This window comes from Malus sylvestris, chromosome 10 (genome assembly GCF_916048215.2).
Source record: "Malus sylvestris chromosome 10, drMalSylv7.2, whole genome shotgun sequence".
NCBI classification, from domain to species: domain Eukaryota; kingdom Viridiplantae; phylum Streptophyta; class Magnoliopsida; order Rosales; family Rosaceae; genus Malus; species Malus sylvestris.
In genome coordinates this window covers 33,566,058-33,617,124 of record NC_062269.1, presented here as the reverse complement: position 1 = coordinate 33,617,124, position 51,067 = coordinate 33,566,058, and the positions used below count along the sequence as shown (strand labels likewise).

At 36.9% G+C, this 51,067-nt stretch overlaps 5 protein-coding genes and 1 pseudogene across 7 annotated transcripts in view; 3 read left to right on the top strand and 3 right to left on the bottom strand.

Annotated features, from left to right (window-relative positions):
• LOC126587825 (pentatricopeptide repeat-containing protein At2g26790, mitochondrial) overlaps positions 1–321 on the top strand; it is a 4,377-nt gene extending 4,056 nt beyond the window's left edge. Inside the window, exon 4 of the mRNA XM_050252899.1 lies at positions 1–321. This exon is cut by the window's left edge and continues 48 nt beyond it. The gene's annotated coding sequence lies outside the window, so the exon portion shown is untranslated.
• A 1,178-nt stretch (positions 322–1,499) lies between these two features.
• Positions 1,500–5,746, bottom strand: LOC126584124 (isocitrate dehydrogenase [NADP]-like; annotated as a pseudogene).
• A 2,262-nt stretch (positions 5,747–8,008) lies between these two features.
• On the bottom strand, positions 8,009–11,594 carry LOC126584121 (serine/threonine-protein kinase RHS3-like). Its single transcript, XM_050248586.1, has 4 exons — positions 11,153–11,594; positions 10,443–10,521; positions 9,545–10,335; positions 8,009–9,089 (listed from the first exon to the last, which is right to left on the bottom strand). Exons 2-4 carry the CDS (start codon positions 10,479–10,481, stop codon positions 8,213–8,215), a joined length of 1,707 nt encoding a protein of 568 aa, XP_050104543.1. The 5' UTR covers positions 10,482–10,521; positions 11,153–11,594; the 3' UTR covers positions 8,009–8,212.
• Positions 11,595–18,501: 6,907 nt separating this feature from the next.
• On the top strand, positions 18,502–21,527 carry LOC126584123 (aspartic proteinase NANA, chloroplast-like). The gene is made up of 2 exons (XM_050248590.1): positions 18,502–19,377; positions 20,535–21,527. The coding sequence occupies exons 1-2, from the start codon at positions 18,686–18,688 to the stop codon at positions 21,367–21,369; spliced, it is 1,527 nt and encodes a 508-aa protein (XP_050104547.1). The 5' UTR covers positions 18,502–18,685; the 3' UTR covers positions 21,370–21,527.
• Positions 21,528–29,957: 8,430 nt separating this feature from the next.
• LOC126584122 (YTH domain-containing protein ECT4-like) lies at positions 29,958–34,053 on the top strand. Of its 2 annotated transcripts, none has more exons than XM_050248589.1 (9): positions 29,958–30,479; positions 30,584–30,660; positions 31,001–31,160; positions 31,244–31,305; positions 31,459–31,872; positions 31,953–32,486; positions 32,614–32,826; positions 32,917–33,069; positions 33,520–34,053. In XM_050248589.1, exons 1-9 carry the CDS (start codon positions 30,443–30,445, stop codon positions 33,550–33,552), a joined length of 1,683 nt encoding a protein of 560 aa, XP_050104546.1. In that variant the 5' UTR covers positions 29,958–30,442; the 3' UTR covers positions 33,553–34,053. The 2 variants fall into 2 exon arrangements, with proteins under 2 accessions (XP_050104546.1, XP_050104545.1); XM_050248588.1 differs by having other exon boundaries at positions 33,517–34,053.
• A 245-nt stretch (positions 34,054–34,298) lies between these two features.
• Positions 34,299–50,582, bottom strand: LOC126584120 (nuclear-pore anchor-like). Of its 2 annotated transcripts, none has more exons than XM_050248584.1 (47): positions 50,100–50,582; positions 49,728–49,874; positions 49,523–49,621; positions 49,158–49,286; positions 48,885–48,977; positions 48,723–48,788; positions 48,395–48,484; positions 48,228–48,305; positions 47,759–47,868; positions 47,532–47,652; positions 47,330–47,422; positions 46,938–46,986; positions 46,172–46,275; positions 46,029–46,097; positions 45,035–45,175; positions 44,811–44,915; positions 44,579–44,692; positions 44,348–44,426; positions 44,073–44,116; positions 43,893–43,966; positions 43,495–43,597; positions 43,186–43,320; positions 42,970–43,110; positions 42,811–42,864; positions 42,400–42,579; positions 42,188–42,235; positions 42,003–42,053; positions 41,653–41,736; positions 41,500–41,574; positions 41,228–41,412; positions 41,049–41,151; positions 40,392–40,508; positions 40,208–40,300; positions 39,763–39,918; positions 39,618–39,671; positions 39,196–39,306; positions 38,825–38,902; positions 38,563–38,712; positions 38,110–38,181; positions 37,521–37,676; positions 37,362–37,415; positions 37,064–37,193; positions 36,898–36,965; positions 36,687–36,815; positions 36,416–36,520; positions 36,072–36,249; positions 34,299–35,940 (listed from the first exon to the last, which is right to left on the bottom strand). In XM_050248584.1, the coding sequence occupies exons 1-47, from the start codon at positions 50,403–50,405 to the stop codon at positions 34,598–34,600; spliced, it is 6,264 nt and encodes a 2,087-aa protein (XP_050104541.1). In that variant the 5' UTR covers positions 50,406–50,582; the 3' UTR covers positions 34,299–34,597. The 2 variants fall into 2 exon arrangements, with proteins under 2 accessions (XP_050104541.1, XP_050104542.1); XM_050248585.1 differs by having other exon boundaries at positions 44,073–44,113.
• Between the last annotated feature and the right edge of the window lie 485 nt (positions 50,583–51,067).

Genomic DNA, 51,067 nt, shown 5'->3' with positions numbered 1-51,067 from the left:
CAAAACAGTGGAGCAATTTGCTACTGTGACTATGGAAAAAACTTGACCTGAAAGAAGATGATGGCAATGCCAAGCTGCCGTCACCTTCAAATTTTGTGGTTTAGTACTATAGTAAAGATTGTCGTGTATGTATACATGTGTTAATTTATCAGTCTGACTGTTCATGAGATTTAAACTCATGATCTCCTCGGACAATATCGAAGACTGCTATTAATCCAAGTGGGTCATTGGCGATTGATGTATGTATTTTTTTTGGTACGAAGGATTGATGTATGTGTTTTTCTTATACGAAAATGGATGTATGTTTGATGTTTAAGCAAATTCGAAACCGATAAAGAAAAATTACCTAAGAAATATAAATATTGTTCGTTGTGTTCCATGATGCAAGGTTAGTGCCAAATAATAAAACAGAGTGGTTAATGATGCAACTTTTAAACTGAAGGGTATTTTCCCCACGGAAACATCATTGTAACTAAAAAAATGTTGGAGTCCCACATCGGATTAAGTCTCAAATATCTAGCGTTGGCTTGTAATTAAGCAGGATACTAAAGTGATTGACGTGTGGTTGAGCCTTGGCAAAGTGGGTATATGATGTTTGAAATCTGCTCACCACCTATTAGTGTGAGATCATATTAAGCACGTCCTAAGCTACTCAGGTTAGTGACACTCCATTCATTATGAGTAGATAGCAAACAAGCACAACTACAAATCGATTGGTTGAGCCCATGGCCCATGTTCTGCAGATGAAAAATACCTTACCTAGCTCGTTGTTCAGCCAAACTCTCTTATCCGGCGCTCAATTAGTGTCTTTTTCAACTTTAGTCATAATAGAGTAAAGATTAACGTATGCATATACATATATGTGTTTTTAATTCATCAACTATTTTTTTGTTTTTATTTATATACAAGTGAGAGTAAGGAGATGGTGAAATCAAACCTTGGACTTCAAGTGCAACGGAAATTCTCTTAAACTTGAGTCACAAATCACTTCCTATGAAATTCAAACCATCAGCTCGTCCCAACAAAATTGATGTATGTTTCATTTTATCTTTTCTTATATTATGTGAATCAAATCTAGATGAGATTCAAACTCAGAATCTCCTCCTAACAAAATCGGAGGATCGGTACCATTAATCAAAATGGTCATTGGTGATCGATGTACTTTCAAGGTTTAATTAAATATAAGAGGCTTGCAACTCAGTTGTTTAAGGATATTTCTACTTGTAATCGAGACACCTAATAAGATTTTTAATCTGACGTTAAATGTTTTTATCTTAATTTTAACATCATTCCTAAAAAACACCACTATTTGGTGTCTGAGGTCCCATGAAGCATGCCCTAACCCATCGACTTGGGCTGCGAATGCAAACCGTTTCTTGTTTTGGCCTCGAGTAAAGAACAGAAGATGACAATGAGACCTAGTGATCCTAGATGAAACATGAAACTTTTATCGCACGGAAACAATATCCAAGCAATTTAAACTTTTAAAGAAATACGACTTTTGAGTCCCACATCGGGTAAACCCTGGTTGCCACAACTGTTTATAAGGAATTGCATTAAACTTCATTATCGCCGAGCCTAGTAGCGCAGGTTTGTAACTAAGCAGGGCATTAAAGCGATTGATGGGTGATGGAATCTTGGTCAAGCGAGGTCATGGTGTTTGAAATCTGTTCACCACTTGTGAAGTCACTTTAAGCACGCCCTAAGCCCCTCGGGTTAGTAGGGGCACCCCACCCTTACGAGCGGGTTAGCAAACAAACAAACACACAATGCAAACACAGTTTGAATCGACTGAGATCCCCCGATGGGGTTTCGCAGAAGAAAACTACCTAACCTCGGCGTGCTGCTTTGCCGGACTCCTCATCCTACAATCACCTTTTTTTGCTTGTTGAATCTTCTTCAATCAACTGTTACACATTGCAACCGCAAACCTCTCAATTTCCCAAAACAACGATAAGGTTTGTTACGACAAACAAGAGTCCCCCATCGGAGACAAACTTATTTGCTAAGTGTTTGTAAGGTAGTACTCTGAGACTAATTATTTCCGGGCCTGGTAATGTGCACTTGTAACCAAACCGAGATTACAACTTTGCTCTGCTAGACAATCTAACTCTCAACTCATCAGCCATGGCGTCAATAAATTCTTCGTTATTCAGATACTGAGACCTAGTCACCCTACACGAAGCATGAAACTTTTTATCATACAGAAACAGAAAACGCATCTGAAAGTTACCAACAAAATACGACTCTTGACAACACTTAGGCCCATGGATGAGGAGTGCAGGATCTGTGGTCATCTTCCCAGATTCGACAGTTCCTACGCAAGATGCTTCAAGTTTCTCTGTAAAATCTAAGAGTCTGGCATTGCCATCTAACTTTGCCCTGATACGATAACACAGGTTTACTCAAACTATTATCTAATGTTTCAAACAATTTCTAAACAGAAGCAAATTCCAAATACTGACTTTCAACCACCAGACTACATACTGAGCTAGTACCTGTGTGCAAGACCTCGTGACCATGCAAAGATCGAAGCTATTCTGTTTGTGCTTGTTTCGCCTCCTTTCTGGTGGACCCGGTAATGGTGGGTTACTGTACCATGGGCTGCTTCAGCTTCGATGGTCTTTCCATCTCGGCACACCTGGAACCAAATCCAAGTTTTCATACATCCAAACTCATAACTGTACCCCAACAAGCATAGCGAAATATTAGACAAAATTGATTACCAGTATAAATCTCAGCAGCCCCAGAGATCCAAAACCTGTATCAAAGTTTATTGAAAGGTAACCAAACATTAGCAAACACATTCGCTAGGACAGTCAAGGAAATAGCATTTGCTTCCAACAAACGCAGCACCACATGTTAAAAAGAGAAATAGTTGAATACTAACTCACAGACTAACAAAAGTAAATACAGACCTTGGGCTAAGAAGTCACTTTGCACATCCCCATCATAATTTTTGCATGCCCAAACATAACCTCCTTCACTTTTGAGAGCATAAGCAACCATGTCATCAATAAGACGATGCTCATACCTTCAAATCAGAGTACTAATTAGTTGAAAATCACCGGACCTACACAAACTAATCAGCTTGGATGACAAGTTATCTGACCAAATCCCTGCACCTTCATATCTTGATCTCCAATGAGCTTCATAAGCTTCCTGGAAGATGTCCTTGAACCTTCATTAAATTCAAGAGTAAGAAAATGGCAATAAAAATCCTGTAGTGAAACGTTACATCATAGTCACACCGACTCATAATGTACCATGGGTAATTATGAAAAGAAAAGACTGCACGGTGAAAGATGAAAGACAACAGGATAACATCATACCTTCCATCATATTTCTTCAGAATAGTATTTTTAGTGCTAAGATAAAGTGGCCACTTTTTCTAGTAGGCAGTGTTCATGGAAGCCTCAGCAAAAGCACAGATAGACTGCTCTCACAATTTAAGCAGAATAAAAATGGTTGTTAAATCATTTACAGAGGTAACCAGTTTACCAGAACATTTTATTTCTGCTTAAACGGAAAATTTGAACCTCATCCGTCTTATACATGGACAATGCTATGCCTCCAGCACCAGTAAATTTGTAAACCTCACACTCTGTCTTCTCATAGGACCCATCAGGTACTGCAAAGCAATTGGTATGATAATAACGTACCTATATGGTGTGTGTGTGTGTGTGTAAGAAAAGCGCACCAGATTAACTTCTATACAAGCACTTTAAACAGTCAGAAGTCAAACTCAGAAATCTTGAAGCTCTCTACTGAATTACCAAAAACCAATTTAAGTTTTCCAGGTCCTTCTATGATTGCATCAGTTGCTTGGTACTGAACACCAAAAGCATGTCTCCCAATACATATTGGCATTGTCCAACCTGAAATGAACACTAACTTATAGTTCTTTTGACAATGATAAAAAAGGTCGTACCCAGTGCACAAGGCTCCCGCTTTACGCAGGGTCTGGGAGAGGTGAATGTCGGCTAGCCTTACCCCCATTTATAGTTCTTTTGACAATGATACAATGGCAAATTTAGATGACAAACTTGTAGCAAACCTGGAACAAGACGGGGAACATTTCTGCAGAATAGGTTCTCTAAAAACAGTACCTACAGAACACCAAAATGCATTGGCTACTTACAATCTGTCAAACACAGAATATACAATGGTAAATACTAAATATTGAGGGAGTATTCAATTGACCATTTAAAATGTTCCGTATGGTCCCATTTGGACTCCTCCGCATCTGTTTCAAGTTGAACTCCTTCACACGAGTTTCATCTATAAATATCCAAATAAATGATCCAGATCATCACAATAGTACGTTAGCCAAATCGCGTCCATGAAAAAGGGCCAAGTAGTCCATTTATTAAGGAGAAATGCACATTGTCTCTAAATTTAAGAATCTATATAATACCTGGAGTTATAGTTGCACACTTTATTGCTACATTGTACCTACGATAACAAGCAAAAACAGGAAGCAAATTTATACAACGAAAATAAAGGAGCATCAACAGGTGATAAAGTAATTTTCATGAAAAAATTAGTTTCAATAAAGATGATAATTGTTTCAATAGAATATGACAAATTGTGCCTAGCACAAACAATTTGACTTGTCATTCCATTCAAAAGTATATGACAAACTCATGTCGAGCCCATTTAAACATGCCAAAACTCGTGCCAGTAAAAAAGGAAAAAGAAAGCAGCAACAACTAAAATGAAGGGAAGAAAAACAGTAATGTTCATGAAGGGTAGTTGAGTATAGCAAAGCAACTGTGAAGGGCGAATGATAGGGCACACTTAAGAGTAGCTTCGGCACTTTCAATTGTGACTCTATCATTGGTGGCATCGCAATTAAGAATCCCAAGGTCGAAGTACTTGATATCCAACTCCAGGAAGGGAAGGATAAGCTGTGGAACACGAAAACAAGTTGCAGATTCCTCAACAACTCTATGAAATCACAGGGAACACATGATAACAAAATTACCTTGTTCTTTATCCATGTCCAGAACACCCGAGTCATTTCATCTCCTGCATCACGGAAAATAATGCATCATAGCTTAAACATAGATAACAAAAAGTTGAATAAATCTGTATCAGTACAGCTCCAAGCCTCCGGCAAAGATACATACAATTCAATTCAGATGTTGCATTGCATCTATGTCCTTACCTTCTAATAAGATAATTTGCACGCAATTCGGCTCAAACGAACAAAAAAGAAGTTTAATAATTTAAATCTATGAGCTCAGAAACATCAATGTAGTGGACTCGTGGGTAAGGCAAGAAAGCCCACAAATTGACCAAAATCCTTTAATTCTAACATCATCTACTTTTATGGAGCATGATAGTTGGGGTGTCCTTAAAACATGGATTGAAGGGCATGCTCTGATCAATGGGATCATCCAAAAACACCACTTTGATAATTTGTATAATGTCTATCCATCCATATTTTCCAGATTGATTCAAGCATTCAAAAAAGCAGAGAAACATGCCATTTTTGAGCAGCTTAATTTAAACAAGAGTTCTCAACAAAACAATGGCGGAAAATAGAAATCAGAGAATCAGATGGGAGTGGAGACAAATCGTACCGTCCATTTCGACAATTGGGTTGGTCACCTTTATCTTATCGAACGCCTCCATTTCTCCCCTGACACCAAAACAGATCAAAGTTTCGTGCTTTTTGCTTCGAAAGCTTTCGGCTTTGGCGAGAGAAAATAGAATCAGTGAAGAAAAGTGTATATTTGTTGTCTACTTATTGAAATTGAAAGGTCGGAGGCTGAAATGGGAACTGAGAAATGAGTGTGCGTGATGACAAAAACGTTGTATTTCTCGTTCAGATTGAAAGTAGTGAGGTCTCAGAAGGGCGTGTCAACAATTGCTCACTCACCGTCGTTCATTTGGATTTACGAGGGGAAGAGATCCTCTCTGCATCTCTCCCACCAAAACCACAAGTTCATCCATTCCGGATTCTCGAAATTTGATCAAATGGTTAAAATTATTATAACTTTTATAGAGCCATTTTATAGCCGTTGGATCAAATTTTAAAATCTTGGATGAGTGGACTTGGTGATTTTGGTGGGAAAGATCTGGAAATGATCTCTTCGCATTAACAAGGAGCACCCTGACATTTTTACTATTCTATTTATTTATTTTTTAATAAAAAAACTTTTTATTTACACGTGCGTTTCTTTTGAAATATTTTATTTTCTGTCCAACTAATTTTACATATTTCATCGAACTTACAATACTCAATCATGTTTTCCAATCTCTTGCTAACGCAACGTGGGAGTTCGAAGTTGAGACGTTTTTAACACAAACCCTTTTTTTTTTTATCAAACTAATTACTTCCATTAATTAAAAAGACAAGTACGAAGAAAAGGCAGCTCACAACCCAAATACAAGCCCAACAACAAACAAGAAAATACAGTGGATAGGCCCAAAGTGGCCAGCTAAACAACAACAAAAAAATCCTAAGACTAAAATGGAAACCAGCAGCCATCATATGTCCCTCCATTGCAAGGCCACCACCACCAGGAGGACAAACCAACGGAACAACTGGATCAACAGAAAATAGGGGTGAGCGAGCCATCCGCGCAGTGAGCGCTCCCATAATCTTACCAAATAGTGTTAAAAGCACTTTAACAGCCACTCAATACCTGAGGAGAAGCACACATGCCGAGTAGCAGAGGCCGGTGGTTGAGGATGCGCGACGTACAATAGCATCGAAGCAGGAAAGGGCCATGGAGGTCCAGATCTGAGACCAGCTCATGGGAATTGAGACAAAGTTCAAAGAACAAAGCTCAAAGGAAGCCAAAACAATGATCAAAAGAGAAAAAGTGCTGAAATTAAAAAAAAAACTTTTTGAGTGGAAAGATGGGGGAAGGATGAAGGAAAGAAGGGGGAAGAGGGAAGATGCAAAGAGTAGAGATGGATGGGAAAGAAGGAAGAAGGGCTAGAAAAAGGTGGGAAGGATGGGGGAAAATGGGGAACGAGGGAAGCTACAGAGGGTGGAGAAGGAAGAGGAAGAGGGAAGGAAGGCTAAAAAGAGGTGGGAGTCAGGCTGCTGCCAACCTCAAGCCGGAGCAAGGAGCAGCAACTAGGAGGGTTTCTTTTTTCCTGAAGGCAAAGGGAAAGAAAGGTTTTAGAGAGAGGTTTTTCTATCACTAGATTAATAGCTAGTTAGTATACCTTTTAGTGCCTTGAGTTGTGTTATGTATAGTCATGCACAAAGTTTCTAGGGTGCTCTAGAGCACCATACTCCAGGTGTTTTAACTGTTCGATCTTGATTTTTATACTTTTAAATAAAGATCTAACAATTAAAACATCTGGAGCACCATGTACTTTGGAGCAATCAAGAAAGTCCCTAGTCATGCATGGTGGGTCTTCTTAATATTTCTCGTTGAACCGGGGTGGCCTCATGGTTGTCGTTAGAATTTTTCTTCATACATCATCAATGTGAATAGTTGTCTCATGTTGGAAAGCGTATAAGTTATGAATCGACTTATGAGGAGTTGTGTTACTCTCTTATTGTCGATTAATTTTAAAGTGGAACTTTAATTTCATGGTATTAGAGTGTCGCGTGTTTTTAGTATTTTATATTTCGAATATTCACTTTGGGTTTCAGAATAAACCCATTTTGCAGTCCCAAAGGCCTGCTCAAGTAGGCATCTTTACCAAGTGCAAGGAGATGCCTAAACAAGTCAAGGGTAGAGAATATTATACAAGACAGTACTGCTATCTCCCCATACAAATTCTAAACAAGTTTACTATGACAGCATACAATATCCAGGAGTTGTATCATTAACACAATCTACTTTTCAATTCAGCCTGAGGAGTTCCATAATCAACACGAAATTCCTAAGCAACAGAACAAGTATTAGTCCTACTTTGAACAATTTGACAGTATGTTACACCAGACCAGATACAAATCATATACAATGTAGTACACATCGACAAATCCTTAAGCAGAAATCGAAACATATACACGTGAAAGAATGACACACAAAACTTTAAATGCAATTTCCATCCCTATATATGTGTTTTTATTTCCCCTTGCCTAGAAAGAAATCAATAGTATTCTGTCAACAAATGTTTTCTCTGTGAAACCCTCAACATGTAATGATAAGTATTTATCTCATTGGGTTGCAACGTTTTGCTCTTTGTACAATGTAGTTTTCCTCCCGAGAAAGTAAAATATCTTCCTAAAGGAGTGCTAGAAGTACTCAAAATCTACATAAGATGAATCATTACTGCCGTTCTTCTTATCACTTCCCACGTCTGTCATCTTTTTGTCTGCAGAGTTCGCCTCCTTGCTGGCATATTGTGAAAAGTCTACCGGTTCAGGAACATGGGGAGGCGTGGCACATCTCACCAGAGCCCAGTTCACTCCCTCGAAAAATGGGTGTTGCTTTATTTCTGTGGCACCCCTTTTGTACGCAATTCGTTTATGTGGTTCTTTCACCAAGAGTCCTCGTATGAGATTACGTGCCACAACACTTACTGGTGGTGTTTCTGGGAATTTCAGAGGCTGGCCTACAACGTTGAAGAGTGTGGCACGATTTCCTTGACCTTTGAAGGGGGTTGTCCCATGTAAGAGCTCGTATATGAAGATACCAAATGTCCACCAGTCCACTGCACTACCATGGCCCTCTCCGCGAATAATCTCTGGGGCTAGATATTCGTGTGTTCCAACAAATGACATGGAACGCACATTTGTAGGCTCTGCCATCAGTTCAGGGAGGGATCCATTAGCTGAAAGGCCAAAATCTGATTTGGATTTCCGGTTTTTCTTGGTAGGTAAAATGCGTGGAAAGAAATTGGAAGGCTGCATACAACCATGCACAGCAAGGTCATCGTCTAAAATGCCCCCGCCACCACCACCACCACCGGTAGCACCACCATTGCTTACATGGGCAGATGAAGACTTGACTAGTGTAGGATTGACAGAACAACGGAGTGAGAGATCGAAGTCTGAGAGCATGATATGACCCTCGTCTCTTACTAGAACATTTTCTGGTTTTAAATCCCTGTACACAATTCCTAGCATGTGCAGATACTCAAGTGCTAACAAAACCTGTGATGCATAAAACCTGCCAAAGGATAAAAAGTAAGAAACATCTTGCCCAATCTAAACGGCTAAACTTTCATCATGCTTTGATAAAAGAATTCTATCAGTCAGCATATAACATATGCAGTTCTGCACCTGGCAAGAACCATTCTTTTCCGTGCCATTGTCCATAAACACGGAAATGAAAGAGACCTTTAATCTACGTTATGTATCCAACTTTCAATGAAATAACTCTTGCATCTAAAAGCAAATTAAACATGACATCTACATCCCTTAAAATGTAAGAAAGGTACTCTAACTGTGCAACTTAAGCAGTGAATTGAAGCATCAAACTAGTATTTCCAAGACAACCCTCATTAATCATGCTTGTAAGGAAATTTAATAGTACAGATCAAAGATCAAATACATATTAAAAGTTCATCACAATCAATAATTAACTAAATATTATGCATTCTGAAGAACTGGAAAGGTACTAACCGTGAAGCTTCCTCTGTAAAATGCTTGTTTGGTTGCTTCTGCCGAAGAGAGTGTAGATTACCTCCACTACAGTACTCCATGACCAAGCAATAGAACTTATCAGTTTCAAAGTAAGAATAGAGAGTGGGCAAGAATGGGTGGTCAAGAAGTCCAAGTATCTCTCTTTCTGTCTGTGCTCGCAACAGCTTGTTTCTACTAGCAAGAGATGCCTTGTCCATGACCTTCATGGCAAAAAACGTGTTTGTTCCTCTGAGTTCAACAAGATAGACACTGCCAATATCTCCATATCCTAGGCGCTTGAGAAGCCGAAAATGGCTAAGATTAAGTGGGGAACCTTTAGAGACCATGTTAATGGCATCCCACCGCACATCACCACCAGTATGAGGCCTGAGGGGTGTACTGGAGGAGCTCTCTAAGCTGTCAGAGCGGGAGCTACTGCCGCTCATTTGGGTAAGGTTGGTGACAGAATTGCTACTTTTCATACCTCCTGTAGCCCTTCCTGTTGAAGTGGTTAGAAGTTCAGAATTTGCAGGTGCCATTGGGCTTGGAAATGGACGATTGTTGGTGGTTGTCTCAGCCGTAGTCTTAGTACTGAGTTCTGTTCCTTTGGAAACTTGATCCACTTTCTGAGGTCCACCTGATGGATTATTAGTTGAACTGGCATTAAACTTTCCTATTCTATCCACATTTTTGGGGCAGTTAACCTTATCATTCGATGAATTGGCACCACTCTTGACCTGAAATTCCATCTTGGTTCCACACTGTGCTTCTTCTGATGAGCTATAGCTCATCTGCATTAGAGCAAGAAAGACTTTAAGACATAAATATTGCTATATTAACACCTTTACAGAACAAAAATGCATGACAAGAATCAATATAATCAATATGGAGCGCTTACCTCGGAAGAGTCAGAAAAATTGGATGGATTTGAAGACATGAATTGGGGTAACAACGACAACACCCCTTAAAGGTAATTCCTGATCATATCGTCACAACAAAAAAAAAAAAAAAAAAACCATTACTTGTTGCACAAGATAATGTCGATTTAACCTACAGTCACAAACATCCGCAGTCTTCAGCACGTAAAAGTATACTACACTCATCAAAACATCATCTACCAAACAAAACCTAACCCTAACCATCCAATTACAAAACCCTTTAAACTGACATCCTCAGGAGGAGCAAGGAGCACAATTTATGATCATGTTGGTAACAATCACCATTAAAAGAATAAAAATCCTCTGCTACAAGCAACAATATATTCTACTTATTTATGGTCAAAGAACATACATTCTTTGTATGCATATCTAAATCAAAGCATAATAAAATCAAAAATCAAAACCAGTATGTGGTGGGCTCGTAAGAGACAGAGACGCATAAACCAAAGTCAATATACAGAAATTAAAACTGCATTAAATAAATCAAATTAGAACTAGTCATATCCACACAGATAAACTAAGCAACAAAATCAAAGAACAAAAAAACTAAGCAAATATAAATCAATGCAAACGCAAAAACAAAAAAGAAACCCGTCTGCAACAAAAGAAACCCAGCAAAAATAAAAGAAACCCATCTAAAACAAAAGAGTGCAGCGAATGCAGAACCCACCAGAAACTCAATGCGGCAATGAAAACCGATAAAGCTGCAATCTTTATCCCTTTGAAGCAGGGATTGTTTGTTCCCCAAGCAACTGTCAAAGGAAGACAAAATCTTTATTGAAAAATGGAGAGAAAACGAAAGAAGGAGTCATGGGTTGGAAAGGGAATGGGAAATGGTGGGAATTGGTGGGAATTGAGAAGGGGAATGAGCTGGTTCTTGGGTGGACCACCACGCAGGCCCGGAATCAGGAGGAGGAGAAGGTGTGAAGAGAAAATGGGAGAGAAAATTGTGGAACAAAACGAAACTAGAATTAGGAAAATCCAATTTTTGATTTTCCATTTTATAAATGCGAGAGAAATTAAAGATTTTGGGAATTTTGGGATTGTGTTTTTGTTTAACTTGAGGAAAGAGAGGGAGTCAGGGAAGGAGGGAAACGGTCATAGCTATGGGGATGGATGGTTGGCCGTTTTATCCTCTGTGAAATAGTGGTCGGAGGGGCTTCTGTTCCTCTGTGGACACCACTAGTCTCTAGCCTTTGCAACCGGATGAGCTGGCCTCTCATGGTCCAATGATTGGTGGACATGTGTGATATAAGTTTTGAGAAGAAAATTGAGATGGATCTAAGCCTACTGACCACACAATCCGGATCCTTGAAATTTGATCCAACGGTTTAAGTTATTATAATTTTTAATGGAATCCCCTATTTTTAATCGTTATATTAAATTTCAAATATCTAAATTGTGTAGTCAATAAACTCAGATAAAAAGAGATCCGGTCCAATTGAGATGAGCTTTTTGTTATGAGAGATTCTTCTGTTCGGAACCCAGACAAAGCATTTGTTAGAGCTGTGTGAGACCAAAATTTGGGAAATTGTAAGCCTGACAAATCATGAGGTTGGGTAGAGGGAGTTTTTAATTAGTGGGTTGTAGAGGACACGTGATCAGGTTTCCCTATTTTAGAAATTCTCCTTCACTAGATATGGTAAGCTAAAATACTATTTGCTTTATTGCTCATTTACTAATATGTAATCGTTAAAATCGGAACAAAATACCATTTGTTTTATTGCTCGTTCACTAATATGTAATCGAGATATGGTAAGCTAAAATACTATTTGCTTTATTGCTCATTTACTAATATGTAATTGTTAAAATCGGAACAAAATACCATTTGTTTTATTGCTCGTTCACTAATATGTAATCGAGAAAATCAGAAGAAGGGCAGAGAAAAAACGAGAATGAAAACAGTTAATCTCATAATCAATTTAATTATTTATTTTTTATGATTTGGATTACATATTTTAGTGTTGGAGCCACATGTTTTTTTGTTTATTTCTACGTTAGTAAGCGTAGGAGATTTCAAAAATTAGAATTATTTTTTCTGTGTTTACAAAACACAAGAGAATTCTTGATTTGGCATTGCCCTTTTGTTTTTCTTCTCGCATCTGTTGGAATTTTGGAAAGGAATTGAAAATTTATGTGCTTCAGTATTTAGAAAAAACTCCACTCAAATAAAGATTGAATTTTTTTATGACACAGATTCACTAATGTTGTGGCCAATGGTGTTTCATCATGTAATGCATATGCCCATTTCCATTGCACTTTTGATCTAGTTTGGTCTCTAAGATTGGATTGGAATGGATAACCGACCATATTCAAGGTGTAAAGGGCGAACTTTGGCACAACATAAATGTTTCCCCCTTGTGGGTAAAAGGTCACAGATTCAAGTCGTGAAAACTGCCTCTTTGCAAAGGAAGATAAGGTTGCGTACAATAAACTTTCTCACCCCACCCCCCAATGACCCTCGCAGTCTTTTTGGCTTGGAATCACTTCTTTTAGAGCTTCTAATTTTTGCTGTTTCTTCTGTCTGTAATGCTGTGAAATCAATTGTATGATATTTATTCAACAAATTTTCATGTCTCCTACTTGTTACTTTATTTGATCTTTCGTTTATATTATTCCTTTAGAAAGGGACGCATGCAGAAGAGAAAGTAATAAAGCTTCAAAGCGAGCTCGTGGGCAACGCTTCTATGGTAATTCAAGCCGATTGTTGGATACAATAATTACCATTATTCATGTCGAAGTTCATACTAGTCCGTAGAATTGGCTCGAAAAATGCATGCTGTTTATTGTCCTCCTACAAGTAATCTTCTTTAGAAGAAATAAGTTGATATAAGTACGGTTGGCAGTAAGATTGTGCTTGCAGGATATGGCTGCTTTAGGGTTTATAGGTATAACATATAAGCTATATTCGCACAGTTGAGAGCTTCTTGGAGAAGTATGGTGATTTTGCTGCTAGAATCATGGCTGATGAGGATGCCACAAGAATCTTGAGATAATACAACGAAAGATGAACTTTTTACAACTTCTTTGTCTTTCTAACCTTTCAAAAATGTGTTCGATAATGAGGATACCATATTTTGATATTAGGACACTTTGGATGCGGTCCCTAGCTATCAATATTCTTTGATTGAAACCTTGTTAGTTTTTAGTTTTTGATTGAGGTCCCTGACATTAATGTAATAATGTAAGTTACTATATTTTTTAAATTAAAAATTAAAAATTAAAATTTGTAATTGTTTATATTAATGAGATTTTAAATAAAACCCATAATTTATGGGATTAAAAATAATAAAATATAAATTATACTCTCTATTATATTGTGTGTGTGTACATATATGTATGGGTACATTAACCAAAATTAACAAAAAAAGTTATTGTACCAAAACATGGATACATTCTCAAATCAACGAAAAAGAATGTACCCATATAAGTTTAAACATGGATTAAAAAATTTGAAAGGATTTTATATTAAAAAAAAGGGTACATTTTACATATAACAAATTGATATATTTGAGAATGGGTACATTTAAGATTAAAAAAATTGAAAAATTATATGAATGGGTACATTTAAGATTAAAAAATTGAGAATCTTTTTATATATAAAAAAAACTAATAGGTACAAACTTAATTTAATTTAATTTTTTATTATTTTGGAAATGTTTGAATTGAAAATTAATTAGAAGTTTAATAGAGGTGTGAGTATTAAACCCTAAATTAATTACTAATTTTTATATTGAAAAATTATATAATAAACATGTAAATTCATTATCACATTAATGGTAGGGACTTGAATCAAAATTTGAGAACTAATAAGGTCTTAGTCAATAAACAGTAAGAACTAGGGACCGGATACTAATTTTTCCTTTGATATTTTATGGGTTCGTGATTTATCCTTGTACTGTAACACGAATAACCCCTTGCACAAACTTTGGATATATTTATTTATGTCAGTGTGACAGATACTATTGGAGGCTGTGAGTTTTTGGCAAGTTACTAACTTGAGGATTACAATCAAAGCTCAGTCTGCCGGTCTCTCCCACTTGCATATCAACTTGAACTAGTGCCGCAGGACTCCTGCAGCAGCTGACACGAAATCCCTCTGGTAAGACTGCAATCTTTGAAGAGACGGTCTCTTCCGTAGAGTGGTGACGGAAAACAAAACTCGATGTTTTCTCTGAAACTCTATGTAGTTAATCTGCGGTAGTTAATAAATCCTTATTACCAACCAAGTAATGAAAGCATGCTTGGGATTGGCTCTAGTATGCCAAACAAGGTGCCACCATTCCTCAGGGCTGGCACAAATCTGGAGTTTTGGGCTTCAAATTGGGCCAAAACACATGCTTACCCTCTTCTTCACGTGAGGCCTGGTGCCAACACGAACCGTTCTGCTAACTGGTGGAGAATGTCAACCCAAAATCGAAGTGCTTGTTAACGGTTTGTTAACGGGTGGTTTGAGAACTCTTTTAAATCCATGGTTTTGACTACACGCTTATGAAAAAGAAAGCAAATAACACTACATGGTACAAACCACGCATATCAATTATCATCCAAAGTTACTGAAACTGTTCTTACTCTTACAAGTTTAACTAGTGAGTGACCTGCAATTTGACATGAGCCGAAAAATTATCTAAACAGATTCAATTGTATCAATCCGAACGGATCCACCCAAGCTCAAAACAGTAATTTTTCGTGTGAATTTATGTTGTGTACAATCTTGTCAAGTTTTTATGTACAACAATAGTTCATTCGAAACATACAATCGTGTCAAACTATGATTTACAACAATCAATTAGCAAATGCTCCTAAAAAGTCCATAATCCAAGTGGAGGTTTATAATAATGTTCCAAAGATAACATTTGAGGCAAGGTCAAGTAATGGGGACAGAAAGGGTCAAAATCTCCATCTAATAAGGCAGATTTGGTGGCCACTAACTCTCAAGTTCTCTCAACATCAACCATGCCAATTAGTCTAGTAGTTGTTTCCAAATCTTGCCTTTGAAATATGAACCTCTTTTGCTCCTCCTAGTTGCAAATTATTATATATCAGAACGGTGATTAGAACAATTATTAACCTCCATTCTGCTTCCTTATTCCATTCACGAGAGATGTTTCAGTGTGCCAGAAACACGGCTTGTTACAACAAGTGTCATAATATAATTAGTTAGAAACTTGAAGAAAAAATTTTTTCCAACCAATTGTATTTTATGACACTTGATGTACGGTCTTTTGATGTTGATTAGCCTGTACAATTTAAATAAAACGAAAAATAAACCCCTTGATAAACAGCTCATTATTTTTCTTCATTAGTTGGATTCGCATACGTATATTTGTACTATATATACAGCCCTTGACTTCCAACAGTGTATAATTTCCTCTTGCGCATTATTGGAATTTTTTTTTGTCCTTTTATTTTTAAAATTAATATATTAGAATATTTTAATTTATGAAGAGAGATATTCAAACTCAAACAGAGGAAGATTGTTTGCCCTCTTGTTTGGATGCCCTTCTCATCATTTTCTATTTCTGCGGTCACGGTTAAGCCACGTCAACATTTTATATTCTTATTATTTTTTGTTTTATTATCTCTATAAAAAAATTAATATAAAATGTTGACGTGTCTTAATCGTGACCGTACAAAATAGAAGAGGATGGGAAGGGCACCCAAACAGGAGGGCAGACAATCTGCCTCCAACTCAAACTGCTAAGCAGCAGAGCACCTCTATGTTCCATTGACCAACCTACATGAGAGGGAATCGTTTACTCTATTGAAAACTAGGAAGATTGACTTTTGATTGTGCACCAAGTTATATAGCTTAAATCAAAACACTAATCTTGTTGGAAATATTGGCTAGAGAGTGAAAATTAGAGTAAGCTAATTAGACGCGTAGTTCTTGACTGCGATTATGCTTTAATTGGAAAAGTCTTAAGTCAAACCATTTGATCATGTATCTTGTTCAACCTCACAATAAGATGTTACATGGTTATTTACTTTTGATCTAATTAATTATTAATTTAGTGGTATTTATCTCGTCAGTTCAAATGGTCTGACAAGCATATCGACGCAACTCTATAATTGAAGTATATCGATAATATCAACAAGTCAGTGGAGCGGACAACTTGACCTAAAGTTCTCTCAATGGCATGTTATTATGCTTTCAGAGTGGAAATGATACGTTTCTTAATTTCACGACAATTCATATTCTACCTTCAGTTTAGAGAAGATTTCGGGTTGACATATATTTCTTTAACATACGTTAAATCTAGTGAGTCATTTAATCCAATCCAATTCTAATCATCATCAAATGAGGCATTTATTGGTGCGCAATCTAGTAAGTCATCCAATTCAATTCTAAAAGTCAAAATTATACCATCGCCATCAATTATATTGCTACTTCCAACGTCCATGGCCTCAGTTGGTTACTCAGCTACATATATACTCTGAACCAGTTGGTTACAAGCCCTTTGCTTGTAACCCGGTCGAAGAAATGCATGGATTCAATCACCTCCAAACATGGACAGAGCCAATCAAGGCTCATTGGGGCAGATGCCTCCACTCAAGTAATTTGTTTGTTAAATTGTAGACTTCAGTTATATAAAATACATGCATTATCTTTGTAGTAAATATATGTATCTAATGTTCAACATACCTTCATACTACTTCACTCCATAATATGGGTAAAAGTGCTCATGTTCTGTCAATCAAACCAAAAAACCCTCTCCCGCCTATCATGTAGGAATATTTTTCTCATCACTTTACCACTTTCCACTACTAGATTGAAATGTTTGTACCACTGAAATTGTGATACACCATCATTTGAAATCATCCATATTATTATATTAGGTATTAAGTCATCCTATAATAAGGTCTTCTTAGTTATTTTTCGGGATGCCCCTACTAAAAGAAATTTCTAACTTCGTCCCTACCTCCAAAGTCCATGCGTTCGTCTGAAAATGAGTTGTAAAACAACTTGATACAAGTTATATGGCGAGACTGAATCAGTTTATGAACGGTGAATTTCAATGAATTTTATAATAGAGAATATTGACATTTGCCAAACTTTCACTTTCAGCCAACTGGCCACGTTGAGCAAGTGAAAATATCACCCGTCTCGCTCCATGCAGAGGACTTGAGAGGAGCATGCATGTTAGTAAAGGAGGCGGTTCTTACAAAACATCTTCAAACTCAAACCGTGTCCATCCTTTAATATTTCAGATAGGCATGCATCTAAAATTATATCTTTAATAGTTTTTAATGACTAAATTATTGCATCAGGTCTTATACAAACGGCATCATTATGTTATTAAACAAAATCTGATAAAAGTCTCATATATTTTAAAAGAATATTTGTTCATTTCAACCCCTAAAATTATTGATCACGGATGCCACACACATGATATTGTGGAAAAATGGAACAAATGGTACGTATAAAGGGAGACGGTACACGAATACACATCAACCATATTCCCATATCCTTCATTAGAAAATTGTGTGGTGGGAAATGAAAATGAAAATAATATTAAAAACAAAGAGAGGAAATGAAAATGAAAGTAATTTTAAAAACAAAGAGACAGATGAAATTAGAAGTTGGGTTTTTTTTTTATTTTGTTTTTTTTTTATATTTATTTATGAACAAACGATGGTATGTACCACTAAAGGTTGAGGAGTGGGTTAAGTCTTACAATGGGCTTGCTACAATAATGAGGTTCAACTTCGCATTTGGTAATAATCGAACCTAAAATCTCTCACTTACAAAGTAAAGATGAATACTAGTAGACCGTAGTACTAAATGACAAATCAGAAGTTTTTATTTGGTCAGATGATAGATTTATTAGATTAAATGTTAGATTAAGAAGTCGGGTTCGAACGTACGCCGTGATGCAAGAACAATACTTCTTTTCACCACTGTGGTAGAGAGCCCTTGCATTGGCAAATCGAAGGCAAAATACTATATATATCCCCAACTCAAAAAATAAAGGCGCCTCCCTTTATGGTTTTCCAACCTCTCACACTTTAATCTCTCTGGTTGTTAATTAACACCCGACAAATTAGGCCTCAACTGCAAAACCAGAAACCCCAGCCTCACACTTGCTCCCTTCCCAAAAATATAAAACCTATTTTTAGCTTTCTTCCCGTTTCTCCTCTCCTGTTTATATACACTCCCATATTTACAATTTTTTCATATGAATTTTGTTTCATTTTCCTGATGGCGAAGGTGAAGCAAAATTCAACCCTTTTCATCATTTTCCTCCTCTCGGTAATCCAAAGCTTCGTGTTCGTTCATGCATTCAACGGCGCAAGTCAGGGAAACGCCTTGAAGCTCAAGCTAATCCACAGGTACTCTCCACATTATAATGGCCTGCATGAGGATGAGAAGCCTAAAACCCAGCAGGAGCTCTTCAGGTTGCTCCACAGCCATGACGTTGTCCGCCATCAAATGATGTCACACAGAAGGCAACAACATGAAGAAGAAGAAGAAGAAGAAGAAGAAGAAAGCCTTCGTGATGATCAAGGGGTACTTTTAAACAGCAGCGGGAGCACAACGAGGCGGATGGTGTCAGAAAAAAGAGGCTCCATGGCAATGCCGATAAGTTCGGGTTGGGATTACGGTTCCGGGCAATACCTGGTGAAAATTAAAATCGGAACGCCGCCACAAAGGTTCATGTTGATCGCGGATACCGGCAGTGACTTGACGTGGATAAACTGCCGATATCGTTGTGGAAAACGGTGCGGCACGCACAAAGGAAGGTTGCAACACAAGAGGGTTTTCCATGCAGATATTTCTTCTTCCTTTAAATCTGTACCGTGTTCTTCTAATTTGTGCAGGGTTGGTCTGTCGGGTATGTTTTCTCTCAACCAATGCCCCACCCCATCGAGCCCTTGCAAATATGATTACTCGTACGTACGCTTGCTTCTCTATTTTCGCATTTTTCTCCTTATTGCTTCTTTGTTTTTGTTTATAAAATGTCAAATTGAAGAATCCAGTTTCCAGTTTAGGATCAGTCCAAAAATTTGGTTCAAAAATGGGATAAGAGAATATCTTAATAGATGTATGATTCGACACTAATTATTGTGTGTGGTACTAGAACATGATTTAACAAATATTCTCAAGCTATACTAATGGACTAATTATACTTCGTGACTGTGTGTTAGGATCATACACTATATTTTTGTGAAGATTATTTAAAATTGAAATGGAAATGGAAGAGAAAATCCAAACCAGAAGTAGCTGGAACATGTGTCTTTTCTGAGGCATATACGTCCATTTCGTTTTTAAAGCCGACCTAAAATTGGTAGCTAGGCAACTTGTCTTTATTGAAGTTGGTTTTAGTTGTGAAACAATATACTAAATATTAAAGTCGGCATAGAAAGAAATTACATGGTCCTGTGTTTGTCCAGGGGTTTTATAGGGTCTTTTGTTTAGCATCATCATCTTCGTCCCCATTGTTGTTCATGGACCGTTTTGCTATGGTTAAAGGTTAATCAGGATTTTTCCAAAACTCAGAAATCAACACAGAATTAGTTAAAAATTTAACAAGTCTCTATGCACAATCAGATACAATTGTGGGGTACCCCAAATTCATCAACTGCAGAAGATGTAGGCGCTGCGTTTTACCTACATCCAGCACAAATTTTAAATGGCACTTATTGTAAGTAGTTGAGAGTCACATGACGCACATTTTTGTACCGAACACATAAGTTTGTTCCCTTTTGGATGTGTTTGCGGCTGCAATAGGCAGCAAATGCCAATCTTAATACAACTCACATGCGATAGCTTGATCAACATTGTTGGTATGTTCTGGCAGTCATAATTTTTTAAAAGATGTCCGAAGATTTGGCTGTTGGATATCTTAAATCCGAAATCCTAAATCTCATCACCCCATTTCTTTATATACCTCTTCAGGTGCAGAATGAGATTAAAAGTGCAGGAAAGTGCTAACCTGATATACATCATCAGTTCATAACCTAATAACAACTCAATCTAAACATATTTTATGAATGACCAGCAACTTAATTTGTTTTTTTTTTTTGTTGGCACAATGCTATTTTGTTAGGTACCTAGAAGGGGCACATGCATTTGGGTTGTTTGCCAATGAGACTGTATGGGCAAGCACGGCAAGTGGCAGGAGAACCAAACTGGAAAATGTGATAGTTGGTTGCACAGACCACATCAAGGGCGGTGGAGGGACTGGAAGCATCAGAGATGGTGATGGTATATTGGGATTGGGCTTTGGCAGGAACTCATTCACTACAAAAGCTGCCCTAAACTTTGGTGGCAAGTTTTCTTATTGCCTGGTTGATCAGCAAAGCCCCAGAAACGTCTCAAGTTATCTCACATTTGGTGGCCACAAACCAGCTACATTGCGTAAAAAAATGAGGTACACAAAGCTGGTTGTAGGTAACTCCGATGAGAAGGGGTCGTTCTACGGCGTAAATGTGAAGGGAATCTCAGTTGGGGGGAAAATGTTAGGTATACCACCTCGTGTGTGGGACGAAAATCTTAAAGGTGGAACCGTTGTTGATTCAGGCACAACCCTCACATTTCTGAAAATGCCGGCATATAACGCTGTCATGGATGTAATGACAAGGGCTTTGTCGAAATTGAAAAAATTGCCAACAGAAGGAGACCCTTTTGAGTTTTGCTTCAGTCCCAAGGGATTCAACGAGTCTTTAGTGCCGAAATTCGCAATTCACTTTGCAGATGGAGCTAAATTTGAGCCACCAGTGAAGGCCTATGCTCTTAATGTAGCTGTAGGGAGGATGTGTCTAGGGTTTGTGCCAACTAATGTTGGTCCCTCAGTTATTGGTAGCATAATGCAGCAACACCATTTGTGGGAATATGACATGGGGAGGAAAAAACTGGGTTTTACTCCCTCCCCCTGCACCTAGGATTTTGTTCAAATACTGGAATTTGATTGACCATATTCTTGTAATAATTCTTTCTATTTCTTCCCATATACAATTGTGTATGAAACTCATTACAATTCTTCTGATGACGTCTTGTACTTGATCATAAATCATAATTGGGGTTTGATCCAATTGCTTCACATTCCATTCTTTTCTTTCTCATCGTAATCGTACATCTCTAATCAATTCTACAATATTACTTTTGTACACCCAGGTTAGTGACCAATTAACTATTGGTGCATTGCATTATCTCGCTTTGTAATACTAAAAGAAATTTTAAATTCGAATTCTTGTTTCTGTTACTAATAACAATGGGCCAAGTGAAAAATAATGTTGACACTAATGGACGTTGATAATATAATTTCTTGGACATAATCAATATGTGTTGGATAATATAACTTGTAGAGTAGTTCAAGTTAGAGAAAAAATTTCATGATCTGACAACTGCATAGGATCAATAATGCATGCAGTTGCGCTCATCCGCATTGCACATTATTGCTATACACGAAAAGGCTGAGGTAGAGTAAGCAGCCAAAGGTAACTAAGGCAAAGTAGTGCGAGCTTTAACTTGCCCTTGAGAAGAAAAATTCTTGTATTTGCTAGTACGATCTATGTTATGGTCCCATCTAATTTTAGATCTCTTCCATCACGCGAAATAATCGATTAATTTAACAAAAAAGTATGAATGATTGTATACATGGGAAAGTGAACATAGAGTTATAAAGTGTGAATGATTGCATTGTCTACCTGAATAATTGAACAAATAATATTCAGATATTTTGAGTCGAACAAAATATTATAAGAGTAGATTCCAAAATATTGGTCCACCACGGGAACAGATGCTTCATGTAAATAGCTTGCATGATTAGTTAATTAGTTGTGGAGTGCGCTTCTTCTTCTTGTTCCCACAAAACGTGTGAGATACCACTCCTGACGTGCACGCTTCTAATGTGAGGATTAATGTCATTAGTCACCAATCAAACTTTGTCGTTATAAAAGATTGATTGGTTGGTTGAGATTTACTTGTCAAGGTGTTCTTTGATCTATAACAGTTTAAAGACAAATCTATTGCGTTAAGCAACTAATCAAGAAAGCATAATTGTCTAGATCATGCATGCAATTAATTCAAGTTTTGAGTTTGGATCATCTATTGCGCTAACCTAAGAAATCCTTTTGTTGTTAAAATAAGTGTGTTTATTTAGGGGCATTTTGATATAGGCGCCTCGTTTTTTAATCAAATTTGATATAGGGGCATTATGAATGTTTAATCTAACAACTATAGAAAATATGTAGGGCCTTCTAATTTTCCCGTTTATTTATGAATATACACTGTCTTTTTTTTTTTAATAAAGTATCATATTTGTTGATGATGATTCTTATTATAAAATGTGGATGGTAATAACATGTGATATGCGATCTACCACACTTAAAATATCTAAAACAGAATAGTTGTTGAATTCTTTTACATTCTACACATTAAAATGTAACATCTATTATCTCAAAATTTAATTTTTGACCAATAATGTGAATTGAAGTTGTAATGGTAAAACACTTTATTTCTTTAAATCTAATGAACATAAAATTCTTTTTGGGAAACAATACTATGCTAAACGTTAAATTGTTCTATCGTATTAATTCTTTTGTAAATTTAGTATGTTATTGTTAGACAATATATTTAAGTCATCGGATGTGATTCAGATTAAGCACTATTCACATTTATCAGATTGTTTCACATGAAATTAAGAGATAAGTATGCTAATGTAAAGTTTAGATCGAAAAGTAGTGATCGATGAGAGGGTTTGGAAGGGCATCATGTAAATTTACTTAAATGAAGGCGCATCTCCCGTTACCCTAACAACTCTCATCTCTCACTAGTTTTATCATTTTGTGGATAATTTGGCCATCACTCTAATAAGAACAAGTACCAAGCCATCAATCTAACTATATAAGATGTAAACGTCTATCTAACCCATGTGCATTGAGTGAGGTCAATCTCCAAGAGGCAGATTCTCTGCCCTCTCACTTCCCGTGCCCTCCTGTTTTGTATGGTCACAGTTAAGCCACGTCAACATTTTATATTATTTTTTTATAGAGATATTAAGACAAAAATGAATAGTAATATAAAATGTTGATGTGGCTTAACCGTGACCACACAAATAGAAGGGCACGGGGAAGTGGGAGGACAGAGAATCTGCCTCCCAATCTCCAAATTGCTTTATATTTTTTTCACATTAATTTATAAAATCCGCAGGAACTTTGTTGTCGTCTTCTTTATCTCATGCATAGACTACTTGGCTTTCTGAGCAGAGTCGTGAGTTGGACGTGGGAGCAGGTAATTAAGATGATCATACAATTAACTTGAACTCCTCCAGAAGGATAGCGACTAGCACATTGGCATCCGTACATACGTACCCCCATAAGAAGTATGTGAAAAGAAACTTTGTATTGTGCTCAGAACATGAGTGATATACTTTACACCACGTATCATTATTATATAAGTTGAGGAAGTTTTATTTTTTAAGTTAATTTTTTAACACAAGTATCTCATAACTTGTATAATAATAAATTGTGTATCACCTCATATTTCAAACACACGGAAAAATTTGTCCAATGAGCGAGTTTGGAATTTTATTGGATTCCTATCACATTGGTAGGTGTATTTATTTGAAGCTCCTCTATTGGAATGGGTCTAGGGGGAATGCGTTCTTTCCCGAATTTTAATCTGAAATTTTAAATTAGTTTAAAATTGAATATTGCTTATAAAAAGAATAACGGACTGAGAATGTATTCTTGCAAACCGCAAATTTAGGGTTTTCCTAACACTTTCCGCAATCTCTTCTTAAATTTGACTGATGCATACAACAAGCATTTAATGAGATAAACTTACTACACCTAATCAATTGACAAGTATCATTTCACTTAATCTTGGTTAATTTTTTTCAAAATTGAAAAACTAACATTTAATGTGAAAGTTAACTAGAGTTAAGTGAAATGACACGTGTCAATTGATTAGGTGTATGGTGAGCATACACCATAGTTTATGGTGGTGAGCAAAAATGCTCCCTATAAGTTATATTGATTAGTAAGTTTATCTCATTAAATGCTTGTTGTGTGCATCGGTCAAATTTAAGAAGAGATTGCAGAAAGTGTTAGGAATTGCTCTAAATGGTGTAGACATCACTTAATCAATATAACATGTAGACATCACTTGTTATTTCAGATACTACACAAATACAGTTCAATAATACGATATATGTAACATTTTATGCCTAACAATATGAGAGAACATCAAATAAAGGGTTGGAATTGCTCTAAATGTTGTCTCTGAGTTTCATGGTTTGTGCCTGCAAATTGCAAACTTTGTTTGGTGTTGTTACACAAACTGTTACACAAACAAAAGGATGATGAAAGATCAAATAATGTCACTATGAATGCATCATGTGAAGTTATAAAACCAGGAACTAAAATTCAGCGTGAGAAAAGAGATGGGCTGAGCCGTCGAGCATTGGGCCTAAACTTAATACTCTAAAAGTAGATTCTCTGGCTTGTAAAACTCTTGGGCTCTTAATTTCAAATTTTCAGCTTAAAAACTAAATAGAGAAAAATCTTAATATATGATAATACCTAACCATTTGATTAGGACAATATACGTAAAATAAGAGTTCGTTTAGAAATACTTTTAAAATGACTAAAAACACTTTTGATGAAAGTGATTTTGGAACAAGGCACATCTCCAAACGGGTTATGTCTTTACAGTTAGGAACACCGCAATATCTTGGAGGTCCACTAAACAAACCCTAGTTACAACGTCTCCGAGCTTATTGCCATAAAGTACTTACAATTTTTCATCCATCGTTGAGTCATACGATGACCTGTGAAGAAAATGTTGCATGTATCGACCAAATCAAGCAATGATACATTAACAAAGTCAACACCAAGCATATTGTGTACTTCTCGCATCAACATGAACATAAGAAGATTAAAGTCAAATAGATATAGTCCTAAGACAACATTGCCAACCTCTTCGCAAAGTCGTTGTCAAAGTCAATCTTCCAAAAGCTTGTTCGATGAATTGGTATGTGCAGATCTTCTCATTTGCAACACTTGTACTTCTCAGGGGGAACTTAGGGAGAATATCTTGAAGTATATAATCACTGAGGTTCTACTAATCTGACAAGGTTTTGACAAAGCACCCACATCGGGATGGTCATACCCTTTTGTATGTTGTCTACTACCTACATCTTGAAGATGTAGTATCGACATGTTGCATTAACTCACATTTGTTTTCCTTAAGACTATGAATTAACCCCTTTGGGTTTTACCATAACCAGATTTGGTGAGACTTAATCCTACATGCAAATCCCTATATGAGACTCACGCGCTCTCCATCAGTGCCTACGAGACAACTTTATCAACTACTTCAACTTTATGGCTAAAGATTTGATAGGACTACTACTTGAGTATTTAAGCACTCAAGGGGGAGTGTTATAACTAATATTTAATGTAGTGTGGTTGTATAAATCTTAAGTAAGTTAAGTTAGGAATCATTCGGAATCTATAAGATCTTTCCCATTAGATTTTGTTTTACTTAGAGAGTAAGTTATTCTCTCTCCTATTACTATAAATAAATACACTATGCGTGATGAATATCACACATAATTTCTCAAACCCTTCTCTTCTCTATGCCGTCTCTCCCGTCTTCTTTCTCTCTAAATTTTAGGCTACAACATATCTCTACTTTTCTATTATTTATAATCAAATCAAAACCACCACCATATTCAACGTATAGGAGCTCTTGCCCGTTTGGGGTGCTTAATTTAATTAATATCACAATGTTTATTTATAGAATTGTCTTCTTTTTTTGAAGTTAAATTCATTAATTTAGATCAACTGACTCAATTATGCATTTTTTTCTAAACGATATCAAAAATGATAATAGTGAAACAAAACTCGTGACGCATAAATGAATGTTCTTAATAATTATTTGGATTACAAGCTCCGGCTAGATGGATCTACTTCTTAGCCAAACAGTTTGTGTTTTCCTTGTGCCTTCATTTTTCCAAAGTCTTATCCAAATTCTGTGAAACCATATTTTTAATGGTGTAAAATGTATACAATCCAGATTCAATATTTCAAGTGTTCGTGAAGCAAACACGTGCAAGCCAATCGTGGCACTCCAGGCTCTCCTAAAATATTGGGTTCGTATAATAAATTGGGGTTGGCCGATGTCAATAGTTTTAAATGGTTGGAATTGGATGGATGGATGGATGGATAGGAAGGAACCCTTACCCACAAAGAAAACTTTTACATGCCCTCTTCTGGTTGGTCCTTTTAGTTCTATACTCTTGCTGTTCAGAATTTTCCAACACCCTACCCAAAATATTGATACTTCTTTTTCTATTGTTTAAACTATTTTATTTTTATGCTGACGATCAAACTAAATTATTGAACTATTCAAGCTCATTTTGATTTTAAAAAATTTCCTGCGTCCACAATTGTTGAAAAAATATAAAAGCCAAGCCAAATCATTGAGTATGGTGGCACATTTATAGGTGAATCATATCAAAGTCCAAGTTCCACCATAGTATCTTTAAAAGTTGTAAGGACTATAAAAAAAAAAAAAAATCCAAATCCTTGCAGTGATGCTGCACTTACACCTGCTTGATGCATTTTAAAATCTTGATCGATCGATGACTTTATTTTTATTATATTTCTTTCTGATTTGCTATTATTGCTATTTTCTAGGTAAGATCGATCGATATATAGAGAGATATATATATATACACATACAGAGAGCTTAAAGGGAGGGATCCCCATTTTTTTGAAAAAAATGGAGATTAGGTGTGGGGCCCACTTCACATCAAATTTCAACGATCCGAACCGTCTATTTTGTTAGTCTCGATTCATAGATCATCCTTGCAAAAATTCAATTCAATCCGAAACCATTTGCCTATTTAATTATCAATATCAAATTTCATATTTTCTTATATAACAAAGTATTCGTTCATTTCCTTGAACCCAATTAGATGTCTTAAACATTTCCAATTTAGCTAATATTTTGCAAGGATGATCTATGAATCAAGACTAACAAAATAGACGGTTCGGATCGTTGAAATTAGATGTGAAGTGGGCCCCACACCTAATCCCCATTTTTTTCAAAAAATAGGGATCCCTCCCCTTAAGCTCTCTGTGTATATATATATATATATTTGATCAAATGATATTTTCTATATTTGATCAAACGATATTTTCTATCCTAAAGGAGAGGGAGTGAGTTTTGTCTCACAATGAGCTAACAATAATGTGGTTCAAACTCACCTTTAACGAGAATTGAACATAAAACCTCTCACTTACAAGTGAAGACACACACATATTTTAACCTAATTTGCAGTTTCCACAATGATCATTTTTCATTTTGTCAACACAATTATCATGAACTGTATTAGATTATAATTTACATGTCCTGATAAATTTGTTTTTAGAGCAAGTAAAGTTACGTTTTCACATTATGTGATGCGAAATTCTACAATGCACTGATGTATGATGTATTATATAACTTGATTTGCATGCTAAATTTTAACAGTTAACTTAACCTAAACATGGATGCATCTCGTATTGTAGAAAACTTTCACGTTGGTATACAACATGATGTGAAAAATAAGCGATCAGCTTTTGCCGAAGTATCATAGATGGCATCAAATTAGTGTGGTTTAGCAGATGAAAAGGAGCATAAAGGCCAATGATAATGCGCCTGTTATAGGAAGGCATCTCAACCGGGATATGTGGATCTTTGCATTTTGTATATATTTGATTAAATAAGGAGGGTAATGCTTGATGAATGTTGGGTTTATTGATACTTTATTTGCTTAACGATGTGATTTGAGTCTAATACAGTTTAGGCACAACTTACTACTTATTAATCATGGTCCATGCAAATTCATGGTCTTTCCCTCTTTAGTCCTATCTACTAAGACCTTTTAAAAATGGTTCAAATTTTCAATAAAGAACTTTTACCTCTTAAAGTGATGTAAAATTCAGTTTTGGTCCAACTTAATGATCATACGTGTGTCAAGCTTCACAGTCATATATGATTAAAATCATAACATCAGGATCATCATTAACTTTAAGAAAACTAGGTTCATATCTCTTTATTCGATTAATGATCAATTATAATGTTATTTGATTAATCCTACATTTTTTTTACAAACGATAGCGTTAATAGGTTAAAATTGTTAAATGATAGGGGGAGAGAAATCGGTGGAGACTGAAGCTGCACTAGAGTACATGGAAAAATTGCTTTCCACCACTACGGTAAAGCGTCATCTTTGTGTATAAATGATTTTCGAAACGCCCTAGAACGCTCACAATATCACCATTAATTACGATATGTTTTACATATAAGTAATTTTGTTGTTGTTGAGAAGATGTACGATATTCATTGATGAAAGAGAGGGAATAAACGTACATAAAAGAGGATAGAATGCACAACAATGGGCTTCGATAAAAACCTTACCGGGAATTTCAACCCGGAGGAAGAGAAAAAGAGCGTCCCGCACTTATGCACAGTTCAACGTATCATGTTTATTATGCCTTTTTCCTTTTTTGTATTTTTAAACGGGAAAGATGTTGTAAGTATACATCGGTATTATCACTTAGTACTACGGTTTAGTGATATTCTTCTTTACTTGTAAGTGAGAGGTCTTAAGTTCGATTCTCGTCAAAGACGAATTTGAACTACATCATTGATAGTATTGTGAGACTTAACCCACTCCCCCACCCCTAGTGTAGATAATATCATTTGCTCAAAAAAAAAAGTATACACCGGTATTTTGAGCATATCTCCGAAACGCTATATAGCGCTCTTAATTAGTATCACCGTTAATTACCAATCTATATTTGCTAAGGTTTCTGATGCACAATTCAGTGCATCATGTTTGTTTTATGGAGTTTATTTCCTAGGTACAATCTTAAGGAACAATTAAAAGAGAATTTTAAGATATTTAAAAACTGGATGAAATAAAAAAATGGAGACTGAGGAATGTAGAGACCATAGAGAGGCGGTGCGTGGTGGAAGAGACGTGAGCTAGCATTGGTTTTATAGAGGCCATAATATGTTGAATGGTATTCATTCCACCACGAAAAGAAAAATAAATAAATAAATGAATGGAGATTTTGAAATAATTGGATTTTTGGGTGCCAGCATGGGCTGGTGATGACGCACATGAAAGCTACGTGTATGCACTGCAAATATATAAAAATTACTAAAAATAATTAAAAAAGGCAGCAGCTGCATGGTTGATGTAAAAGTTAAAAACTTTAACCCATAAAAGGATGATGGTGGTGATAAAAAATAGAAAGATTCCACAAATGGGCAAAAAAAAACAGTAAACAGAAGTCAAAAGTAGAACCAGAATAATATGTCTGCATAATTGCAGAAACAATAATATATCATAAATATTTAATTAATTAATTTCCATATCTAACAAGAATAAGGAGAGGACGTGGAGGCCTCATCACCGTCCATTTGCCATAAATTGTTGTTGTTGCTGTTGTTGACTTTACTCTGTCTCTGTCTGCCGTTAGCTGTGTGAAGCTATTTCTTGTTCTTGTTGTTCTCAAGTAAAACCATTTCTCTCTCTCTCTCTTCTTCTTTCCAATTCAAAAACTTTATGTGTTTTCTGTGTTTGTGATTTGGTGATTGTTGTTGGGGTTTGATTGGAATTTGGTTTTTTTTTGGGAAAAAAACAAAAAATCCAAAAGAAAGAAAAAGTGGAAATTAAGGAGTAAAAGCATCAGCAGAAGAGTAGGATTGTTAGATTTTTGGGCAGCAGAGATTACAGAGCGCTAATTTTTATCCGGATTTGTTGTGTTGTTACAACGTTAGATGTTTTTGATAGATATAGATAGACAGAGAGACAGATTTTAATATTGTTTGAGAAAATATAGGATTCTCTTCCATAACAAACACACCCCAAAAATATCTTTGTTTTTTTATTTTTAGTTTAATTTTATTTGATTGATTCAAAGGATTTTCTTTTGCCTTTGGAAAGAGGCCATGGCTGCCGCTGCTGCACCTCAATTTCATCACAACTGTATGTAATCTCCTCTTCTTTTCTTTTTTATTTTTATTTTTCTGAATTTTTTGTTTCTGTGATTTTTTGAGCTTAACTCTTTGATCCTGATTTTGTATGATCAGCTCTTAGAAAAGAGGAGGAAGAAGAGAAAGATTCAAACCCGCATGTCCAATCCACAGAATTCTTCAATTCCAATCTGGTATTGTATGCCATAATTTACTTTCACACTCCCTTTTTCTCCTCCTGTTCTTCCTGCTCGTTTCTGTCCCGTCGATTTATTCAATCAATGTGGCTAGAAACAAGAGGGGAAGTGCAAGGGGATGAAGAGGAGGGTGAAAATTATTTTCCTTGTTTTGTTGCAATAATTATTTGGTTTTTAGGCCTAAAGCTTAGCTTTGTACCATATATTGAGTTACCATGTTGAATATTTAGATTTTGTCGTTTCGATGCGTGATTCGTAGTTTTGATGTCTGCTTGCTTTGTGATCCATGAAAATCTAATTTGTGAATTTGCTTGTTTGTATGTGTGTGTATCTTTAGGCTCACAGCAAGGATGGGAGCCCATCTGATACAGCATCATGTATATCGACCGTGGGAGATACAAATGCCAGTGTAAAAAAAAGTGATGCAGATGCAGATGCAGATTATGAATCCCTGACTTCTTATCCGCCAACTGCATATTACGGATACACATATCCAGGTTTGCAGCAGCTTCTCATAACTACGGTCCATAATTCGTGTTCTTAGGCTACTTTTAACATCTTATCATTACCACGTGCGCAGGTTATGAAATGGAAAACAATGGATACTATGTGGGTGGAACCGGGATGGAGATGCAATATCCAGTAAGTTCCACTATCTAATTCACAATTGCGCACGAAAGACATTGTTATGTATCTGGATTCATATGGCTGTTGATTTCAAATTGCCTTTAGATTACTTCTGCTGTGTGCAATTTTTAACAAACTGATCTTATAGTCACTATTTGCTCCATTTAGGTCATGCAAGCAGATAATGGATCTTTTGTCTACTTGATGCCAGGATTTCAGCCTGGTTATGATCCCTACTCGCCATACATGCCCATTTCTCCAAACGGTAGTGATGGGCAATATGTTGGTCAACAGATGTATCCCTCCCTGAGTCCCGTGTACCAAGCTCCTATTTCCCCCGGATATAACCCTTCTCTTCTTCCTTATGGGGAGTTCGTCCAATCACCCTACTTGTGGGATCCATCTCCTGTTGTTGGAGATGGAACAGTGGGAAGTCCCCACAAAGCAGTCTTGGAAACACCGCCCTATAAACCTAATTTCTCTTCCCCTAGTCACACTCGTGCTCCACTCTCTAAATCTCCCAAGCCGTTGGATGTTTCATCAGGTTATGGTGCGCGAAATCAGTCAAAACCAGCAAACAAGGTAGAGTACTTTTTCTTTGTGCCGGTGGCGTTATATTCTCTTATCTTGGGCAATTTTGATGATTTTTTCAATGATCTTAGGCCTCGCTGCGTCCCCCAAGTCTGCAAACAGAGGCACTAGCGAAAGGTTACTTTCCGGTATCAAAGGTTCCGGTCTATAACCAAGGGACAGGCGGACTGCTCTATCCAAACAATTCTCCGACTTTAAAACCAAATGCAAGGGGCTGGGGTGGCTCTGACAAGTTGAAACCAAGAAGTAAGGCTAATGGCGTTAAGGATATTAACCTATTTAATGAGAAGAACCATGGCCCCAGAACAACCAATCCTAAAGGTGCATTGGTGCCCGGAGCTGACAAGGAGAATGAAAAATCTGATGGCATAGCCTCTGTCATCAGGAAGGATCAATATAACCTCCCGGACTTTCCAACCAAATACGAGCAAGCACTTTTCTTTGTCATCAAATCTTACAGTGAAGATGATATTCATAAAAGCATCAAATACAATGTGTGGGCTAGTACTCCCAATGGAAATAAGAGGTTGGATAGTGCATATCAAGATGCACAAGAGAAGGTGGCACAGAAGGGCTACAAGTGTCCCATCTTCCTCTTCTTTTCGGTATGCTGGAGACTTGGACCTTATATTTTTACGCAGGAGTTTCCTACTGCAGACTTTTGGACCTTTGGTCTCTAAAATGATTTACTAATGCCATCTTTGCTTCCGTCTGTTTTATGATGCGTTTCAGGTTAATGCTAGTGGTCAGTTTTGTGGAGTAGCTGAGATGATTGGTCGTGTCGACTTCAATAAGAACATGGATTTCTGGCAGCAGGATAAGTGGAATGGTTATTTTCCGGTCAAGTGGCATATCATAAAAGACATCCCAAACCCACAGTTACGACATATAATACTTGAGAACAACGAGAACAAGCCCGTGACCAATAGTAGAGACACTCAAGAGGTGTGCATAACCAACAAGAAGTTTGATTTTATTGTATTTTTCACTCAGTGTGATCAAGCATAAATCTGAGATTACATTTGTATTTTGCAGGTGAAACTTCTTCAGGGTATCGAAATGCTGAACATTTTTAAAAATCATATGTCAAAGACATCAATACTGGATGACTTTGATTTCTACGAAACCCGCCAGAAAATGATGCAGGAGAAGAGGATCACACAATCTACACCCTACTACGAACTGCAGGTATGCCGTGACTCTTCCTTTCTCTCAATTCTTTTCGATCAACGAAAATCTTTTCTAGTTTTCTAATACCATTGGCATGTTTAAGTAAAGTTCTTGCATATATGCATAAAGGATCAAGAATAAAGCAAGAATAAAGCTAGTAACAAAGTGGAGAGTGTTGTGCCATTCAAGTTTTTGAAATAGGGATGACTTTATTCTATTCTTTCAGATAGGATAATAATTACTATATTTTACGGGAATTGATTTCTGCACTCTCTTCTTTTTTCCCCTGCATTCCTCTCGTTTCTTTAGGCGTTGGATTCGATAATTAAAGAAAAAAATATATAGACATAAACAAGGGGAGGAGTGTAGAAGGACAAAGCGGGAGAGTTAAATTTCTTCTTTCGGTTTGCTTGTAATTTGTTTTCGTCGTGGAATGTTAACCAGGAATTTTTATTTATGTTGCAGCAGAAAATGAGTGAGTTAAGTGTCAGTGCTGAGTAGGGGCCTAAGGTGAAAGGCAAAGGAAAGGATGCAGAGATATGGGCATATGACAGATTATAAACCAGAAACTGGAGTCGACGGTTTTCGAGCAGCAGTTAAAATATGTAAATTTGCAGATGAAATTCAAAGGCATGAGAATGAAGAGGTGTCGCTGTTTCCCTTTCAAGTTTCCGTCGAAAGAAACCGAGGTACGAAATGCTGGTTTTGGAAGCACCTAACGATTCATATGCCTGTGGAATCCAAGTTCTCTGCCCCTCCTCTGCCTGCATACATATAGCTTTTGTCTTCAGCATAAAAGTGTATTTGGTTCTTTGTTCTGTGTTCCCACCTCTTACTTAGTTCTCCTGAAATTCACAATTGTAATTGTAAAAAAGAAAAAAAGGAAGAAAAAAAAAAGATAGTTTATTTATGAAAGTATTCATACAGCTGAGCGCAATGGCCTTAGAGAATTCATACAGACGACACTACTTAGTGGAATAAGATATTGTTATTGTTGTTGTAGTTTCCCATTTTCTTAGGGTAAATGTAAATGTAAACGGATTAAAAAAAATAATTTACGCGCTTTTTTATCTCGTATACTTTGTGACCATACCTAATATCACAAACAAATAATTTACGCGCTTTTTTCATCGCAAAAATGTTGATCGACTCAATCCAGTCCGGTGAAGCGAATGAGGTAGCCGGAAAATTTGAGACCAACCATTTCCGGAAAACCTGGCAGAACTCCAACACAAAAGGCAGAACTATGATAGTCCAAATGAAACTTGGTAAACGTTAATATAACGAGCGAAAGAGGTAGCGTTCGTGTCCTTCCCGGAACAAGAAAGTACACTATGCAAAACAGTAGGCAGGTGCTCCATCGTCAAGGAAGCAAAAATGGATTTACATACTACTCACTGAGCATCAAAACACTTATCCTCCAACTAACATCTTTCCAAAATCCATATCCGATTTTCGAACATCGAAAAAATTGCGACACCATCCCTTTGTGCTCTTTCAATGGCAGTATGGGGGATAAAGTGTAACTTTCTTATGAATTTTGGTCTCACCCTTGATCGCCAGATGTTGACCCACGAGATCGTCCACGTCCGCGTCCGCGTCCAGGAGGGGCACGTCCAGGTCTCCCACCTTGTCTTCCAGCTGGTCCACCACGACCTGGGCTTGGTGATGTCGAAAGCCCTCTTGCCTGTTGTCTTCGACGTGCATTCGCCACGGCTCGTTCTGTTATATTTATGGTAGTTGACGGATTCGTCACTGGAGACACCTGTCTCACCTCTTCTGCCGCAAGACTGGGACTAGTTTGTTTTGAAACGCTAACTTCCGATGTGGTACCTGTTGAAGTGGTATCCACGATTACTGAGGTAGCTTCGGCAGCCTGATCAGTCTCCATCGCAGTTTGGTCATTACCATCAATTGACTTATCGGAACCATCAGCGGTTTCTTCAGTTGCATCAATGTCATCATTAAGAATCTCTGGATAATTAACCTCACTGATATCCACAACAGAACCAGCAGCAACACCATAATCATCGCCCCTAGCTGGGGAAGCCTCGGGAGTTGTTACAGGTTCAGGTTGAACTTCCCCTATTTCAGGACTGGCCATCGTATCACCACCACCTTCAAGCTCAGAAATATCAGGGACCAGCTCTCCCTCTTCTCGGTCTCCTCCAAAATCACTGGACTGTTGCTCCAGCTCAACCTGATCTTTGGCTCCATCGTGTGATGGCATATCTTTTCCATCCACATTCTCCACTAAATCACTATCCTTCTCAGGTTGTGATTCAACTTGACTCGAACCATCAAACTGTCTTTCATTTGGCTCTTCAACCTTCTCCCCAGCAGTCTCAGTTTCTTCTTTCTCAGCATCAACAGCAGCTTCCTCATTTGAACCTTGCGGCAAATCAACAGCGACGTCTAAAGGTTCATCTTTGACTGGAATACTCCCAAGATTCTCCGAAATAGTAGATGGCTGCCCTTCACTCCCCTGTGGAGAATCTGAACCTTTGGACTTCTTTGACACAGGTGCTGCCACATCAGGACAAATTTCCCCTTGATTATTTGATTCCTCACGGGACTCAGAAGTAGATGAAGAAGCCAGACGTTTCCGAAGCAGCGGTTGTGTCAAAGTAGCATTGCCTTGAACTTCCATTTCATTTGATGGCGCTTGTTTGCCCCCATTGCGGGTCCCTTCCATCTCTGACATCTCTACATCACCTTGTGGTTCTTCAGGTCTTATAAGACGGGGCCTAACCAATCTCCTTCCTGGTTTGCGAGTTTCGACATTGGTTTTGGGCAAAGTGATTCTCTTTGCGCTTTCTTCAGTCGCTTTGGATACTAAGCCCTTCGCAGGACTCATTGAAGGCACAACAGTGGGTGCTTGAGCAGTACCTGCATGGCACACAAAGGTTAACGAATTTACACTTGAATAAAGAACTAGCAGCAGTTACAAAATAAACGATGGAAATAAAAAATGAAGTACACCAATCCTCAGTATAAAAAGAATTGCTCAACAAAAGTACCAGAGGTAGCCACTAATGAAGTATCTGCAACTGGAGGAGTGTTTGCCAGAACACCGTGAGCTCCAAACTCATTGTGAACTGAATGTGCTGTCTTTTCAAAATTTTCGACAGCTAAGCTGTAGGCAGCAGCAAGACCATCCAGTATGGTTCCCGATAGCAGTTGAACAATTGAGGTGCCCTGAGATACATGGAATATACTATTAAAACAAACCGAGGTGAAATAGTAAGTATAAAACATGGTTTTGAAATATGATGAACAAAGTACGTAAAACAAGTTAGAATATAGGTACTCATAAGGGGAGTGAAAGGAATCTGCTTTCCGGTTTGATAAATAAAAATCATACCTCAGGGAGACTGTCTTTTGCATGTTTTAGCTTTTCAAGCTCATCTGAAAGCTGCTTCAGAGCCTGCTTATGCTTCTCAAGTTCATTCATGAACTTCGTCTTGTCCTAAAGCAAAAAACATCACATGCATCACTTCGTAATACAGCTTATATCCACATTGAGATTAAAGTACGAAGAACATGTCCAGCTGAATTCCAGAAGTAAACCCTAGGATATACTGGTAGAATGCTTTAACTGATATAGAATGTACTACAATGGACAGATAGAAAACCTGGTCAACATTAGTGTAGGAATCCTTTACAGCCTTCTCCATCTTCTTGCGCATTGCTTTCTCCATACGATTTTCGTCCTTCTCCTTTCTCAGCTCCTCTCTCTGCCTCTCCAAATGCTTTTCCAGAAGCTGGCGATCATGGTAAATAAGTCACAAATTGCTAAAGAGGTCAAAGAGATACAGAAAAGCAAAAATGTCTATCAAGTTCAACCTGAATTTTCTGGTCTTTCTCTTCCCTAATTGCCTGCTCCCCGGTAGTATCCCCTGATGCTCGTTTCGCTGTAAGATACAGTCAAATAACAGAAACAGATAGATGAGTGGATTATAATATATATCACAAATGAGTGGAAAAGGACTGATGGATGGTTTAAACTTACCTAATTTGAGTTCCTCCAGCTGTCTAGAAAGAGCTTGATTCTCCTTGCTCAGTTCTTCCTTTTCCTTTGATAGTGTCTCCTTTTCTTTTGAAAGGGTCTCTTTTTCTCTTGAGAACATTTCAAGCCTCCTCTGCAGAATTAATGAAAGTTAATCACCAACCAACAAATAAGAAAAGTTTTCACCTTATAAGCACAACTCCAAATGTCAAAAACTAGTCAAGAGAGGATTACATATAATATATGCAATTAATTTCAGGTAACAATTGTTCCTTATAAAGGACATGAAACTTTTAAAAACCTTATACTGAGCAGTCATCTTCCTTTGCTTCTCGATATCTGATTTTAGACTTGCCTGTGCAAGGAAGCCATGGGAAGGGTATACATCAGAATTGTATAAGAAATCCAATGGCAAGCACTTCTCCAAATATGGTCATAGAATACAGAAACTAAGGTGTACCTCAACTTGCAAAGCGTCACTCATTCTCTTCTCCATCTCAGTCAGTTCCAATCTGGAGTTAGCAATATCTCGCTCCAGACGTGATACAGTCTCCAACTTTTCTGAAAGAAGTTTCTTGACTTCTACTATTTGAGAATCCTTCTCCTCCAATTTTTTCTAAGGACATAAATGATGAAAATAAAATAAAGATGTATACAATAACAATGATAAAAGTACGAACAAGAAATCATATAAATATTTGAAGGGAACTGAAACAAAGTAAGATACAAATGGACGCACACCATAGTTTGTTGCCCTACTCACATAATTGATGTACAGATAATCAAAATAAAAAAGTAAACCAAAAAAGGGACAAACAAGTTGGAAGTTTATTGCATGCATTAACATAAGTTACATAACCATTTGATAAAACATCAAAAATAGATTAAAATACACCCATAATTTGTAATGCTTTTCAACATCTTTTTTAAGTGGACAAGGATTCACACATCAACGATAAAATGTCAGTATAAGTGGCAAAGATATAATAACTAACAGGAGCAAAACAAGCTTAAAGCAATTAACATTGCTTATAAAGGTGTCAGCCTACCTGCAACTGACGAACATCCTCCTTTGTGCGTTCATAATCTTGAACATCAATGTTTCTATATCTTTCAAGCAGCTTCAAGAAAGAGAGTACATTAGAATATTGGATGTGTTTATTTAATAAGCACATGCCTACATATATCTGCAGCAGGTACTGCCACAAAATCGGCAGACTGTACAACTTTTATAATGGTATTAAGGTCCAAATGACTCTTTCAGCTACCAGGCATAGATATACAATTATTCAAATCTAGCTCTTTGGACTATTACTACGTATTTCTATGTTTATATTAGGTTGAAGTGTGCAGGGAAAGTTTATAGAGTGTATAGTTCTCAGAATAAGACAAAATCCTAGAGAGAGAGATAGAATCCCCCATCATGGACTGTTAACATATAGTTTTGCAATTACTAGATGTAAGTGCAAAAGAGAGACAGAAAGCAGTTCCAAGATCAATACCTCACGAACCCTCTGTTCTGAGTGTTCTTTCTCTGACTTTTGCATTTCAATTTCTTTCTTACAGGCTTCCAACTCAATCTGTCTCTCCTGTAGCAATCTCTCTAGGTTCTCAGTCTCAGCATTAGCTTTTTGTGATATTTCACGCAATTTCTGAAACAAAATAAAAAAATATGATGAGTCACATTTACATGGATGAAAAACAATTATCTAAACAGAGAGAATCCTCAAACAAGGACTTTCAGCAGTCAAAATATTCAAATACCTGGCATTCCTCAAAATTGTGCTTGTTTTCTTCTCTGAGTTGGATATTGCTTTCACGAAGTAAGTTAATTTCTCTAACCTGCAAAGACATTTCATCATGACAGTATAAAGTTAGAAGGGGGAAATAGTAGGTATTGGGATATAATCTCAAAATAATCTGCTGTGCAATGTCCACAGAAACACAGAATAGAGAGTTCAGTGTCAAATAAAACAATGGTCAAACACTTGTGTGGAATATACTGACACTGCAAATGTGGTTTGAGAAGCACTACATTACAACAAAATAATGGAAAGAGATATAGGATAACAGCTAAGAAGCATAATATACATCTGGACTTTGAGAACAATACTACACGATGAAATGAAACTAACCTGTAGTTGCAAGGATTTCATTTCCTCCTCCGTGAACAATGATCTTGAATTCGTGCGCTCAGCATGAAGTGATGACTTGGCTGTTTCTGAAGCCTTGAGGGCACTCTCAAGCTACAAAAGCAAATATAAAATGAGTGCATGAATTCAACCAAGGACCGATGAATAACCATGATAACACATAAGAAATACAAAAATCACAACAGACAAACATCCTCAGGCTAAATGCAAGAACACATAGTACCATCACATGATTGGAATTAAAACAAAGAGACCTCCAGAAAATTTCTACGACAACAAGGCAACATTTACAAGGCTTTTTTCATGTCAAGAGTTAAAGTTTAATCAAAACCTCATTTTTCCATTTGTATAAAATAACAAATAATGGTGGATAAGCAAAAGAAAACGCCTTTTACAAAACTCACTTGTGACTGTAATCGAAGTTTTTCTTGTTTCAATAAGGAAATCTCTGTCTCTGCCTGTCAAGTTGAAAACAAAAATAATATCAAATTTACTATGTATGTCTCTGCCTGTTAAGAGAGGATATTGATAGCAGCAAAAAAAACTTACAATTTCTTTTGTCCGTCGAAGATAACTTATCACATTTTGTAAACCAGCATCACCAGAAGTATCTGGAGCAGTGCTTGCAGAAGTTCCAACTGAACCACGATCTCTTTCAGTCATTTGAATGTGCAAAGCCTCAAGTTGACTGTGCAGTATTTTGTTCTGCGTATAAAGTTGGAGCTTCAGAAGAAGACAAGGGAATATGAAAAATGAAAAAAATCAAATATGGCACAGAAATTCAGCAAAAATGCTAAGTTCAGTCACAAAATTTCATCTTCCGTATCAAGTCCTAAAACTGGTTATCAAAGACCGGACCTGGTTTCAACTACTTGACTCGTACAGATTATTAACAGCAATTTACTCGACCTCAAGATATTGACATAAAACTGACTGGAAAAGAGGACCGTCTGCAAATCATAACAAAAGCAGAGTAAATATGCACTTCAATAACCTGTTCATTGATTTCATTGTACTTCTTCTCGGCAACATTTTTGGATTCTTCTAGCATTCCCTTATCAAATTCCCACTTAGACTTGAGTTCATTCTGTAAGTAAAATAAAACAAAATCAGCTTGCATAACACAACCAAACAAGACTTGCAGCAAACCGACAATTCCCACGAGAGAGTAAAGTTACATTTTCACTTTTGAGTGCATCAGCCAATTTACGCAACTCTGACGCTTCTTCCTGGAGCGTAGCCAAAGCCTGTGATGTCTTAGTCAACTCCTGTATTGTCTCCGACTGGAGGATAACCTGAACGAGATAAAGAATCATTCCTTAGCCATCAGTGAATAAAGTGTATATTAGGGTGAAATATATGTAAAGCATGACAATCTCAAGTGCTGAACAGCTGCTGAAGGAAAGGTTCTAGAAATCATTGTTTGATTGACGTCCTTTATTGGGATAAATCCAGGTATTAAAGCCTTTGACGACTAATTTACAAGTGCATGTACAACTTCTGAAACAACATTTATTTACATATTCAAAGAAATATTCAGCTGATTGGACTCGATCACAGCCTTAAAATTTAATTCCCACAAGTAAACAAGAAAAATCTACCTAAAAACCCACTATCAAACCACGACCCCTTAGAGTAAAAGACTTTAAGAAGCTGCTGCCAAGAAAACCCCAACATTTCAAACCTTGACAGGATAGGCCTGTTGGACCAGTTGAATCAATGAGCATTAATTGTCCCAGTTTGGATAAGTTTATAAACCATTTTTCTAATTGAACAGCAACAATCACTCAAACCTTATTATACAAGAAAAAGCATAAAAACACATGTAGATTAACCTGTCTTTCATAATTGGCCTGAGCAGAACGCCATCGCTGATGTTCTTTCTCCAAGTCTTCTTTCAAAGCAGATATCTGAATCTCCAGTGACACAATTTGGGAACTACAAACAAAACAAAGATGAGATGCCAAACGGAATAATCAAATTCATGACATAATGAAAAATAAGAGAAACTTACATTTTAGTTGAGGTTTCTTCCTTTAGACTTATAATTTCTGATAGAGTGGAAGAAAGAGCTTCTTCCTTCCCTGCAGCTGCTGAAGCAACTTCTTGAGACTTCAAACTACACTCGTGTTCAAGTTCAGATACTCTCTCTCTTAGAGAAAGAAGTTCGGTTTCAAGCGATTTCTTCAGTTTTTCAGCCTGTAAAGTATTTGGGATCATAATTCAGTATCAACTGACAGACGTTGAAGTACTAATTCGTCCAAAATCATATACACACACTAGTACCTCAATCTTGAAGTTTTCATGGGCAGATTCCATCTGTCTCAATGCGTCTTCGTTTACCTGAGCTATGCTCTTATACTGTGAAATTAAAATAGAGATAAATCATAAGTTTATGTAGGCTTTAAGATATTAAGCAAGTCAAGGAATACTAAGTACCTGTAGCATGTGATCCTTGTTAGCTTGCACTTCCTCTCTCAATTTTTCAATCTCTTCCTTTGCAGCACGCAATGCCACCAAAGCCTAATCAACCAAGTCAATGTCAGGATCAATTGATTCAAACTCAATACAAAAGAATGGTACATGCTCCCAAATCGAAAAGAACCACCGTCAACAAAATGAAAATAAACAAATGCATAGATTGGATCTATGGAAATTTGAAATATCAATATCAGTACCAAAGGAAAAAGCAGAAGCATTATATTACAAATGGCAACCCCGGTAAAATCAATTAACAAAGAAAAAGTAGGCAACATTCAAGAAATAGGCAGGTAAACGGCTGAACTTACCTCATCACTTGTCAAGGAGGAAGACACACTCCCACCATCGACATCAACAACCTGCATCATACGTAAAGAGATGCAGGGGAAAACCATATCAGTCAGTACGTATTAAGGAAAATCGAAAAATGTTTAAGAATATGACATATATCACAAAAGAACTTCAAACATGTAAAGAATACTAGAAAATATACCTTCACATCCGAGGATTTACTCCTTCTGTCCAGATCGGTCAGTTTAGCCTGTGTTATCAACAAAAACTTCAAATCTTAACTTGTAGATCATAGAGATTAAACGAACGGGATAACAATGATACATGAGCGTATTCTGTGAGCTAATTGAAATTGTGCTTACAAACATATAGGGGAGAGTATATAGAGAATATGAAAATGAAGGGGAAAAAGACCTCAGCTACAGCAGCTCTAGTCTCAGCAGATGCAACAGCATGCAAAGCATTAGCCAACTCTTTTCCCATTTCTTCAACTTGTCTCATGGCGTTTTGTATGGACTGCTCACGGTCAAGTGTGAGAGTGCGGGCATTGTTTCGCTCTTCTTGTAGATCTTTCTTGACATCAGCCCACTCCCTCTGAAAATGTAATCATACTTTGTAATATTTACACCCTTAAATAACAGACCTTAACATAAGTATGGTTTCAATTGGAACGCTTCCACATGGATCAAATTAACAGTGTAACCCAGAGAGAAAAAACCCATAGACAACAACCCCATCAACCAGGAAGAAAAAAAAAATCTGAAGCGTCACGTATACAAATGAAGTTAGAGGTGAAACCAAAGGTGGAGCATTATGAGTACATACCTCTATTTGTTTCGTATACTCTTCTTGTCTTCTCCTCTCAGCAGCTCTTGCCTCCTTTAGTTGCACGATATAAAATCAAATACATAAATGAGATGTGAGGGACGAACATAAACATCCAATAAAAATTAACTTAAAAAGAACAAAAGTGCAATGAGCTACCTCACGAATTTCCTCGGCACTCTGAATAGTGTCCAAGCTAGCCTGCAGTCTATGGACCCTTTCCGTCAAACAACGAACTTCATCACAAGCTCGCTTCTCAGCATGTTCCAACATTTCCTTTTCATGCTTCAAAACAGACACCTGTATTGAAACAAGATGTAAAGTGAGAACTTTCAAATGTGACCATGCTTTGTAAACTAAGATAATAAGCGTCACCTCCATAGTCAACTTCCTAGTACGCTCCTCAGCAGTTTGAACAGATTCAGAACTTTCACGCAGCTTTCGTTGGTAGTCAACTATCAACTGAGAGAACTCAATGTTCCTTGCTAAAACACCATTTGTTTCATTTCTCTGATAATTTATGCATTACCAACAAGAAAACATAAATTAACACTTGAACAGAGATTAGTCATATCACACCGCACCAATATTAATTTAAAAAAAATAATATATATACATAGAAATATAAAAACGAACCATGCGCAGAGAGAAATATTTGGCAACAGATTCTAACAAAAAGATCACCTGATGCTCAAATTCCTTCATAAAGCTCTCAAGTCTCTCTCGAGAAAAATTTGCTTCCAAAGCCAACTTGTCACGCTCTGACCGCAAAGATATGATCTCGCTCCTGAACAAAAAACACCAAGTATTATTGAACAGGCAACTAAATACATGAGGTTGACAGAGCTTATAACAAACTAACCAAAAAAGAGAGCAAAACTACATTGCAGAAACTTACACTATACTATTGTAACGAGTCAAAATAATAGTAGGCAGCAAGATTATGACAATAGTAACTATTGAAAAAAATTGACAAGAGGTCAAAAGTCTAGATAAATACCAAGAGACGTGCACGTATGAAAAGCATAATTAAGTTTACAATAAAACATCTCAGAGGAAGGACAGTTAACAAATTTGTTTACCTGGTCTTTGCCAGATCTTCCTCCAGACATTTCACTCGTTCTGCAGCCTGGTCTTGGGCCTTTCTTGTAGCTTCCTACATTAATTTATATTTTCCATCATATTTTATAGCAGTACAAATTACCAAGTAACAACAATACCAAACATGCACTTCCTTAGATAATGTCCAATGATCACAATACCTGAGAACTCTCAAGGAGAAGCTTTACGTCAGATCTCCTTTCTTCTGCAAAAAACAATAAGTAAGTTGTACCACAGTACCTTTTTGCATTGAAGCAAAATATGTCTCAATTTACAATACTACTCCATCTACTAGCGAATCTGAAGATAGTCACAGCCTTTTTATAGGTTTATATGTGCGTATACATATGTAGAGAGAGAGAGAGCATATTTATGAATTGTACTTCCTTTGATTTTCAGACTTTTTTAAAAAATATATAGTTTGCGAGAGGCAGACCTGGAGCAGCCTCTTCTATACGAGGACCAGACGAATAAAGTTTATGCTCCTCTTCATATAGCCTTTTGTACATTGCAACCTAGGTAGAAATTATGAAGATGCAAGAGGCAGGCCAATCCTTTCATTATCAGTATGTGATTTCCATCACAAAAAGTAAAAAAAAAAAAAAAAAATTGTAAAAATGACAAATATGTGCACCCTTGCTCCTCAGAAGGCTTAAGAAGAGCTTACAGAGGCGTGAAGGGATTCAATCATGCGCCCTTGCTCTTCAGCTCTTTGTAACACTGCCGCAACTCTAGAGGCAGCTTCATCATTGTGTTTCTTTATCTCCATTTCAAAATTCTCCTGTAGTTCAAGATTCACACCAACTCATCAAATGGTTTTCACAAGCCAAGGTGGTAGTCCTAACTACTAAGCTAAACAAACAAGCTCCATACTGACAAACATTGAAACTCAGACCAACCTTGAACTCCATTTCCCTATTTTCAAGCCGGTCAGAAAGATTGCGAACAAGGCTCCTGAGCTGCATATTCTGATCAACTAGTCCATTTATGTCCTTGAAGGTCAACTGTTTGCATTGTTATACCCAAAAGAAATTAGATAAAATCAGCCATACACCCAAAAAAAAAAAAAAAAAAAACCATATGTTTTAAGTGTCAAATTAAAGAAAATGAGCATCTAGCTTACAAGATGTTCAGTTATGACCCTCTCAGCATCAGATTCAGTGTTCATCTCAATAGCGGCAACAGTACCATAGTCATGACTATCATGACCAGATGATATCCCACGAAGCTGTATATCACGGCATTCCTTCAGAAGGATTGTCACCTACAGGTTAACATAGAACACATGATAATTAAATAATGGAATAAAACAAAAAAGCACAAAATTTTAAACTCATCGTGACCAATAAAGCTAGAACATTTTGCAATTAGCAGGAGTGTATTTTCTAATAGACATTGAAAGATAATAGGACCCCACAAACTATGGCAACAGGTTATATTGTAAAACATCATGCAGTGTAGTCGGGCAAAATGTATACAAGCACAGGATTTAGTACAATAGCATATTGATGCATGTGTAAGACATGTATTATTAAGTGTAATGAAATTCCCAAACTTACATTGTAAAATTATATCATGCATAAATCGTATACATCCATTGATTGAATATTATTTATATTAACTACTACGAATTTGATAAATTTTAACATGATATTTTTTACTAACGAAAATGATCGAATGTTTTTACAATTCTAAAAACAAATTCAGAATGTAAAAGAAGACATAATCAGAAAGACTTTAAATGAGTCGCACTAGACTTTTCTTAACCAAAATGATATAATTCTAGAGACAAATAATAGCACATCATCTTGAAATATAACAATGGGTATTTGATTAATATAGTGAATTATCTTGTGAGACCTACAAAGCATAGATACGGATATGGATATGGTGTGATACAAGTTCATGTTCGTGCGTAATGTTTTACCATGATCCACTTAAAAGGTCTGATTAGTTAGTAAAATGTGGATGATGATCTGTACGGAGTATTTTTACTACTAACAGATGAAGGTTATATAACATTGCCACTTTATAGACAAGCCAAAGACAAGATTTTTTTAAAGAATAGTCAATCAAACAAAAATGCATCTTATTATCAGTCTGCACTTTTCTATTACCTCTCGCTGGAGATCAGCAATCTCTTTTCGTGCAAACGTGTAGTCACGCTCATGCTTCCTTACCTCAGCCTGGAAAAGAAATGCGTAAGTAGATATGGCAGAGAAAAATGAAGTATCTCAAAAATCAGGATAACATCAAAGACCTTTAAGTCCTGGATGGTCTTCTCCAAGTATGCCTGTTCAGAAATCGAGTTCTGCAATTTCTGGTTGATCATAGAATATGCCTCAACCATTCTCTCATGTTCAACTGCATAGATGACAACAATAATTTCAGTACAACAAATAGTATGTTGTAATTTGTTTTTTTAATAATAAACACATGTTTCAATCATATGATCAATCAGACGTAAAAATAATAGATCTTTTTTTGTGCTTTTGTTAGCTTAAACGTGGATATTTATATGAACAAATTACACAGCAGTAGAAATTGTCCAGAACAACTAGATGAGGTGCCAAACTCGTAAACCAGAAGTCCAACTCTGTTTTGTATAGCCTAACTGTGAAGGACCTGAAGACGGCAAATGGTGTTGTTGCAACTGAAATTGGGATCACAATTGAGATGTAAAAACCTGCTCAGGGAGGCAACAAATGTGCTCTGTTCTTTATAATGGCTGTTCAGAGCTAATAAAGCATCACTAGTTGGACTTTTAGTAATCCAGGGGAATGCCTATTCATATACCACATAAAACATTTCTATAATTTACATTTTTGCTCCTCATCCTAGCATGCAATAGACTTCTCAAACACAAAATGTCAAACAATAGAATATAATGTCTCAATTCCTGATGCTGAGTAAGATTAATTCACTCCATCCTTATTCACGAAAGAATTGATAGCAATAGTAAAACATGACTGCTACCAATATAAGAATATACCTCCTATACAATATGTATATATATAAGAATATACCTCTTTCATCTAAAATGACTTCCGCTTTCTCCTCCAATTCAAATAGAACCTGCAATAATCGGAGTCAACACAGAAGTTAATCAGCCTAACACATAAAAAATTGGGTTAATAATTTGATAAAAGGTTTTATCAGGAAAGAAAAAATTGTGTGCAAGCAAACACATCCCACAATTTTATGCAAGTTCAACAAAAACAGGAACTATGTTGAGAATTGTCCATTCCTAAAGAGGGGACATATTAATAATTTGATAATAAGCTTTTATCGAGAAATCAAAGTCTGTATGCAACACAAGTCCCACAACGTTATGCAAGTTCAACAAACACAGGCACTATATTGAGTATTATCCATTCCTGAAGAGAGGACGTATTATAAATCACAATGTAGATCATACCCGTTGCAAGACTGCCTCAGATTCCTTCCTTCCCAACTGCTCATGACGAAAGGCATCAACAGCCTCTTGGTACTTCGCATACATTTTTGCAAGCTATGTAAGGAGGGGAGGCATTAAGTAGAAAAGTCAAGAAATAAACTACAAACAATAAACTGAAGCGATGACAAAATATGACTCGCAATATATTGAAATAACTACTTACACTCCAGCCATCCCGCAGAAGTGAAGCTGCTAATGCTGTTCCTGAAACACCAGCAGGAATCTTTGGGACAACTACTCGATCAGCCTCTATAATGTCGGGGGATTCAAATGAATTCATCCATCTGCAACATAAAAATCAAATAAGACAGAACAGATGCCTTCGTATTAGTAGTGTCTTATAAGAGCTCCAAACCAAAAATTCTTCGACCACTATAAAGTTGGACGTACGCTTCCGTGCTAAAACTACTGAGTGGAAGAAGATTAAGCTCATTTGATTTCCTGCTAGCTTCGATTTCTGCTTCACATTTTTCAAGTTTCGCTTTCAGATCTGCTGCTTCCTATACTCATCACAACCCAAAAGGGCCAAAAATAACAGAGAAACATTGTTACGCACTGCCTTTACTAAAGGAAAAACTAAACACCATAATGAAACTCAGACACCTTTTTGTCTGGATGTCCAGAGAAAATAAACAGGGCCGACGACATTATAACAAGGGAAAAAGAACAATTACGAGCAATATCCCATCACAAGTAGATAAATAAAATATATATTCTCAGAAATAGAACAACAAAGTAAATTATGGCATACTTCGAATCATATCATCATACCCAAAAAAATTGCAGAATAACTATGCTCATGAAAATTTAAAAATATTAAACCCTTGCATCAATGGGATAGGGGAAGAAACGCATCTACCTTCTCAAATTGATTTCTTGCAGACTCTACCCTTTCAAGTTTTTCCTTGTAATCATTTTTCACTTGATTCAAATGTGTCTACATGATAGCACACAGAAAATTATTGTACAGAAACTCCAAATAAAAAATAAAATAAAGACTAACAAGATTAACCGAGAAATTATCACCTCCAAAGCCTTGATCACACCTTCAAGCTCTCCTGCCTTTTTGGACCATTCCTCAGAACTTTCTTTGTATAGTTCAACAAGCTTATTTAACTGCAAAAAAAAAAAAAAGACAAATTTTCACATTAAATATAACAAAATAAGTCATTACAAAAGCCAAAAGCCAACTATTGTCATACAAGTAACTAGTCTTCCACATTCTCAAAGAAGAAAACAAGTTACCAATGCTTTATTAACTAATAACATATAAAACTCAATTCACATTGTCTCCAGTCGAACATATGGCTAAATAAAATAAATTTTAATATAAAAGACATTTCAAGGAACTCACTGTTGAGAGTTCAGCAGTTAATCGATCTTCATTGGCTGCAGCAGCATCTTTAGATGAGTGCAGCTCCTACAAGTGTGAAATAAGTAAGAACAAATCAGTTCAGACATAACTAAAGAGCCACACGAAACATATTTTAGAACACCAAATGGAATGTATCCCCACCTCCTGTAAAGACGTTAGCTTGGCTTCTAATTCGCTCACTCTTTGCTTGTTCCATTTTAAAGAGCTAGAGCAATCATTGAATTGTCTCTCAACCTAAAAATATTAAAACTCAAGTACATTCACAAAGAAGTAAATACAAAAATGTATGTGTATAGGCATGCTTACTAAGACATATGCCCTGTCTGTATGAAACAAATCCGCCTCAACATTATGCTTTATATATGCCCATATAAAACATAGAGAATCTACTGTCATAGTTAGAAATACACTTACATCTGCAAGTTTAGAAGACAAATCTGCCTCAACATCAGCATGCGTTCTACGAAGCCGAATGAGACTGTCAACTTTCTCTGTTAACTCGTCATTAAGCCAGACATTATGCCTTTCAATAAGTTCTTTCTCCTGTAAATTATAAGATTTTCCATGGTAAACACATATATGCTTCAGAAGATATCGAAAGATAGAAGGGACCTACTACTTAGTCTTGACCAACTTAGCCACCACCTTTAACATTATTTTCCAATGATGAGCAACTATCTAACTAAAATGTAGCAGCATAAGAGATAGTGGAATGGCGAACTAAAAATAAGATTCATTTTTTTTACGTGAACCATAAATAAATTTTACTTAGGATTGACCTGTGATAGACGAGTACATGCAGCCTTGGTGCGTGCTAATTCTGCCTCGGCTTCGCTCAAACGAGCCTCCCTTTGAGCGGCATTGTCAGAAGTTAATACCTTCAGAATCAATAAAAAGGATGTGAAAATGTCACTAAATGTATGGCAGATATAGTTTCAGCTTTCACCTTGTAAATGCTAAATGGGAAAATGCAAGAAAACTTACAATCCTGTCGATATAAGACTTGATGGTGGCATTCTTTTCACTAATCTCCAAGTCCTTCTGCTCCACCAACTCTATCAACTGCCTCTTCGATTTGTGCAATTCTGACACCTCCGCCTTAATCCTCTCTATCTCCCCATCCTTCCCAATCTGCACACACAGGAACGCACGACCAAACACATCAATACACCAAGATCAAAATATATTCATAAGTACAAAAACCGAAAACGAAAACCCAACAAGCATAGAATTGTGGGCTATAACTATAGTAACCTACTCAAAAGCACTAAAAAACGCGATCATTTGGTCATGCAAACCCTAAAACAGAAAGCAACAGAATAGAAAAACAATTGAAAGCAAAATCGAGCTTCGTACGGATTGGAGATGGAGCTGGTGCTTCTGGGACTGGAGCTCGGCGACCTCAGAGAGGCGGCTGTCGAGGGAGGACTGAAGCTGGGCGTATTGAGACTCGAGCTTGGAGAATTCTTCGGAGATGGAGAGATACTTCTGCTCGAGGAGGGAGCAGGTCTGCTCGGCCGTGATGGTAGCAGCGTCGTTCTGGGCCTTGACGGTCTCTAGCTCCCTCTGCAGGTCCCGAATATAGGCGTCGGCCTTGTCCGCCACCCAAACGGCGTCGTTGCCGTGGCGGGAGAAGTCCTCGTCGGAGACGAAAAGCGGCATCGTTTCGGTGTATCAGGTGGGGGTTTGGTTTTGTGGTGTGCCCTACTTTTGGAAGGATCGATCAGAGCTCATAGGAAAATGGAGAGAAGGGGACAAATGGGAGGAGAGATTGGGAGAGAGAGGGAAAGTGACGATGGAATTAATTTGAAGGGGAGAGAAAGAGAAGAGAGTCCTGGAAATATGCGGCGGTTCAGATTTTTTTCTACAGGCCCCTCGGGCGGTCCGGCCCTGGGCCGGTTCGGTTATTGGAGAAGAAGATCCGGGCTTTTTGTTAATCCTGTTCAGCCCTGCAAAATCTGTTATTACAATTCGAGATCTGGCCTGGCTCCTTCTTGCCTGGGCAAGAATATAACCTGGGCTGGAAGGCCCAACATGGAGTTTGTTTTCACTCAGACATGTGGTCTTTTGTCTTTTATTTTGTTTTTTTGTTTTCAATATATGCGTAATTAAGTCATTTAGTATTATGGTTTAATGATATTTCTCTTTACATGTACTTGAGAAGTCTTAGGTTTAAGGAAGAAAAAAAAAGATATGCGTAATAATAATTTTTGTTCTCATTCTATTAATTTCAATTAAAATTTTAAATTATTTAAAAAATTATAGTGTTTAATCAAGATTCTAACTGAGATATGATATTTTATGTGTACCTAATCAGGATTTAA

Bases quoted from the DNA above. Each gene is read 5' to 3' on its own strand.
- LOC126584120 (XM_050248584.1), bottom strand. From the start codon at position 50,405: ATGCCGCTTTTCGTCTCCGACGAGGACTTCTCCCGCCACGGCAACGAC. The intron at 47,869-48,227 runs GTAGATGCGTTT...TGATGAGTATAG, and splicing joins CAAGAAATCAATTTGAGAAG to GAAGCAGCAGATCTGAAAGC. The intron at 41,575-41,652 runs GTACTTAGTATT...TTAATTTCACAG, and splicing joins ACAAGGATCACATGCTACAG to TATAAGAGCATAGCTCAGGT.
- LOC126584122 (XM_050248588.1), top strand. From the start codon at position 30,443: ATGGCTGCCGCTGCTGCACCTCAATTTCATCACAACT. The intron at 30,480-30,583 runs GTATGTAATCTC...TTGTATGATCAG, and splicing joins ACCTCAATTTCATCACAACT to CTCTTAGAAAAGAGGAGGAA. The intron at 32,487-32,613 runs GTATGCTGGAGA...GATGCGTTTCAG, and splicing joins CCATCTTCCTCTTCTTTTCG to GTTAATGCTAGTGGTCAGTT.
- LOC126584121 (XM_050248586.1), bottom strand. From the start codon at position 10,481: ATGTCTTCAAATCCATCCAATTTTTCTGACTCTTCCGAG. The intron at 10,336-10,442 runs GTAAGCGCTCCA...GCTCTAATGCAG, and splicing joins ATTTTTCTGACTCTTCCGAG to ATGAGCTATAGCTCATCAGA. The intron at 9,090-9,544 runs GTTAGTACCTTT...ATCCTTTGGCAG, and splicing joins TTTACAGAGGAAGCTTCACG to GTTTTATGCATCACAGGTTT.
- LOC126584123 (XM_050248590.1), top strand. From the start codon at position 18,686: ATGGCGAAGGTGAAGCAAAATTCAACCCTTTTCATCATTTTCCTCCTC. The intron at 19,378-20,534 runs GTACGTACGCTT...CTATTTTGTTAG, and splicing joins CCTTGCAAATATGATTACTC to GTACCTAGAAGGGGCACATG.